Source organism: Salvelinus fontinalis, chromosome 30 (assembly GCF_029448725.1).
Source record: "Salvelinus fontinalis isolate EN_2023a chromosome 30, ASM2944872v1, whole genome shotgun sequence".
NCBI classification, from domain to species: Eukaryota; Metazoa; Chordata; class Actinopteri; order Salmoniformes; family Salmonidae; genus Salvelinus; species Salvelinus fontinalis.
In genome coordinates, this window is record NC_074694.1 from 39,858,626 (window position 1) to 39,929,589 (window position 70,964).

Here is a 70,964-nt window from a genome sequence, read left to right on the forward strand (position 1 = left end):
TCTCTATTGCACTCCACACTGCCCTTTCCCATCTGGACAAAAGGAACACCTATGTGAGAATGCTATTCATTCATAGCCACTACAACTCAGTGTTCAACACCATAGTGCCCTCAAAGCTCATCACTAAGCTAAGGACCCTGGGAATAAACACCTCCCTCTGCAACTGGATCCTGGACTTCCTGATGGGCTGCCCCCAGGTGGTAAGGGTAGGTAATAGAGGTCGACCGATTATGATTTTTCAACGCCGATACCGATTATTGGAGGACCCCCCCCAAAAAACGATACCGATTAATCGGACGATTTTTTAAATTTTTTTTGTAATAATGACAATTCCAACAATACTGAATGAACACTTATTTTAACTTAATATAATACATCAATAAAATCAATTTAGCCTCAAATAAATAATGAAACATGTTCAATTTGGTTTAAATAATGTAAAAACAAAGTGTTGGGGAAGAAAGTAAAAGTGTAATATGTGCCATGTAAGAAAGCTAACGTTTAAGTTCCTTGCTCAGAACATGAGAACATATGAAAGCTGGTGGTTCCTGAGTCTTCAATATTCCCAGGTAAGATGTTTTAGGTTGTAGTTATTATAGGAAATATAGGACTATTTCTCTCTATACGATTTGTATTTCATATACCTTTGACTATTGGATGTTCTTATAGGCACTTTAGCATTGCCAGTGTAACAGTATAGCTTCCGTCCCTCTCCTCGCTCCTACCTGGGCTCGAACCAGGAACACATCGACAACAGCCACCCTCGAAGCAGCGTTACCCATTGCAGAGTAAAGGGAACAACTACTCCAAGTCTTAGATCGAGTGACGTTTGAAACGCTATTAGTGCGCACCCCGCTAACTAGCTAGCCATTTCACATCGGTTACACCAGCCTAATCTCGGGAGTTGATAGGCTTGAAGTCATAAACAGCGCAATGCTTGAAGCACAGCGACGAGCTGCTGGCAAAACGCACAAAAGTGCTGTTTGAATGAATGCTTATGAGCCTACCATCGCTCAGTCAGACTGCTCTATCAAATCATAGACTTAATTATAACATAATAACACAGAAATACGAGCCTTAGGTCATTAATATGGTCGAATCCGGAAACTATCATCTCGAAAACAAAATGTTTATTCTTTCAGTGAAATACGGAACCGTTCCGTATTTTATCTATCATCCATAAGTCTAAATATTCCTGTTACACAATTGTGACACAATTTCACCTGGTTAATATTGCCTGCTAACCTGGATTTCTTCTAGCTAAATATTTAAAAATATATACTTCTGTGTACTGATTTTTTATTTTTTTATTTAATTTTACCCCCTTTTCACCCCAATTTCGTGGTATCCAATTGTTAGTAATTACTATCTTGTCTCATCGCTACAACTCCCGTACGGGCTCGGGAGAGACGAAGGTGGAAAGCCATACGTCCTCCGAAACACAACCCAACCAAGCCACACTGCTTCTTAACACAGCGCGCCTCCAACCCGGAAGCCAGCCGCACCAATGTGTCGGAGGAAACACCGTGCACCTGGCTACCTTGGTTAGCACGCACTGCGCCCGGCCCGCCACAGGAGTCGCTGGTGCGCGATGAGACAAGGATATCCCTACCGGCCAAACCCTCCCTAACCCGGACGACGCTAGGCCAATTGTGAATCGCCCCACGGACCTCCCGGTCGCGGTCGGCTGCGACAAAGCCTGGGCAAGAACCCAGAGTCCCTGGTGGCACAGTTAGCGCTGCGATGCAGTGCCCTAGACCACTGCGCCACCCGGGAGGCCCCTGTGTATTGATTTTAAGAAAGGCATTGATGTTTATGGTTAGGTGCAGTCGTGCAACGATTGTGCTTTTTTCCGCAAATGCGCTTTTGTTAAATCATCCCACGTTTGGCGAAGTTGGCTGTCTTTGTTAGGAAGAAATAGTCTTCACACAGTTCGCAACGAGCCAGGTGGCCCAATCTGTTGCACCCTGACTCTATTGCAAGAGAAGTGACACAATTTTCCTAGTTCAAAGAAATTCATGTTAGCAGGCAATATTAACTAAATATGCAGGTTTAAAAAATATATACTTGTGTATTGATTTTAAGAAAGGCATTGATGTTTATGGTTAGGTACACATTGGAGCAACGGCAGTCCTGTTTCGCGAATGCGCACCGCATCGATTATATGCAACGGAAGACACGCTAGATAAACTAGTAATATCATCAACCATGTGTAGTTAACTAGTGATTATGATTGATTGATTGTTTTTTATAAGATAAGTTTAATGCTAGCTAGCAACTTACCTTGGCTTCTTATTGCATTCGCGTAACAGAATAACTTTTTTAATAACTTTTTGATTTAAAATTAGGCATAATCTGTGTCTGGAAAACCAGCCCTTACCATATTAGAACATTATGACTGTCAACACAATCAGTGTCCACTGAAGCTTACACTCTGATGATCATTCTGGACAATCCAAACCTATGAAGGATGGTTGACTGTGTCATTTCAGATCTCTCAACTGTCCCCAGCTCCTCGTGGAGTGCAATGTAAAGCAGGTGGTTAGAGCGTTGGATTAGTTAACTGTAAGGTTGCAAGATTGAATCCCCGAGCTGACAAGGTAAAAATCTGTCGTTGTGCCCCTGAACAAGGCCCACCGTTCCTAGGCCGTCATTAAAAATAAGAATGACTTGCCTAGTTAAATAAAGGTGTAAAAAAATGAAAATATATATATTTTTTAAATCGGCCAAAACGGTGTCCAAAAATACCGATTTCCGATTGTTATGAAAACTTGAAATCGGCCCTAATTAAATCGGCCATTCCGATTAATCGGTCGACCTCTAGTAGGTAACAACACATTCGCCACGCTGATCCTCAACACTGAGGGGCCCCAGTGTTGAGGATCAGCGTCTTCCTGTTCAGTCTCTTCCTGTACTCCCTGTTCACTCTGCTACCGCACGCCACCGGTACTGGAGCACCAAGTCTAGGTCCAGGAGGCTTCTAAACAGCTTCTACCCCCAAGCCATAAGACTCCTGAACAGCTAATCAAATGGCTACTCAGACTATTTGCATTGCCGCCACACTGCTGCTGCTACTCTCTGTTATTATCTATGCATAGCCACTTTAATAACTCTACCTACATGTACATTAATTGCCTCGACACCGGGGCCCCCGCACATTGACTCTGTACCGGTACCCCCTTTATATAGCCCCGCTATTGTTATTTAATGCTGCTCTTTAATTATTTATTATTCTTATCTCTTACTTTTTTTAGGTATTTTCTTAAAACTGCATTGTTGGTTAAGGGCTTGTAAGTAAACATTTCACTGTAAGGTCTACACCTGTTGTAGTCGGCGCATGTGCCAAATAACATTTGATTTGATGCCTCTTAAATCAAATCATATTTTATTGGTGCACCGAGTATGAGCACTGAATACGAGCCCATTCCCAACAATGCAGAATCAAATATTTGCTAACTAAAAAGGAAATAGTAACACAATAAAAACATTAACGAGGGGGATGGGGGCTATATAGGGTGTGGCCAGGGTTTGTTTGTTGGGGTGTCGACTGTTTAGGCACTAGAGTTTATCCACTTTGTGTTTGGGAAAGATTTTCAATTCATCAATGTATTTCCCATTAGAGTCTAAGCACAATCTCTGTCTTTTGTGTGTCTTCATTGGGTGTTGGGGGGTTGTCAGGGGGGCGTGTCTGATGTGTCCTGTGGTGTTGAGGCTGTGGTCTGGGTCTGTTCTACTGGCTTGCTCTCTGTCACACCTCAGCTTTCACACCTCAGCTCTCTCTCTCTCTCTCGACTTGCTTTGATGATGGGTATGATAATAAATATTCAGACCTATTAGGTTTCAGGAAAGTACTGGATGATGACAGTGGTGGTAATGATGAAGATGCAGTCCAAAAGCTTTATCAAACAAACGAAAATGATTGTAACGAGAATGATGAAGAGTCACTTTAAGACAGTCCTATTATACACCCAAGACCTCAATTTGGACACATTTTCTACTCCAAAAACGTTTAAAAAACGCAAAGAAGCCAAACCATCTGATAAATCAGATACAATTACACTGCACAATGTGATAAAAGGATATCAATGAGCTACTTAAGTTGTGGAAAAAGAGAGCTGCTTGAAACATTAAATCTATTGAAGCCTATGGGAATTTCAAGGCAATGATTGATAAAAAAATGAAAGCTTATCAACATGAGTCACATTTGGTTAGAGAAACTACCAGAGTAGCAGGTTTTTGCCCGGGAACAGAATGGGTATTGTGTTTCAGAAAGCATTGTCTTTCTGCAGAGTTGAAGCAGAAAGAAGCATACCATTTTAGAGAGAGGACATGGGCTCTTTATCCTCATGAAAGGTTAAAGGATGAGACTGACCTTTCTAGCATCAGCTGGGCTTTGGGAACAGAACACACAAGGGCAACTCTTTCTGGCTTTTTCCCTTCCCGCTCTGGGGTATGTTTTACAAGCCAAAGACAGAAGTCCAAAGCACTATTGCTTTTCACATAGACTCAGACACACAACTATGCCCTCCTTTTGACGCACGCACGCACGCACGCACGCACGCACGCACGCACGCACGCACGCACGCACGCACGCACGCACGCACGCACGCACGCACGCACGCACGCACGCACGCACGCACGCACGCACGCACGCACGCACGCACGCACGCACGCACGCACGCACGCACGCACGCACGCACGCACGCACGCACGCACGCACGCACGCACGCACGCACGCACGCACGCACGCACGCACGCACGCACGCACGCACGCACGCACGCACGCACGCACGCACGCACGCACGCACGCACGCACGCACGCACGCACGCACGCACGCACGCACGCACGCACGCACGCACGCACGCACGCACGCACGCACGCACGCACGCACGCACGCACGCACGCACGCACACACACACACACACACACACACACACACACACACACACACACACACACACACACACACACACACACAGAATACTGTTATCTGTACATGGCATCAGAGTAGGTCTGCAGGCTATGGAAGCAAAAAGCGAACATATCACTCTAGATTACATCAACACAAGAGCTTGATTCAATCAATATCATCAGAATCACTTACACACACACAGGTCTATGAACAGAACACAACCAAGACTTCGTGACCTGCGATCAGGGAGAGGGAAAACATGAACCCACACTGAAATAAACTCTGATAAACCATTTGCATTTTCATAACGTTCTATTATCAACGTTCAATAATCTTTTTCATATCAACCCCAAATATTTGTAGAAGATATGGCTTTGTTTTGTTTACTAGAGAGTGCATGAACCGTCTCACCTCCTGTAAACGTTAAAAGTTCTGTTGTTCACACTACATACCTAAAGGCCTTTGTGTGATGTTTCAATGGGTGCATCACTAGGCAATGGCTGAACAAGGGTCTGTGTACAGAAAACATAGAATGAGGCAGCCATATGGGGTGGATGTTATATATTGTATAGGTAAACTAGCACTTGCGGGGAAAAGATTAGCCTATGGTTTGAGAGACAATGGGAATGGTCAGTGATGTTTAAAAAGGCAGCATCTAGACACTACGACGCAACAGAGCACTCTTGTCAGTAGAAGAGTATAAAAGGCCCTATGACCCTGTTGAAGGCTACGGTGCCACCATCAAGCCCTCCGACCATGGGAAAGGTATGAGCTAACACACATTTCGGTTACTTGTTTGATGACTGTTGATAAAATTATGTAGAGCACCAAATGCTATTAAGACCTATAGTTAAGCGATTTGGCAAGTAAGCTACGCATACAGTTTATGAAGCTGTCAAAGATTTCAGTTGTGGAACTAATACCAGTACATGAAAGGACTTGATGCGAGGGACTTTTTAAAAACTTTTTCCCCCAAAATTGTATTACTTGGATTATATATTTAAAAAATCCCATCTATACTCCATAGGATAAACCAGGAACCCAAAGAAAAGGTCAATTAACCTTAAGGATCGGGAAAAAGGGAACAGGTAACCTCTTTTGATAATGAGGGTAGTTAAGAAGGATCGGACCCTTTTTTTCAATTTTCGCCTAAAATGACATACCCAAATCTAACTGCCTGTAGCTCAGGACCAGAAGCAAGGATATGCATATTATTGATACCATTTGAAAGGAAACACTTTTACGTTTGTGGAAATATGAAATTAATGTAGGAGAATAACACATTAGATCTAGTAAAAGATAATACAAACAGAAAAACATGCGTTTTCAGAAAAATAATTGTTCTGTCATCTTTGAAATGCAAGAGAAAGGCCATAATATCCCTTACATGCTGACTACACAGCTCGCGTTGCAAAATAAATTTAGAAATATATATTATTCAATTATTGCACCCACACTGCTTGTGCACGCCAACGAGCGTCTGCGTTGCCAAGGGCTAAAATAGAAGTCAGTTCTATTTCTGACGCAGATCGCGCTGCAAGGCCTGCCTCTCCCATCTCCTCATTGGTTTATAGAAGCAGGTACCCACGTGCCATCTCCTCATTGGTTATACCCGCGTGGGTGACTGAAAGACGAACGAGGTCGGTGACGGTAAATGCACCTAATTTATGCAAGTTGCCAATCGCAATATAAAGTCAAGAGAAGAAAAAGCCTAGGAGGAGAGATAGAAACGATTCGGTTGACCGTTTTATGTGTGGATTAGTTGTCGGAGTAGAGTGCATTTCAGGTAAAATAACAACTCAATGTTTATATCCCAGGACAAATTAGCTATCAACAGCAAGTTAGCTAAATAGGACAAATTAGCTAGCAAGTGCAAGCTAGCTAGCTAAATTGCCATAAAGGTTTAATGCTTTTCGACCTGTCCCCAAATTAATGTAATTGGTTCAGTTTGTTTTGATATTTTAACTTGCGTGTCGTGATCGCCTTTGGTGTGGGGGGACAAAATAAACGTGTGCACGATGGCGCACGCGTGCAGCCGGTTTGGGTTCCGTGTTAGGGGTTTAGGTGCAATTTCGACTTTGGCCACTAGATGGCAGCAGTGTGTTTGCAACGTTTCAGACTGGTCCAGTGAAGCATTGCAGTACTGCACAATATGTTCTATCAAGTCTGCCCAAATGTGCTGAATTGGTCAATTGATACATTTTCAAGTATAGAGAACATACAAAAATGATATGGTAATACAAAGTTTAAGGTTACACACTCCCAGGAATGTCATACATGATTGATAATTAGCTTCCCTACAGAAAAAAACACTAACCTTCACATATCTAAATGGCCGGGCGAGGTGGGTGTGGGGCCAGAGACAGCAGGGGTTCAAACTGTAGAGCCCAGTTCCTATATTTGGATATAAAAATTGATTTTATTAAACAAAACTATGCTACCTTTTATCTCTGGGACCCTCAGGATGACAAATCAGAGCAAGATTATTGAATGTAAGTACATTATTTACCGTCAAAGGTGAATGTATCAAACCAGTTGCCGTGATAAAATGTTTTGGTTGTTGTGCACTCTCCTCAAACGATAGCATGGCAATTTTGTCACTGTAATAGCTACTGTAAATTGGACAGTGCAGTTAGATTAACAAGAATGTAAGCTTTCTGCCCATATAAGACATGTCTATATCCTGGAAAGTTTGCTGTTACTTACAACGTCAATCTTGTCACATTAGTGCACGTTAGAAACAACCGTCCCGGTATAGGGAAACCGATCCCGTAGATCCTTAGATGCACTCCAGGAGCACAACAAATTCATAACATATTGCACAAATTGGATTTGTAACATATCACAGGAATTGTAAAATTCGTATGATATCATACGAAGCATTCGTAACATATTACACAAAATGAATGACATAGTACACAATTGTATGATGTAGTACACAAAAATACAGGGACCCTACCTTTTTTGGCTCAAGAGCACCACTTTCAAAACTACTGGCTGAAATTATACAAAAGTTTGAGAGTGCATCTTTAAAATATTAATGTAGAAAAAAATGCTCTCAAATCTCTGATTTGGGGCACTAACCTATGGAGACCATACTAGTACTAGTATAGTAATGTTGGTTTCTAATTTAAACTGAACTGTTGTGCCTTGCATTAACTTTCTCAACAGTTCAAATAAAGTTGTCTGCGTCACTTACATAGTTTACAGCATATATAAAAGGTGCAGTGAAATGTGTCCCCTATTGGCCGATCAGCACCACATCCATGAGTACTGCTTTCAGTCAAGCCATTCGCCTTTTACTATCATCATCCTTGACTCAGTCTAAATAACTCTATATATAAACAATTTTATACATTTCTGTTCTTCATAGATTATCTTTTACGAAGGCCACAACTTCCAGGGCCGCCACTATGAGTGCAACAACGATTGTGCCGACACCTTCAGGCACTTCAACTCCTGTAACTCTATCAGGGTGACCGGCGGTCACTGGGTGGCCTACGAGAAGCCCAACTTCAATGGCTACCAGTACATCCTGAACCAGGGCGAGTACCCAGACTACCACCACTGGATGGGCTTCAACAACTGCATCCGTTCCTGCCAGATGTTCCCCCCCGTAAGTCAATCAAACTGCCACACATCAAACAGTGCTTTAGAAATCAGCATCAATCACCAGCCTCTTGATGTCATTGATAGATAAGGAGAGGAGTCAAAGTCTCCGTGGCGAAGTCCACACGGAGATCCAGTCATTTTTTAAAGGAATTGGCTACACCCCAAAGACTTTTATTCATTTTCCTTCTATTCATCATCGCTCAGTGTTTTAGGCAGTTAGAAAAAATATATTATTCTGCTGTTTTGAACAGTTTGACTGAAAATCTGTTTCTAAGGGAAGCAAGTCTCTGGTATTATTCGATGTGTAGAAATGTATGTATGTTTACCTCTGAATAGTTCACCCAGTGTACAAAACTCTACTGTGACCCACTGTGATCATTTTACCCCAAAATCCCTTCTTGTCCTCTCTGTACCCTCCGTTCTGTCTCTTCCGCCAACAGTACAGAGGAGCCTACAGGATGAGGATCTACAACAGGCCCGAGATGTCTGGTCACATGATGGAGTTCATGGACGACTGCCCCAACGTGTACGAGCGTTTCCGCCACCGTGACATCTTCTCCTCCAATGTCATGGAAGGCCACTGGGTGTTCTATGAGCACCCCAACTACAGGGGTCGTCAGTACTTCCTCCGCCCCGGGGAGTACAGGGCCTGCAGCGATTGGGGCTGCCACAACCCCATGGTGGGCTCCTTCAGGAGAATGAGGAGTGGCCTGTAAGTTTCTCACCTCTGGACTGTAACAAAGTGATTAAACGTGCTGGTTTTTAAACATGGCTTCTCTGTGTGATTTCCTTTCTATCTCAAATCATTGGAAAAAACTATAGCACAGTTACCTTGTGTGTTAATAATTAAGTTTCAGCAATTGGCAAGTGTTGGATAAACTGTATGGTTATTAGACAGGGAAATGAGATGCCCTAAAAGTTGGCTGCACCCTCATTAAAGGTTTTCTGCACAAATCAGTTGTGAACAAGCATGTCATAAGCACAACCAAATCAACATACAAAATATACTGTTAAGTATATTATTGATTAACTAACCGATTGACTGAATTAACCAGAAATCAGAAACTCATTGCAACACGTTAAAATCTATTCAAAAGCTGTTTAGGAGGCCATTTTCTCCCTCTGGCTGTCTGTCTATACATTGCTAGCCTCAATGCCAATAAAGGCAGATGTGGCAACTCTTATTGTGGGACTTCAGGAAAGTGCAGTTATAGTATTTTCCATAGACAGAGAGAGAGCGCTTTTGACAGAGACAAAGAGCTGCTGCTGTGGGCCAGTCCTATAGTTTTCTGTAGTCTGTAGAGCACATTGTGCTGACGCGACAAAGCTTTGTGCCACATTTTCAAAGCCCTGATCGCTGCAGGGTCTATAAAGAGGTCCAGTAACGCTCACTACCCAGTCCGGTCCGAACTAAACAGTCACAATGGGAAAGGTAAGCATGAACACACTATGCGTTTCACAGGGAAATACAGGAATGAGGCTCATTTAACTATTTTCTATGATAAACACGTCATCAGAATACATGTTTCATATTTAGATTTGCCGGATACTATTATAAATAACTAATTAGCTTGCAATTAATGTAGAAATTAATGGCCATTAATGATAATGGATGGGGATTTTAGGAGATGTTGAATAGAATGTGTCAAAGGCTCAAAGCTCATGTGCAAGTATGAGTGGACTGGACAGAGGGCCTCAAAGGCAGCAATGTCAAATGGCACCCTATCCCCCACATAATGCATTTTTAGCCAGGACAAAAGACCTAAGAAAATCATTATCTATTATAATTATTATTATTAATAATAATCAACTATATGGGCAAAATAGTGTTTGTTTGCTGCTGTTGGTTACTCAGTTGAATCATAACGTTACTGGGGTGAGAGTTGGCACACCTGATTTCTGTTTCTGCTAATTGGACACTGCGGCCTAGCTCTCGAAAACCCTTCTTCTTCGTCAGTAGGGTTTTCAGCGGTTACATTCGCCCACCGTTGGCACCATGTCAACTTCAATTCCGACGTTGTTTAGCGTTTAGAAACGTCAATAATCATCGCTTTCAAACCTTTTCGAAATATATATGCCCCTTATCTTTCATATCTGCGAGAAATTATTTTCCAATAATAAAGATACACTCACTGTAGCAGTTTAGCACAGATCCACAAACTGTGTGTGCCTCCAGTTGACAAACTACAATTCCTCCCAAGTTACACTTACGTGAAATATACTTTTTTTCGATACTGAAGTGACTTTTTCATAACAGGTTAGGAGACTGAGGTTAAGGTTAGGAAAATGACTTTGTATCAAAGTGGCGCGAAAAGAGCGTGTCCCTTACGCTTACACACAGGTGTTCGGAGCACGCTAGATAGCTAATTAGCACAGGTGGCTGGCCACCTATGTCTTCCGTCTCTCTTCCTTAAACAAGTTATGTAACCAGGCGATATGGCCGTGTGGGATCACTAACCCTAATGGCCCTTTAAAGGTGTGTAGTAATTAAATATTTTTTGTATCATTATTTCTCGCTGATATGATATATTCCTTATGTTTCCAAAACCGTATCACAAGTGACGCGTTTAAACGTTCAGAATGAGCGTCGGGGAATTTAACAAAACTCCCCCAACCAGAAGATACTATATTCAATAGGCGCTTAAGCAGTTAGCATCTATGAATGTGTTAACTGTGGCCCGACAATACATTTTGCAACACATTATGTAGATTATTCTTGGTATGTTAACATTTTGTAAATTAACAGATTAATTTAATTCACATTTAGACCTATGTGGACTTCAATAAATGCTAGGCGCCTACTTGTGTAAGTAGCGTATCTTTTTACATTTTACGAAGTTTTTCACTTGTTCAGTCTTACAGTTAAACTTAAAGGAAAACTGTGTTTGTTTCATTAGTCCATTGTTGACATAGTCCCAAAATGTATTGCTTATCAGCAATAACATTTTCCAGATATATAACGAAACCAGAAGATGGAAGTCATTTGCTCCTCTTGTCGAGTTGTTTTGCTTGCTTTCTGTTGACGTTTTAAAAATATTTTACTAAATTGCTGGCATACTTTCGAGCCTTTCAAAACAATGAACATCAAATGGGTCACATGGTGATGAGCAGCATCACCTGTGACAGGTGAAGTGCGTGCAACAATGAAGTATCACCTGTGGGCAGGGCTCAAGGATGTGTGGTTTTTGGGATATGAAAATGAGAAGTGGAGTCACATGCACTAAAAATATATATTATGATGATAAGCTTTATTTCAATTATACATCATAAATTGTGTATATTGGAATGCAGTTAATGATAAAAATCATTTTGAATGAAAATGGAATTCTGTTTTTATTCTGTGATATGTTGTAAAACATTTCCTCAATATGTGTTATCATGCGTGTATCATTTTGATTTTACGTTTCCATCTCTCTCTTCTAGATAATCTTCTACGAGGACAAGAACTTCCAGGGCCGGCACTATGAGTGCAGCAGCGACTGTGCTGAGATGCACAACCACTTCAGCCGCTGTAACTCCATAAAGGTGGAAAGTGGCTGTTGGGTGGCCTACGAGAAGCCCAACTACACTGGCTACCAATACATGCTGAACAAGGGCGAGTACCCCGACTACCAGCGATGGGCGGGCTTCAACGACTGCATCCGCTCCTGCCGTATGGTGCCCCCTGTGAGTGTATTACATCAGGTGTCCTCAGTCCCACAGTTTTCAGTCCCTTGAGTTGAGGGCCGCAGTGTCTACAGATTTTTTCTATCTTAGCATTTACTGTCATTGCTTGGGTCGAGAATCTTACTGACATTTGGCTGAGGCTATGACAAATATATTCACAAATGCCACCCTATTTTGAACACCTTGTTTTAAAACACATGGTGCATTTCTTCTTCACAAACTTCATGGTTGAAGTTATGTTTCATTCTCATAATGGAACATTTACATTACCATCTATATACTGTTTGTCAGGTCAACAGTATCATTTACTATATCCATTCTCCATTTCGTCTTTCCCAGTATCATGGAAACTACAGGATGAAGATCTACGAGCGCTCTGACTTCGGGGGTCAGAACATGGAGGTGATGGAGGACTGCCCCGACCTTCACGAGCGCTTCCACAGCCGAGACATCTCCTCCGCCAACGTCATGGAGGGTTACTGGATCCTCCACGAGCACCCCCACTACAGGGGTCGTCAGTACTTCCTTCGTCCTGGCGAGTACAGGAGGCACAGCGAGTGGGGAAGCTCCAACCCCACCATCGGCTCCCTGAGACGCGTCACCGAGACCCCCTGAAGGTCAACTGAGACCCCCTCATCCTCTCTTAATGCAACCCTATTATAAATCCTGTACTGTACCCCTACCCTTTATTGCTAGCACTGTTTGACTGTTGTGTATCTACTGTGGTCTTCTGACCCTGAAATCACATTAACGTGATTGGGGTTTTTGGACCAGTTGGTGTTGGGTCTTTGCTGCTTTGCTTAAACTGGGAAAGTAGACCTCAGGGCTCAGGCGATGCTAGTATGGTAACAGTGATGGACTCTCTGGCTTTTGTTGTTACAGAGCAGAATGATGTGCTTTGCCAGCCCTCAACCTCCTGTTCTATTAGAAGCAAAATAAATGAAAACTTGATCAAAGTCAACCAAAGGGACTTTTTTGTGTGTTTTTAACCTCTACGACATCGGTGTCCCTAAACCGGGACAGTTGTTGCTCAATATGCGATAATGTGACTAGAAAACGTTGTAAACAACAGCAAACTTTCCGGGACATAGACATGTCTTATATGGGCAGAAAGCTTAAATTCTTGTTACTCTAACTGCACTGTCCAATTTACAGTAGCTATTACAGCCCAAAAGAATATCATGCTATTGTTTGAGGATAGTGCACAACAACAAAACACTTTTATCATGCAAATGGTTTGATAGATTCCCCTCTGAAGGTCCCAGAGATAAAATGTAGTGTAGTTTTGTTTGAAAAAAATCTATTTTTATATTCAAATGTAGGAACTGGGTTCTACAGTTTGACCCCACCGCTGTCTCTGGCTCCACACCCAATTTGGCACATTTGGGTAAACTCCTGGCAGATAGTGTAGCGACGTAATTATTCACTGAAACTTTGCACACACGGACAACATCTAAATTACACCTAGGATCCTATCTCAATGTATGGCCTTTCTCTTGCATTTCAAAGATGGCAGAACAAATATATAGAAAACAAGTTTTTTTGTTTGTATTATCTTTTACCAGATCTAATGTGTTATTCTCCTACATTAATTTCACATTTCCACAAACTTCAGTGTTTCCTTCAAATGGTATCAATAATATGCATATCATTGCTTCAGGTCCTGAGCTACAGGCAGTTAGTCAAGAGGTTACAGGAACACACTTGTATGCATACTTTTGTTAACGGTAATTCTTTGGAGTTTCAAACATTAGCCATCGAGTTGGATAGCCACAGAGGGAAATGCACCAAGGTCCAACTCGAACAGTTTCTGCAGACTGAAATGAGATCCCCCCCCCCATACACAAAGCAAAATGATCATGGAAACTGATATTATTCTTTGAAGCCGGTTATTAAAGAACAAAAAAAAGGCTATATGAGGATAGGCTTGTAGGAGTTTTTATGAGATCACATGGTGCCGAGCAGGCGCTTGGGGTCCATGAAAGAAGCCCGTATTAGACCCACATCACAGGGATAGCGCCAACTCAAAGAGGAAGAGTCAAAGTGTCCTGGTACTAGCCCCGAGCATCAAGCCCTCTCAGAACCAAAAAAACAAAACCACGTTTGCATCCCTGCTCATGCATTTTTCATCAGCCAGAGATACGAAACCCTTTCAGAAATAAATATCAATTATTGAAATTGTTAATTAGACACCCATAATTGGCAAAGATACACATGAATAAATAACTTTGACCGTTAATTATTGATTCAAAAAAATGTGAAGCTCAGCAGGGAACACTTTTGAGAGTCTCTTAAGATGAAGCAAAATAAGAAATATGAGTTTTGGCCTTGAGTAATGTTCAATTAAAGGACTGTCGACTTTGCTGTAAAAGTCCAGTCATTTGCCCCGCGTCCTCTGATATATGTGGACTCCAATCCCCACGCTCGTCAGTGTGTCAACAGGGTGCAACATGGGATTTGGCTCTGCCTAAACGGAGAAACGTCAGAGAAAAGATGACAGGAGATTCACAGGGTGCTTGACGTCTGTCGTAAATGGAAGTTCATGCCCGGAGGTCATGATGATGCAGTGATCTCAATCTAGTATCAGCCATGTACATTATGTACTGTATGTGTTCCAGTATGTTTACCTCTTTATGGTAATGAAATAAACACGTATAGGAACCTACTAGGCCAAAAGATACATGATCTCATCTAATAGGCCTAAAGCTGCATGATCTCTCAATTGGCCATTCTAGACCAGCAAAATATTCCTCAACAGCCACGTATCAGACTCTCTACCTCTGCAAGTCATTCTTCGCATTACAAATATCAAGCTCCTTCCAAAGAAAGCGTACAAAAACAGTGAGATCTGAGTAGACCCCGTCTATTCTTCATCTATGAACCCTTTGTATTTGTGATGGGAGGCTGATTGAAGGGTAAGTAGTGCATTTTGGAGGATGAATTCTTTATCTGCGAGTAGAAAAACCACAGAAGAATATACTCTGTGATTCCATTATTAGTCTCAGTTCTTTCCCGCTTTCTTTCCTGATAGCTGGATAATTAAACCTCTATAGTATTGTCTTCAATCTTCCATGCCCCACTTACAGCAAAGTCCCATTCCCAGATGAGAACCATTAAAAAGTCTTTTTAGACGTTTGTTTTCAGATCAGTATGACTTCTTTGGTGCTAATTTGTTATTTGTGGAAGTAGAAAGAGTGGTGGTTTGCATGTAAAATCCCATACAAAATAAATCCAATTCATATTCAACAAAAAGTTTTATTCTACTATGCGGTCTATGAATTACAAAAAACCTGAACTGATCTGTAGAGTGCGTTACTTGACATCAGATATAAAGCTCATAGGCTGGAATGTTACAGCGGCACTGTATCTTAAGGCAGTAGTCCCTTGGATGAGATGGGAAGCAACTTGTCAATTACTGCTCTTGTGTTTGACAGAGGCTCTGGGCACTGTAAATTCCACATTAATAGACAGCATGAAAAAAAGCAAAAGCAGGAGAGTAAATCATTTGCATTCAAAAGAAGAACATAAAGTCTTATATATAAAATCTAACTTGAAGGCTTACGAATCAGATCCGGTCAATTTCTTATTCATCAATCTCATATTGTTATGACAAAAGACATTTAAGACTTAAATATCGTTTATCCAGTGGTTCATCACTAGTCATTTAACCGCATATAAATAAAGATTGCAGTAGTCGTGTTAACAGAAATTCATAAAATTTTTGGCCATGAAGACCTATACTTCAAGCACTATATAAAAAGACACATCAGTACCTTCCCCAAATTAGGTTTAGCCTTAAACCTAGCATAAAAACTGGTTTGGTTTCACTTCTAATTAGAGTAAATGTAAACGTTATAGTCTCGTGTGAGACCAAATCAATACTTTCAGGGTAAGGGTCGGACCTGATTGAGCAGCCATTCATAAGTGTACAGCACAACAGACCAATCAAAAGGAACTAAAACCAAGGGGGAAACCTCTTGATAGTGATAATAACGCTGATGTAAACTATCTTGAGCAACAATTCCCATTAGGTGTGCGTCCTGGAGAGCGTATAACTCATCCCTATTGCGTATAATATCTTCTAGACCAATTAAAGCCTGAACCAAGGATGTGAGACTTTCTACAGTCCAACAGGGTCAATGTTACCAATAATGAGTGTATAAACTGCTTGGTCACAGGCAGGGCCCATGAACAAGCAGCGACTGGAATACTGAGTGAGGTAAACACCGCAATTAAACTTTTGGGAGCCGAGGTAGAATTAAAAATCGATGTAAACTCTGATCCAGAGTGAATGAATAAGACAATGGGAGTGTTTTTTTGGTACCAGGGGATAGCTTTGCTCTTGAGGAAGTGGTTGAGCGTGTCTCTTATTTGGAGGTCCTCTGTCAGTCCTCACACTGGGCAGCCATCTGTCTGGGCTGTGGCTGTGTGACTGGTAGGTTCTCGTGGAGGTACTTCAAGGTGCCGTGTTCAGAAAAGTCTGCTGCGGTGTGACCGTCTCCTCTCAGAACCCACTTGGTGGTGAGGAGACCCTCAAGGCCCACGGGGCCCCGGGCATGGATACGAGCTGTACTGATGCCCACCTCAGCACCTAGAGGGAGTGATACAAGGAGTGAGTGAGATAGTTGAACAGGAAGTCAGTGATAGAAATTTCAAAAACGATGCATACCCAATCCGAAGCGGTATCCATCTGCGAATCGTGAACTGGCGTTCCAAAACACACAAGCACTGTCCAGCTGCTGCAGGAACTGCTCCGCTGTGTCCTCTGTAAGAATCATCATCACAGCTACCGTCATTGTCACGGTCATCAGGTATATTTCCTCTATTACACACAATGGATCATTCCATTGATATCGACATATTATACAATCTGTGGCCACTAGATGGTAGAACAAAGAGAGAAAATGCTCTGTCCTCTGCACGGAACCAACTAAAAATCCATCTATAATTCAACCCATCTTAGATATTGTCAGTAAAGTACTCCATCAAAATGTATTATAAAACTTGAGGGGAAAATAACATTCAAGAAGAATATCCATCATATCACTACATATAAATAACAAAGATCCCTTAGCAAAACCTATTTTACATTCAAATCAGTTCTGTCCTCTTCAAAGTAGTCTCATGGGGAGGTTTTACACGAAGCCAAAAAATGCTGTCATTACTTATTAGAGAAAGAGAGGAAGAAAGGGACAAGGGGGGAAAAGAGAGACGGACAGGTCTCTCTTGAAAGCGAGACTTGGTCTCTCTCACCCAGACTAACTTGGGTGAATCAAGTTGAAGACAAAAGAGAAAGAGAGAAACTTCTCACAACTATTACATAGCCAGACAGTCATAGCTACCGTTTTCAGTAACAATGACGTCGGTGTGGGAGCTGCCATATCTGTGGATATGGTCTATAGCCTCCTGCATGCTGTCCACCACCTCGATGCAGCACTCCAGATCCCCGTATTCTGTCCTCAGAGACTTGACCTCCGATGGGCTAAAGGTCAGGTAGGAGGCGAACCTGGGGCCAGCGTGGATCTTCACCTAAAGGGGTCACATTGGGAAGAGGGTCATCATTACATACGGTGATCGGTCAATTAATCAATCAATCAAATCGGGGAGTTTGCTTGGATCTAGGGTTGCAAAGGGAGGGTATATTACCGGTAACTTAAGTTTACCAGTAAACTAGACAGCATTTTCACAACATGACAAAGATAATAAAATAAGATGACTTTAAATCAACAACAAAAAAATAGAATGACAAAGCTGTAAAACATGATCCTAAATATAACCCATCAACTTCGTGAATACCATTGGGGTTTAATATGAGGGTTTCAGCATGGAATATCCTTTATATTTTAACATGCTTTTATTTATTTTACGATGGCAATATGTCTGCTGTAAATGTTTAGACGCCAAACCGTTGGCAGTTGTGAAAAGTCAGTACGGTAGTTGGAAGAGTTGCAGAAATAATTGCAAATGATGTCATTGTTGATGAGATTATTTTTTCATTAATCAGGCTATTTTCTCTTTAACCATATGATCTATCTGCTAGAGACTCTTAGGCAATATGAACACAGTTACACAGATCAAGAACAAAATGAATATTTTATATGAATAGATTTTTCTTAAGTTAAGAGTATAAATTACCAAAGTTTCCATAGATAGACCTGTCATAGCGAATCACAACAAAAGTATTCGTGATACTTGGAAGTTTTTTTGTTATGATTATCATCAATTGGATTGTAAATTGTTAATGTTCATTTTTGTGAATTTGGTTTTAGAAGCATAAACCGTCAACAATGAGACATGAAAAACGCGGTTAATCATCCACCTCAACCCAACCTCAGTGAAAGAAAATAAATATTTGATTTGAAGTTGTAGTCAAATGTAACCAACCATTCCACCAAACAAGCAGCCAGTCGCTCCTTACTGTATCTTATTTAGCCAAGTGATTTGAACCTGTATTTAAGAGGAGATGAAGAGGAGGATAACATCACTTGTTTATGTCAATGTGTCTGTACCTGCGTATTTGAGTGTGTGTGTGGGTGTGTGGTCTTACCCGTTCGGTGCGGAGCATGTCTATGATCTGGTCAAACAGAGTGGTCCTGAGGATATCCCTGTGCATCAACAGTGTTTCCATAGCATTGCAGGCCGCAGGGTAGTCACATTTAGAGTCTCTGACTGGAGAGAGAAAACGTCAATCAATCACTCCTTCTCCTTCATTGGTAGTAAATGAAAATGTGTGTGTGACAGGTGTGTCTGCTTGTATTGTCCCACTGACCGATCTTGATGACCTTGTCGATGGCGGCCTCCGAGTCGACGTAGACGTGGCAGATGCCCTCACTGTGGCCCAGCACTGGGATGCTCTTGGCTGCTCTCTGGATGTTCCTGACCAGCTGAGACGAGCCTCGCGGGATGATCAGGTCTATCATCTTGTCTAGTCTACACAGGTCCTCCACCTCCTCACGGGTACTCACCTGGAAAACGCAAAATAAACCATACTGCATTCTGGGATTTCTTTTTTCTATAGGGGGAATACACTGTGCTACATTGTATTCAATTCTCCGCTGAGTACGTACAGGACAGAAATCACCTTAGGAAAGGAGGAATGAAAGGATTCTTTTGGATGGTGTCTGACTATATTTACTACTGGCAGAGTAACACAGAATTCGCCCATACCTAGTGTTCTACGATTTCGAATACTAGGATTTCAGTATAAAATATGGTATTTAAATATCTTCCATGCCGTTTTTCTTAAATGGAATGTTTTTTTCCAGCTATGATTACCAGCTGTACAGCCTCTTTGACCCCGTGGATGTCCAGTGCTTCCTGGGTCAGCTCATGTAAGACGCGGTTGGTGTTGGCTGCTCCCTTACCCCCCTTTGCCAGCAGAGCATTACCGCTGGCTATGGCTAGAGCTGATACCTACACACAAATGAGAACAATAGCCTTTTATCCACAGAATTGTATAACCACCAGCACGAACACCACCCCATCTTACCAAAAGATGGTCCACGATGTACAAGCACAACTCTCACACACATAGACGAGCCCAAACGCACACACAAACACATTACCTGCGGTAAGCAGTCCGGGCGGGCCTCGAAGATGACCAGCAGTACTCCTATGGGCACAGTGATCTGCTCCAGCTCTAAGTTGTGGGCTACCCTGGTCCTACGCAGCACTCTGCCCACGCTGTCCTGAGAGGCCACGGCTATCTGTCTCAGCCCTATAGCCAGGCTATTCAGCTTGGCCGGGGAAAGGCTCAGACGATTGAGCAGGGCTGACGACAACTGGCCTGATAGGGGGATGGAGAACACAAAGAAATGAGATGTCGTTGAAAACCCCTGACTATCCCTTCAACTACTCAAGCGCTGCTCTTATACACCTTCAAATGCAACAGCACCGTCAAATGATCAACATCCTATCACAGTCACACAACGGGATTTTGGTTAGTAAAACGTCCCTGCGAGTAGGACCTGTTTTGACAAACACCATCGATTCAATCAGAGAGATAAGACGAACGTGACGGGAATAGTCACCCGCATTGGCTGCTAGGTCCATGTCCGTCTTGTTGGCAGCAAGGATCTCCTCCTCCTTCTCAACCAGCAGGTCTGCCAGGTGACAGATGATCGCGCCTCTCTGGGGTGGGAACGATTCACTAAAGATTCAACTAACTGCAGACACACCTGGGATCACGTATACTATATAACTGTGTATGAGTGTCTGACCTGGTCCGGGTGCAGGGCTGCCAGGGTTCTGCCGGAGTTCCGGGCCATCTCAGTCTGCTGCTCCACGGTGGGGCCTGGAGATGGACACGTTACGGCGGATGAGCACAGACAACAGATACAAAACAGCAAATGGGAGCATTGGACATCAGCACGCGTGATCATAATCCTAATCGTCTTCATTAGAAGAACTACAATCACCATGATCCTCACCATTATGCTCATTGTTGTCATAATCATCCTTATTCTAATAACCTTCATCGTCGGTGTCCATCCCAAAGAGATGACCCCAGTAGAACTCACCGGCAGGTTTGACCTCGGAGAAGAAGGTGCCCACTTTCTTGCCCTCCACGATGTCAGTGATCACGTGGCCCGTCACCTTGGGGTGGGTGCCGTTGGCGATGACCACTGACGTGCCCCCCTGTAAGGCCCACAGGGCAGCCTTTACCTGGGGGGTAGTAGAGGTGGGAATACACGTCGGCTATTTGAATTCCCCACTTGTTTCTCCAGTAAGGATTTGGCCCCCAATGGAAAGACTTGCACTGCAGGTCGATGCCAAATATCTCTGACACAGAGTTCCAAAGTCTGTAACTAATTACAAAGACTTTCTTAAAACCTGATTACAGATGTGTAGTCCTCAACTCTTACATGTAGTCCTCAACTCTTACATGTATTGAACGACACTATTCTAACCTACGCGTGTCTTTGTAATTACCTTTGCCTCCATGCCTCCTAAACCCACCCTGGATTTTGCCCCATAGGTGATCGACTGCTGGTCGCCAGGGTAGAAGATGTCAATGAGTTTGGCGTCATCCGATCCAGGAGGGCTGTCGTACAGTCCTACAAGAGATAGGAGGTAACTATGGTTACATGATTGTTTCCTTTGGTGCTAGCCTACCATGGACAAAGATTACCTCCCTGTCCAACCCATCAGTGATTTCCAAATACAACCAGGGTTGTGTTTATTAGGGTACGTAACGGAAGACATTTAAAAAAAGTTCTGACAGAAAACAAAAATGAGTGTTTCCTATTGTACAAGTCCAGGTAGTCACAGACAATTTAAGTCTGTTTTCTTCCATTCAAGGCCTAATGAACACAACCAAAAAGACCTGATGGGTATACCCACGAAGTAGGATAAACAACCAGAAATAACTACTGATTTTTGGTTCATTAAGAAAGCTAAACTTGGATACGTGTTTTCAGTTGAGTCAATAACTCCTTGATCCTACTTTGCAGTATACCCCTCTGTAGTTCCCCTTCTTACAGTAATGCTCCTAAATTACCGTGTATTGTTTTGAGCCAGAGTGCAGGCAGATGGCGCGTTACCTAATGGGTGTTAATGTGTTGCTGTGTGAGCAATCTACCTTCTACGTCAGAGAGAGCGATGAGCAGGTCTGCCTTCATCTCCACAGCCAGGCGTGCAGCCAGACTGTCATTGTCCTTTATACTGATGACCTAACGTGGAGGAAAACACAGCGTCTTAGTCTCACAGAAAGACATTGAAATTGACGGGGTAAAGTAATAGTGTTCAGTCGAAATTGAGGTCAGCGTAAAAGAAAATGTCATTGAAATCCAAGCATTTTATTATAAAGTGAAGCACCGCTAGATTGGCTATCGTTGATATTGGCTTTCCTACTGTGTGGGTTAGCAAAGCTATTGGCATTACAATCTTTAGTTGTTTAGTACTAGTGTGTTTTTCTACACCGGAAAAACTTGCTCATTCCGCCTAAGCTTGCGGAAGGAGAAAAGAAGCATGCGTCTACCTCCAGGAGTGAGACCAGACAGCCACGCTTTTAGGTCCAGTCAGCTAACATATAGAAGGGAATTACCTTCTCCCATCTCCCCAGCACGCACATCCTTTGGGGGGGAAAGGAGGAGTAGCGGGTGGGTAGAGCGAGCCGGTGAGTACCAGCCGTATGGTAGGTTGCTAGCTGCTAACACTACACCGCTATACACACCCCTCGCCCCTGTCCTGCCCTCTCCGGACCCCCCTGTGCTCTGTACCCACGTTTACCCCCTGGAGGTCGCTGTTGGGCTCGGGCGGGGGCACCACGGCATCGTTGGTGTTGATGATTGGCACAATGTTCATGCGGAGCAGCTCCTGCAACGTGCTGTTTAGGTTCTGCCGCTTCTGGTCGTCGTGGAAGTCCAAGTTGGTGACCAGGACCTGGGATTAAATTAGAACAAATCCTGTTTTGATTCCATACAACTTTATTGAGAGGTAATTGTGCAGGGTAACAGTGTGAATTCAAATACATAGAGAAAGTGTGCACACCTGTGCAGTGCATGTGCTGTACTGCGTGAACATGGCCTCATACAGGGCCATAAGGCCACTCTGTCCGGCTGCCGCACAGGCCCGCGCCTCCAGAACTGGTACTGACTGAAACCGACAGATAGATTGAGAGAGAGGAATAATATGAATAGATTTTTTTATAATAAAGTTGATTTCACCATATTTTGGCGCAGTTTGTATAAGACGTGGGCCCGTATCAGCAGTCTCAGAAAGGAGTGCTAATCCTTCCATATAAGCTTATTCATTATGATCGAAAAGGCAAAAACTGATCCTAGATCAGCACTCCTATTCAGAGGCTTTGTGGATAATGGACCCTGGTCTCACCATGTCTTTGAGCTGGTTCTGTCCAGAGTGCAGGGCCTGTCTGACACTCTGGGACAGCAGGATCTCGTGCCTCAGTCTCTGCTTGCCGAAGGCCACCGCCCCGCTGGTGACGATCATCATCTCTCTGCCCTGGTTCTGTAGCATGGCCACCTGCAGCACAACACAAACTATCTTAGTGACCCGCATTTAAAGCCTCTCAAGTAGCCTTGCAACAACGAATAAACTACAGTAAGCAGACAGCTGTTAAAATACAAGCTTTAAACCATGTCTTGAGTGAAGATCCTGTTCTCCCGTCAGCCTTTTTACCTTTAACCTTCCTCACCTGCTCCACAACGGAGGCCAGCCTGCCCAGCGCCAGGCCGCACTCGTCACCCCGGGTTACCACGGCGCTTCCCAGTTTGACCACAATCCTCTTGGCCTGGCGGAGCTCCCCACGATGAGCAAAGGAGTTTCCATTGGCACGCGCCAGGGACACTGAAAGAATACAAGTTACTACCCTGCCTTATGGTGGTGCCAATCTGAAGCACTGGTCGAGCGCTTAATAAAATGTATCCTTATTGCCTCCCTTGGTTAACTTGAGGCAATGTTCATAAACACTGTGCCTAACCAGCATTTGCGCACACACACATCAGTACATCTCCTACCAGTAAGATCGTGTGGTAAGTGTGTGTGTGCCGGGTTCGGTTTTGTTCCATCATTGATTATATAAAGTGTTAGACAAACAGAGCAGCCGGGTCCCCCTCACCCCCCTCCTAAATTCCCTGGTATCCACGGAGATGAAAAACGCAGGGTGTAAACGGCCACATCAGCACGGCAACCAGCAAAGCCATCGCTGACTGCACACATCTCTCCACTAAAGTGCAGTCAACCGTGTGCGTGAGTGAGTGTGAGAGTCAAAGTCTGGGGTAACAGAAACAAAGAGAGAGGATGGCCAGAAAGGGATAGGCCTCCATTATCTTGATGCAATCAATCTTGTTTATCCTGCACCAGGAGGATAAACAAGTATGCACAGGTATGCAAGATGATAGCATTAAACGATTAGAACTTGATCAATTTAGGGAACTAGGCTATCCTTCTTGCTTGAGGGAAGAAACCAAACAAATACATCACTGGCTTGTGGTCCCATATTAAGACTTACATATGCTATGCAGTTATGACATTACTAAAATCTCAAGCTACAGAAACTATTGAAAATCACTGGAATAATAGCCTACTATCTTCTAAATGTATCCTACATAGATATCTATACCGCTCCTCAATGACTGGTGTAGCCTACTGTATGTATGCATGTAGGCCTGTACTATGTGTGTGTGGGTATGTGAATGTATGCATGTTTGCCAGTCCCACTTGCCTTGTGTCAGTGGTTTAGCAAGACGAGGGCAGATGATGGTGCTTTGAGTCCTGGGGCCTAAGGGGAGCCCAGCACACAGAGACAGCCTCTGTAGCAGCATGGTCAACTGACCCGCACTTCCAACAGCTAGAGAGGAGAGAGAATCATTTCATCACTATCAAATCTTCAATGTTCCAAGTTCTCTTTTTTCATTTCTTAAACTTGAAGAATTAAAATCACAGCTCAACATTTAATCGTCACAAAAGGATGACATTTTTATTGTAGGCCATCATTGTAAATAAGAATTTGTTCTTAACTGAGTTGCATAATTAAATAAAAGATTATATCTATATCTATATAGAATGGCATAAGGTCAGTATTTTTGCATTTGGATAAAGAACAGAAAAACTCACAGTAATACTTGCTTATCCTCCAAGTCCTGTTTGTCTGTTATCCAGCCACGTCTATCAAGCCCATCTCGTTTAAAAAAGGACTACTCTCCAACCTTTCTATACCACATTCCATACAGTATAAACAAGGCCTGCCCTCAACCAATAGGAGAGCTGAAGCCAGTCTAAATCACAGAAACTCCTCCCTTTCGTATGCTTTTTTATGTTGGTGATGAAACTATCCCTGCCCCTTGCAGGATCACTTATTATGTGCCCCTTATTGGGGGGAAAAGGCAGAGCAACTCATGTCGGTCTCTTCTCAAGAATGACAGATGATAGTTCAAACAAAACATATCACCCACTCAAAGCTGTCATTGTCAACAACTTGTCACTGAGTAACCCAAGACAGACTGATCTGTATCATGCTCGGGCAGCAGAGGCTCCGGCACCACTACATGGCTGTTCCAGCATAAGCAGCTACCGTTAGCTAGCTAGCTAACGTTACTTACTATACAGGTCAGGTGGCTATGTGTGCGTTCACTCACTCACCACCAGAATTCGTTCAAATTCTTGCAAAACTTCACCCGCCACAACACACGCACACTTTACAGTACGCGCGCAGTGATTTAGTTCATTGAAATTACAGGTGTTTTCGGTTCTCTTCTCTTTCAGGCCGGTGAGAGGGAAAACATTACAGTTGGGGGGGAGGCATTGGGAACGAGTAGCTGGGCGTAAACGGAAGTTACAGAGCCATACACCTAGCGCAGTGATTGGTCAGAAATCAGCTGTAGGTAAAGACTGGGCACGTTCCAGGTTATCTTAATTTTAACCCCCCCCCCCCCCCCCCCACGTTTTAATTTTTACCCTAGCACTACACAGCTGTTTCAATTAACCAACTCATCATCAAGCTTTGATTATTTGATAAAAATCAAATTGTATTAACCACATGCGCCGAATACAACAGGTAGACCTTACAGTGAAAATCTTAGTTACAAGCCACTAACTAACAATGCAGTTAAAAAGAAAAGAAAGAAATAAAAGTAACAAGTAGTTAAAGAGCAACAGTAAAATAACAATAGCGAGACTATATACAGGGGGTACCGGTACAGAGTCAATGTGCAGGGGCACCGGTTGGTTGAGGTAATTGAGGTAATATGTACATGTAGGTAGAAATATTAAAGTGACTATGCATAGATAATAAAAGAGAGTAGCAGCGGTGTAAAAGAGGGGGGACAATGCAAATAGTCTGGGTAGCCATTTCCTTAGATGTTCAGGAGTCTTATGGCTTGGGGGTAGAAGCTGTTTAGAAGCCTCTTGGACCTAGACTTGGCGCTCCGGTAATGCTTGTCGTGGTGTAGCAGAGAGAACAGTCTATGACTTGGGTGACTGGAGTCTGACAATTTTTAGGGCCTTCCTCTGAGACCGCCTGGTATAGAGGTCCTGGATGGCAAGGAAGCTTGGCCCCGGTGATGTATTGGGCTGTACGCACTACCCTCTGTAGTGCCATGCGGTTGGAGGCTGAACAGTTGCCATACGAAGCAGTGATGCAACCAGTGCTCTCGATGGTGCAGATGTTGAACCTTTTGAGGATCTGAGGACCCATGCCAAATCTTTTCAGTCTCCTGAGGGGGAATAGGTTTTGTCGTGCCCTCTTCACGACTGTCTTGGTGTGCTTGGACTATGTTAGTTTGTTGGTGATGTGGACACCAAGGAAATTGAAGCTCTCAACCTGCTCCACTACAGCCCCATCGATGAGAATGGGGGTGTGCCTGGTCCTCCTTTTCCTGTAGTCCACAATCATCTTCTTTGTCTTGATAACGTTGAGGGAGATGTTATCCTGGCACCACACGGCGGCAGGTCTCTGACCTCCTCCCTATAGGCTGTCTCGTCATTGTCGGTGATCAGGCCAACAACTGTTGTGTCATCAGCAAACTTAATGATGGTGTTGGAGTCGTGCCTGGCCATGCAGTCATGAGTGAACAGGGAGTACAGGAAGAGACTGAGCACGCACCTCTGAGGGGCCTCTGTGTTGAGGATCAGCGTGCAGATGTGTTATTACCTACCCTTACCACCTGGGGGCAGCCTGTCAGGAGGTCCAGGATCCAGTTGCAGAGGGAGGTGTTTAGTCCCAGGGTCCTTAGCTTATTGATGAGCTTTGAGGGCACTATGGTGTTGAATGCTGAGCTGTAGTCAATGAACAGCATTCTCACATAGGTGTTCCTTTTGTCCAGGTGGGAAAGGGCAGTGTGGAGTGCAATAGAGATTGCATCATCTGTGGATCTGTTAGGGCGGTATGCAGATTGAAGTGAGTCTAGGGTTTCTGGGATAACGGTGTTGATGTGAGCCATGACCAGCCTTTCAAAGCACATCATGGTTACACAAGTGAGTGCTACGGATCGGTAGTCATTTAGGCAGGTTACCTTTGTATTCTTGGGCACAGGGACTATGGTGGCCTGCTTAAAACATGTTGGTATTATAGACTCGGACAGGGAGAGGTTGAAAATGCCAGTGAAGACACTTGCCAATTGGTCAGTGCATACTCACAGTACACTTCCTGGTAATCTGTCTTGCCCTGTGGCCTTGTGAATTCTGACCTGTTTAAAGGTCTCACATCGGCTGCGGAGAGCGTGATCACACAGTCGTCTGGAACAGCTGGTGCTCTCATGCATGTTTCAGTGTTTTTTGCCTCGAAGCGAGCATAGAAGTAGTTTAGCTCGTATGGTAGGCTCGTGTCACTAGGCAGCTCTCGGCTGTGTTTCCCTTTGTAGTCTGTAATGGTTTACAAGCCCTGCCACATCCGACGAGCGTTGGAGCCGGTGTATTGCGATTCGATCTTAGTCCTGTATTGACATTTTTCCTGTTTGATGGTTGGTCGGCGTGCATAGCGGGATTTCTTATAAGCATTCGGGTTAGAGTCCCGCTCCTTGAAAGTGGCAGCGCTAGCATTTAGCTCAGTGCGGACGTTGCCTGTAATCCATGGCTTCTGGTTGGGGTGTGTACGTACGATCACTGTGGGGACGATGTCCTCGATGCACTTATTGATGAAGCCAATGGTGTACTCCTCAATGCCATAGGAAGAATCCCGGAACATATTCCAGTCTGTGCTAGCAAAACAGTCCTGTATCTTGGCATCTGCTTCATCTGACCACTTTTTTATTGACCGAGTCATTGGTGCTTCCTGCTTTAATTTTTGCTTGTAAGCAAAAATCAGGAGGATAGAATTATGGTCAGATTTGCCAAATGGAGGGTGAGGGCGAGGGAGAGCTATGTACGTGTCTCTGTGTGTGGAGTAAAGGTGGTCTTGAGTTGTTTTCCCCTCTGGTTGCACATTTAACATGCTGATAGACACTTGGTAAAAGAGATATGTTTCCCTGCAGTCCCCTGCAGTAGGAGCACCGCCTCTGGATGAGCATTTACCTGTTTGCTTATTGCAAAATAAAGCTCATTGAGTGCAGTCTTAGTGCCAGTATCGGTCTGTGTTGTTATGTACACAGCTACGAAAAATACAGATGAAAACTCTAGGTAGATAGTGTGATCTACAGCTTATCATGAGATACTCTACCTAGGGTGAGAAAAACCTCGACCTCCTTAGATATCGTGCACCAGCTGTTGTTTACATATATGCATAGTCTGCCACCCCTTGTCTTACCAGATACAGCAATACAGCGTATAACCAGCCAGCTGTATGTTGATAATGTCTTCGTTCAGCCATGACTCCATAAAGCATAAGATATTACAGTTTTAATGTCCCGTTGGTAGTTTAATCTTCCTCGTAGGTCGTACATTTTATTTTCCAATGATTGCACGTTAGCTAGAAGAATTGAAGGCAGTGGGAGTTTATTCGATCTCCTACAAATTCTCAGAAGGCAGAGACCTCTGTCCTCTTTTTCCTCCGTCATCTCTTCACGCAAATGAAGGATATTTGGGCCTGTCCCCGGGAAAGCAGTAAAGCTTCTGCCAGTTCATGGTGAGTAATCGCTGTTTTGATGTCCAGAAGTTCTTCTTTGTCATAAGAGACGGTAGCAGCAACATTATATACAAAATAAATAAAAAAATAAGTTACGAACATAAAAACCTAATCGGTTAGGAGCATGTAAAACGTCAACCAACGTCTCTGGCGTGTCCAGGGTGGAATCAGCTGTGCATTGCTAGGGCAAAAACCAAAGGTTGCACTCAGGGAGTGGCCCAGGACCGAGTTTGGGCAATCCTGAACTATTGACAAAGATATTTAGCAATCATTTATTTTATTGATGTTCCTGAGAAGTCAGTTCTCCATTGTTGAGAGAGCTGATCATTATGTGCAGCGCGCCTGATGTAAAGACGTCCCTGGAACAGACCCTTTGTCATAAGGTGCGAATATCATGTGATAACCGTTGTTGGGAAAAAGAAATCTGAAATCACTCCAGATCGCAAAATACTCCAGCGTCGCTTCGAATGAAAGATCATTTAACCAGTTTGAGCTTTTACATCGCACACTAATGAAGGTAAATAACACATGTAATTAATTTTGTCTGGCGTTACGCCTAACCCATTTTATTTTATGCTTATTAACTTGCTATGCTAGCTAGCTAGCTAAATTAGCTAGCGACAACTGTCAGCTCTGTCATTCATTGTTTTGATCAACTAATAACGATGGACTTGTTTTCTTGCCTCTATCTTTAGACTATATGAAGACTATGCATTGCAGTTCCCAACTTGAATAACACATCTGACGATATTCCCTCATCTACCCCTCTTGCTCTTCCCAGATTCTCTGAACACAATGGTACGAGATTCTTTGGATCAATAGATTTTAAAGTTTGGTTTAGACGAAATTAAAATAATTGTAACCAGCTTACTTGTTTACTAGTTAACTAAATTAGCTACATTACTTTGAAATGAGATGAATGTGCTGAAAATCCACTGATAATATTCAAGCTATATAATTTTTCTGGTATGTGATAGTAGGTCCCCACACCCCTTCAATGGTCCCCTATGGTCATTTCCCCCCATCCCGTCAAGTCTTTACTCTGCCTCCACCCCAATAGCCATTTATTTATTCTCCATTGCCACAGTTATGTATATAGTGTTATTTATATAGTTTTATTGTCATTGTGTTTCCCTTAGTCATGTTGGAGCTCGAAGCCTAGTCAAATTTCCAACAACTGTTTACAGACAGATTATTTCACTTATAAGTCACTGTATCACAATTCCAGTGGGACAGAAGTTTACATACACTAAGTTGACTGTGCCTTTAAACAGCTTGGAAAATTCCAGAAAATGATGTCATGGCTTTAGAAGCTTCTGATAGGCTAATTGACATCATTTGAGTCAATTGGACATGTACCTGTGGATATATTTCAAGGCCTACCTTCAAACTCAGTGCCTCGTTGCTTGACATCATGGGAAAATCAAAAGAAATCAGCCAAGACCCCAGAAAAAAAATTGGAGTCCTCAACAAGTCTGGTTCATCCTTGGGAGCAATTTCCAAACACCTGAAGGTACCACATTCATCTGTACAAACAATAGTACGCAAGTATAAACACGATGAGACCACGCAGCTGTCATACTGTTCAGGAAGGAGATGGGTTCTGTCTCCTAGAGATAAATGTACTGTGGTGCGAAAAGTGCAAATCAATCCCAGAACAACAACAAAGGACCTTGTGAAGATGCTGGAGGAAACAGGTACAAAAGTATCTATATCCACAGTAAAACGAGTCCTATATCGACATAACCTGAAAGGTCGCTCAGCAAGGAAGAAGCCACTGCTCCAAAATCTCCATAAAAATGCCCATCTACCGTTTGCAACTGCACATGGGGACAAAGATCGTCATTTTGGAGAAATGTCCTCTGGTCTGATGAATCAAAAATAGAACTGTTTGGCCATAATGATCATCGTTATGTTTGGAGGAAAAAGTGGGGTGCTTGCAAGCTGAAGAACACCATCCCAACCTTGAAGCACAGGGGTGGCAGCATCATGTTGTTGGGGTGCTTTGCTGCAGGAGGGACTGGTGCACTTCACAAAATAGATGGCTTTATGAGGAAGGAAAATTAAGTGGATATATTGAAGCAACATCAAGACATCATTCAGGAAGATTAAAACTTGATCACAAATGGGTCTTCCAAATGGACAATGACCCCAAGCGTACTTCCAAAGTTGTGGCAAAATGGCTTAAGGACAACAAAGTGAAGGTATTGGAGTGGCCATCACAAAGCCCTGACCTCAATCACATAGAACATTTGTGGGCAGAACTGAAAAAGTGTGTGCGAGCAAAGAGGCATACAAACCTGAGTCAGGTACACCAGCTCTGTCAGGAGGAATGGGCCAAAATTCACCCAACTTATTGTGGGAAGCATGTGGAAGGCTACCCAAAACGTTTGACCCAAGTTAAACAATTTAAAGGCAATTCTACCAAATACTAATTGAGTGTATGTAAACTTCTGACTAACTTTTAATGTGATGAAAGAAATAAAAGCTGAAATAAATAATTCTCTCCACTATTATTCTGACATTTCACATTCTTAAAATAAAGTGGTGATCCTAACTGACGTAAGACATGGAATTTGTACATGGATTAAATGTCAGGAATTGTGAAACTGAGTTTAAATGTATTTGGCTAAGGTGTATGTAAACTTCTGACTTCAACTGTACATGTGACTATTAAACACTCTGAATCAGGGTGAAGTAGGCCATTTCAGGTTAATACATCCACAGATAACAAACTAGATATGAATGTTTTGTGTCATGTAGATTTAAAGACCTAGATTGGAGAGTACATTTTCAGTGCGATGCAGTATGTATAAATATTTGCTTTGAAAGTACGTGAACCACAGAGCAAATGTATGGAGTTATGAACAGATTTCTGCATTCCTAGACTGGGCAAACTCATCTACTGTATCTAGGCCTACTGCTGAAACAATAGTTCACCATGTGCACAGCGTTATTCATCACCAACACCTATTGACGTAGCAGAATAAGTAAATTATACACCCGTGTGAGGATGATGGCACATCCTCACCTAAAGACTCATACATTTCTCATTGTGTTTGTTTATTTGTTATACGGCCAGCAGTGATGGAGAGCATTTGTTTGCTACATTTTATGCTCTTAACTTTTTGAACTTATCCCTGTTTTAGCCTTTTAGGTCAATGCCTGATTTTTAACCTGTCATTTGTATTTTTCTATATTTATTCAAATTCAACATTTTTGGAGTTAATTAAACTGTACCTGGCTCTACCTGTGCAGATAGGGGTGGTGTGTCTGGCCCTCCTAGGCCTAACCTCAGCCCTGATTTGTCCCGATGGTGGGATGTGTGACGACGGCAACACCTGCTGCAAGACCCCCAGCGGTGGATATGGCTGCTGTCCATTACCAAATGTAAGTGATTAGTCCCCAGTCGTCTAAATTTGTATCTGAGTGATTGCTTGGTTAAATGAGGTATGCAGGACAGAGTGTCGGTCCAGCTGACCCTGCTTTGAACTGGTAGTGTGAAAATGCTTATTCAGCACCATAGTGTGAAAGAACAAAGCTAATTTTATGGCCCATAGCCCAGCAACACCATCATCAGCAACACAGTGTTTTGATGGTATTGCTAATTCTGTGGGGGTTCTGTTCACTTGAACGTTGTAACATAGTTATAGAATGGACTGTTTTACTGCCAACTCATGACTTTTTCAAAGATCACACTGTCTTAAAACCCGTCTACAGGCTGAGTGCTGTTCCGACCACCTGCATTGCTGCTATGAGGGGACAGTGTGTGACTTAGTCCACTCCAAGTGCCTCAATAAAACCGTCTCTCTGCCGTGGGTCAGAAGAGTCCCCGCACAACACATCATCAGCCCTCTGGTAAAGAGAATGCAACGTTATTCTCCGTATCTCTGTATATTATAAACTATAGTGTCTGTTTTGTTTAATATAGATTATATGTCTTAATGATTCTTTTAAGCCTTTTCAACAATGTTATTTAACTCTAGTTGCGTGAATGGGATGTATGTGTCAACCCAACCCTCGTTGGTACGCATTTGCCTGTCACTCCATTTAGATGGTGGAGGGAGTGAGGGCAGTCATTTGTCCCGACGGTGAGTCGGAGTGTCCGGACGACACCACCTGCTGTCAACTCCCAGAAGGCTCCTGGGGCTGCTGTCCGCTGGCCAAGGTATGTTACACACTTATTGTCCATTATTCCTTATCTGGAAGTCCTCTTGAGGGCAATTTTGACAGTCTTAAATTGCAGAGATGTTTTATAGGTGATGTGAATTGTATTATTCACATCACCTACAGACATCTCTGCAATTTAAGACTGTCAAAGGTTTGCATATTTTAGCGTTGTCAAAATGAGAAACTTTGCGTTTAACTGTTGCCTCGGGTCTCTTGCCTATGGTTGTACAACGTTCACCCGGAACCACCACTGTAATGTGCTGCAAAGATCTTTCCGATGATTCTGCAACTGTCGACAATGCACACTGAAATACCCCAGCGACCCTTTGGAGAGGATTGATTCATTCTCTCAAGTCCCTCTAAGTCTTCTTGAGCGTCATAAATAACATGTTAAGTTTCAATGCCCCCTTATGCTTGGCTTCACCTATTAACAGAGCATACATTTGCGTAGAAAGTGACCTGACCTGACTACTAGGCAACAGATGAAACATAGTTAATGACGTGAGTCACCGTGACCGCCGGAGGTGTTTTTCACTAAAGTGGAATCAAGGGGTTAATGAGTTAGCTACATTCAGTTAATATAGAATACGTTTGACTTTTTCTGCAGTACTTGCAAAAGTGGGCTCGCTTTGTGAAATTCTCGCTCTGTCTCAGAATTGTTATTGTAAATATGTGATTGTAATGCTTAACACTTCAAGGGGGCAAAATGCTACTTACTGTATTATTACGGTATTAATCATTTGAAACTGCTTACCCTGTCCCAGGTGGCAAATGTAGTTGGTTTGGGTATGCATATGCAGTGCTGTGGCAAATATCAGAAAGAACTGTTCATTTACTTTTATTACAAGCTTCAGCAAGGGAGACTCACTCCAGACACATCTAAAGTAGGACTGCATAAACCTTTGTTCATACACTACAGTTATAGGGAGTGTCTATCTCTTGCAGAAACTGTTTGCGTTCCCACAGCACCTGCTCTCAGTCAAACACACAATATTCTGGGCCTTCTGCCAATTACCCTCCCTACATCATGTTATCGCTTGGTTCCTCTGATAGTTCTGCAAAGCTGGTTACCCTCAAGTTACCGATCATAGGCATTTTACTATTCAGCAAAAGTTCATTTATGGTTCAGATTTGAGAATTAGCATAAATATCTGATTTACCATAAGCATAGAGTAAATATTCCTCAACAGATGGGCAGTAGGCCTATTTCTGTCATGTATTTCAATTACTTTTTGAGTATATATATTTTTTGGACATTTGTATTTGAAGGTGTTGGAATAAGTCACCATGTAATTTGTAACACGATACTTCAGAGAATGGTACTTTGTATTTTTTAAGTACTCTACGTTTTATAGCAATTCACAATTTTGTGGTCCCATGTCACCCACATTTTCTGCATTGGAATCAGAAAGAGGGGTGAAAGTAAGCCGGTACTGTCCGGTACGTAATAGTGGGGGTACGCCGTACCGGTTTATTTTATTTATTTTACTAGGCAAGCCCATTAAGAACAAATTCTTATTTATAATGACTGCCTACCAAAATACCTCTTATGGGGGCTGGGATTAAAACATTTAATATAGGACAAAACACGCATCACGACAAGAGAGCATGGTAGCAACACCACATGACAACGACGTGGTAGCAACACAAAACATGGATCAAACATTATGGGGCACAGATAAGCGCACAAAGGGCAAGAAAGTAGAGCCAACAATATGTCACGCGAGCAGCAACAACTGAGTAAGTGTCCGTGATTGAGTCTTTGAATGAAGAGATTGAGATAGAACTGTCCAGTTGAGGTTTTTTTTGCAGCTCGTTCCAGTCGCTAGCTGCAGCGAACTCAAAAGAGGAGACACAGGGACGTGTGTGCTTTGGGGACCTTTAACAGAATGTGACTGGCAGAATGGGTGTTGTATGCGGAGGATGAGGGCTGCCATAGATATCTCAGATAGAGGGGAGTGAGGCCTAAGAGGGTTTTATAAATAAGCATCAACCAGTGGGTTTTGCTACAGGTATACAGAGATGACCAGTTTACAGAGGAGTATAAAGTGCAGTGATGTGTTCTATAAGGAGCATTGGTGGCAAATCTGATGGCCGAATGGTAAAGAGCATCTAGCCGCTCGAATGCACCTGGTGATCTATAAATTACATCTCCGTAATCTAGCATGGGTAGGATGGTCATCTGAATCAGGGTTAGTTTGGCAGCTGAGGTGAAAGAGGAACGATTACTATAGAGGAAACCAAGTCTAGATTTAACTTTAGCCTGCAGCTTTGATATGTGCTGAGAGAAGGACAGTACCGTCTAGCCATACTACCAAGTACTTGTATGAGGACTACCTCAAGCTCCAAACCCTCAGAGATAGCATTTAGTGTTTAACACACAATCCGGGGAGGGGCAAGCTGATTATAAGACTGTATCATCTGTGTATAAATGGATGAAAGCTTCCTAATGCCTGAGCTGTGTTGATGTAAATTGAGAAGAGCTATACACTGCACTCTGACTCTTTGAGTGGTAGTTAGCAAACCAGACGCAAAGACCCCTCAGAGACACCAATACTCCTTAGCCTGCCCGCAAGAATGGAATGGTCTACCGTATCAAAAGCTTTGGCCAAGTCAATAAAAATAACAGCACAACATTGCTTAGAATCAAGGTTGCAGTGACACCTCCAAAACGTGAGCGGAAACCAGATTGCATACCAGAGAGAATACTATAGACATCAAGAAAGCCAGTCAGTTGTTTACTGACAAGTTTTTCCAACACTTTTAATAAGCACGGCAAAATAGAAATTGGCCTATAACAGTTAGGATCAGCTTGATCTCCCCCTTTAAATAAAGGACACACCGTGGCTGCCTTCCAAGCAATGGGAACCTCCCCAGAGAGGAGAGACAGGTTAAAAAGAGATGGGCTTGGTGAGGATAGGGTCAGCAACCTTAAAGAAGAAAGGATCTAAACCATCTGACCCAGGGTTTTTTGGGGGGTCAAGTGTAAGGAGCTCCTTTAGCGCCTCGGTGACTACCTGCAGGGAGGAACTTTGTAGCGGGGCAGGGGAAAAAGAGGGAGGAGCATCGGGGCTAGTGGTATTAGAAGGGGTGGGAGATGAGGAAATGTTGGATGGGCAATGAGGCATGGCTGAGTCGAATAGGAATCCTGACTAAACAGCGAGTAGCATTAGAAACATTTCCAAATGGACTTGAAAACGTGTGAAATACGATCCATAATGCGGTGTGTTTCGACGATAACAAGGCAGAGATGAGTGACGGAGGCGTGCGCGGACAGTGGACGCGTCAATCCAGGTATCGAATGTAGGCCAAATGAATGGCGATCACCAAAGGCCATTCCATTAGACTTCTTGGTGTCTTGTTACAGACGTCTCTTTTCATTCGTCAAATGGCGGGTGCACTGTATGGATTCAATAGTTATTTTAGAGTGTGCGCAGGTAGCCAGGCTTACAGGAGAAGCCTGCTGAAGTGATTGTTTGACAGATGGCAACATTATAACTGGTTAAAAGGTAATAAACAACACATTTTTACTGTTATGTCCACAGAGATCCTATTAAATGAAGAGGGATTCAATATGTAAATCTATGTTTAGTGTTGCACACGAGGGTGCACACACAGGGGGTACCGTACTGGGAATAAATGAATACCTTCACCCCTGATCAGAAGTCTTATGGCACTATTGTGTGAAGACATGAGAGGTGTTGGGCGGAAGACCTTGAAAAGAAAGTTGAAGGACAAGGATACGCTTCCAGAGCGAGGATATTTCAGTGAATTTGTTCCAAAAGGGGGAAGTGACCTCGGGAAGTGAGTCCTGTGCCTCAACTTTCTGTCACACATACTTTTGCGTCTCCATCGCACCTCTGATTACGTCATGGTAATGCACACAGGATCTCATTTCTAACACCAATTCTGCCCAAATAAAAAATAAAACATTTTTTTGGGGGGGGGGGGGCTAATCGGTGGCCACAAAGGTGGGGGGGTGGGGGGGCTAATCGGTGGCCATAATGAGATGCATTCAAATGTGTCTTTGCCATCTCTGCATAATACACAACATAAACTAATGGAATGGTTGGATTTGCTATTTAATAACCCTATTCTGAAGCATTCTAAACGTTTGTTTTCTGTTCTCTCTCAAGGCGGTGTGCTGTGAGGACAAGATGCACTGCTGTCCAGAGGGCACCAAGTGTGACCTAGCCCACAACAAATGTGTGTCTCCCACCCTGGAGACTTTTGCCTTGAGGAAAAAGGGGCCTGCAATGAAGAAGCAGACGGGTACTGGAACAGACAGAAATAAACAACAAGATCATTGTGAAGTTGTTGTTGAATTATGTTCCAGGCTTGTCTCCATTAGGGCAAACCATATTAAAAAAAATATATATAAAAAAAAAAAAAATGTAATGCTACAAATGGAGAAAAAAAATTATATTGGAAAAATCCAGTTTATTCCTTTTCAGTCTGTTGCCTTCGGTTTGGTGCCTCTTATTAATGTTTATTTTCCTCATGTGTCTGTTTGTTCCTGGTGGTTGGATAAGCAGTGACCTGCCCAGGTGGTACGAGCAGATGCCCAGACGGAACCACCTGTTGCCTGCTGACCATTGGCGACTATGGCTGCTGCCCCTACCTGGAGGTGAGTGGAACTGGGGCAGTACAGAGGACCCTGGGTCACATCATCTCAAGCATTTTATTCAGCTGTGTATTGCACGATCTGTGTTGCACACAGTCTGTGTAAGATTCATGTGACGGACAGTTCTTAGTCTTAAGAGTGTTTCAACGTGAGGAAAGGGTAGCTAAAGAGAAATGGGGACATGCAGAGGTTGAGCATTTCTAAACTGATGAACTACGTGTTTAATCAACGTGTGTTCTGTACAGGCTGTGTGCTGTACGGACAAACTCCACTGTTGCCCCGGCAATACAACCTGTGACCTGGAGCATGATATGTGCACTTCCCCCAACACACAGACCCCACTGGCTAAGAAGACCCCTGCCATCCCCAACGATGGTGAGGCACCAACTGTTAAGGCAAAAGGCAAAATGACACGACTAGGTTCCAGTTGAACAACGTTTACGTCACTATTCTCACAGTACATAGCTGCCATTGCACTCAGGGCAGGTTCATCTACAGTGAGACTACTGCGCATGCGTACTAATAAGAATGATGGCACCGTAATAACAGAAATATATACATTTACATTTACATTTAAGTCATTTAGCAGACGCTCTTATCCAGAGCGACTTACAAATTGGTGCATTCACCTTATGATATCCAGTGGAACAACCACTTTACAATAGTGCATCTAACTCTTTTAAGGGGGGGGAGGTTAGAAGAATTACTTTATCCTATCCTAGGTATTCCTTAAAGAGGTGGGGTTTCAGGTGTCTCCGGAAGGTGGTGATTGACTCCGCTGACCTGGCGTCGTGAGGGAGTTTGTTCCACCATTGGGGTGCCAGAGCAGCGAACAGTTTTGACTGGGCTGAGCGGGAACTGTACTTCCTCAGAGGTAGGGAGGCGAGCAGGCCAGAGGTGGATGAACGCAGTGCCCTTGTTTGGGTGTAGGGCCTGATCAGAGCCTGAAGGTACGGAGGTGCCGTTCCCCTCACAGCTCCGTAGGCAAGCACCATGGTCTTGTAGCGGATGCGAGCTTCAACTGGAAGCCAGTGGAGAGAGCGGAGGAGCGGGGTGACGTGAGAGAACTTGGGAAAGTTGAACACCAGACGGGCTGCGGCGTTCTGGATGAGTTGTAGGGGTTTAATGGCACAGGCAGGGAGCCCAGCCAACAGCGAGTTGCAGTAATCCAGACGGGAGATGACAAGTGCCTGGATTAGGACCTGCGCTGCTTCCTGCGTGAGGCAGGGTCGTACTCTGCGAATGTTGTAGAGCATGAACCTACAGGAACGGGTCACCGCCTTGATGTTAGTTGAGAACGACAGGGTGTTGTCCAGGATCACGCCAAGGTTCTTAGCACTCTGGGAGGAGGACACAATGGAGTTGTCAACCGTGATGGCGAGATCATGGAACGGGCAGTCCTTCCCCGGGAGGAAGAGCAGCTCCGTCTTGCCGAGGTTCAGCTTGAGGTGGTGAAATATAGGGATACTTAAAACATGAACATAACAATCTACGACTTTTTTACGGGAAAGTTTTTGGGATGCTAGTGGTTGTAATAATTTGGGAACTATGGGGGATAGTAGATTGATCAAGGTTAGTGCTTTTGTTGTTCGTTAGGCCTACTCATTTTCTTGGCTGGCGACATGTAAATGTGGACAGTTCTTCCAATATCTTCAGTATGCACCTCAGAGTTGGATAAAGACGCACGCACAGTTGTGTCCCCGACGTGCCTCTTGATTTGTAGCCCGCGAGAAAGACCCGATCACGTGATTCGGGGCGCTCAGCACAATGGCCACTGGCGGCATGGCTTCTTTTCGGGTGCATTACAGCCACACAAAGGGGATGCCGCCGTGAATTGTGACTGATGTAGTGTGTACAGCCTGCGCAAAAAAAAAACTAAGCAGAGCTCATGCCTTTTTACAGCTACTTTTTTCAAATCATCGTTAGTTGCGTCATGCAGCCTTACAATGTATGTATAAAAAATCTAAAACACATAGCCCAACATTTGTAGAACAACTAAAGTTACATTAATAACTCTAAATTAAACGCTCAACACAGAATAGCCGTATGTGCGCACTCCTTCAAATCGTTTGGCGAAAATATCCTTTCTATTTTATTCAATTGCATTCTTCATACTATAAAATAATGCCACGGAATTCTAAGCATATCTTGTCTGCTAAATGAACCAGTGTAGCTCACAGCGATTTGCCGTAGCCAGATCAGGACCTAACATAAGGACAACTCCGAGTATGCTATTCTGTTCTTCTGAAATAGACTACATTTTCTTCATAGCATGCTTCTTTAGACCTGTCTAAAATAAATAATGGATTTATTGTGAAGGTGTAGGCTATATTACATGGATTTATTGTACTTTTTAATATGTAGATGTTCCAAAGGTCTGCATCAGTGGCTTGTAGGCTGTGTGTGGAAGCCAGGAGATGCTAAATGTGTTGACGTTAATTAACGGTCAATTACCGTGAGACACAGTTATTGGCTTGACAGTCACCGGCTGACAATTGTGACCAAAATTTGTGTGAGAAGGTTAACCATTTTGTATTACTCAAGCTGCAGCGTTCCATTACGGAGTGCCTTTAGGAGCACAATACCGGATGCTCCCTTTTTAGTCAGACAGTCAGCAAGCTGTTCCTTTTGTGGCCGACCACAGAATCCGCTGGATTCTCTGCTTCAATACGTTTGTGAATGCTACTAATCTCGAGACAAAGTCTTTTCTCTGTGACAGACTTGGTTGGCTTCACAGCATCAACTAAGGAGTAGTTGTCAGCGACACAAACTACAGGTAGAATGTGCTGTTTTGTGTCACCCGTGGTAAAGCTCTGAGAACAGAGGTGCCAGAAAGATGGCATTGTCAATTACATCCACAAGAGCAAGGGTTTCTCCGGCAAGTTTGCTTCGGACAACCCTTCTGATCCTTTTTGACTGCCAACAGAAAGGTGAGAATCTTCCTCCTTCACCCATTAACACGATTAGATGTCCACCTTGTGTGCCTCCATCTGTAAGGTTCCCAAGGGAAGCAACACTGAAGACGACTCATTTCAGAGTCATCTTTTGGAACATGCTGAAACTTTAGTCACTTGTTGTGATTTCAGTTTACAAATTGCTTTGTTTGTCTCATGAATGATTTGTACAGTGGCGTGTTTTGTGTTGGTTGCCAAGTTGAAGCCATCAAACATTTAAAATCAGGTATACTTTGTTGCATCAGTATTTTTCCATCAACTATAATAAACTCTATGCCGACATAACAAAAACTATCATGCTCCTCACGGCCGACCTGAAAAACAACTTTGAGGTGTGGAATCACAGTTGTAGCAAAGGTCTGTGAGCCACCCCAGATGAAGTCATCAACATGACAGGCAAGGTACTCCAGTCATATTGAAGTCTTGATCAAGCCAATAGAAGACTGCAGGATCCACTTGTGACATTTTTTTCCACCTGTATTCAGCATTGTTGCCTTAACTTTGTTGTACCAGAAGAGTGATGCACCTGCCAGGTCATACACACACACTTTTTAAAAAAGTTTTCACTGTTCCTTCGCTCTTAGCTTCAGGCGGAGGTCGGATCTGAATATCCCTTGACAGCTCTGTTCCCTGCAAAAACTCAGATTTTATGTCTACAGAATGAAGGTTCCATTTTCTTCTGGCAGATCGCTGTCAGCAGCAATCTGAGTGACTCTGAGGCACATGTCGGTGAGTCTTTTGGGAGTTGTTTAGCAGCCAGCTCCTCAACCTCTAGCCACTAGATGTGCTTTTGGCACTATTCCAGTTAAGGATTCTTTAAGAGTACACACCCACTTTGCTAAGACACATTTTTGGCCAAAGTCTCAAATCAAACTATTTGTCACATGCGCCGAATACAACAAGTGTAGATCTTACCGTGACATGCTTACTTACAAGCCCTTAACCAACAGTGCAGTTCAAGAAAGAGTTAAAATATTTACCAAATAAAGTAAAAAGTAACACAATAACGAGGTTCTATACAGGGGGTACCGAGTCCGTGTGAGGGGGTACAGGTTAGGGGTAATATGTACATGTAGGTAGGGGTGAATTGACTATGCATAGATGATAAACAGCGAGTAGCATTAGTGTACAAAACAAATGGAGGGGGGGTCAATGTAATAGTCCGGTGGCCATGTGATTTAGTTGTTCAGCAGTCTTATGGGTAGAAGCTGTTAAGGAGCCTTTTGGTCCTAGACTTGGCGTTCCGGTACCGCTTGCCGTGCGGTAGCAGAGAGAAGTCTGACTTGGGTGACTGGAGTCTGACAATTTTATGGGCTTTCCTCTGACACCTATTATATAGGTCCTGGATGGCAGGAAGCTTGGCCTTAGTGATGTACTGGGCCGTACGCACTACCCTCTGTAGCGTGTTACGGTCAGATGACGAGCAGTTGCCATACCAGGCGGTGATGCAACAGGTCAGGATGCCCTCGATGGTGCAGCTGTAGAACTTTTTGAGGATATTGTAGTGGCTTCCTTTCCTCTTTACCATAGCCACTGCCCAAGCCTGAAGCGGGTTTGTTTTGTACGCATACAGTCCACACTCAAGGTTTCCAAACGGCCAAACATTCAATGACATCCAGGGATATGGTGCAACAATTTTTTTTTTTCTTCTTATATTTTCTCCAATCAACTTAAAGCATAGATTACTTGATATGGAAAATACATAATATGACCTGTCTGTATGTATGTCGGTATGGTCAAAAAACTACACCGCTCCTGCGTCTAGCAAGGACTCCTTCCCCCGAAGGCCCAACTTCCTGCCTTTATACTAACACACTTAACACTGTACAATGAATGGGCAAGAGGGGGGTCCAAAAACTGAGTTACACTAATAACAAATGAATATATCTCAATCAGGTAAATATAAATCATAAAGGTACGTACCTAATATTTCATCATATAATATTGAATATATTTACACAAATGTACATGGAGCTCAGTATGTTCAGTCTTTTATACAAATATGTCCAAATCGGCTCTAACAGATATGTCTCCTGAGGGGGAAAAGGTTTTGTCGTGCCCTCTTCACGACTGTCTTGGTGTGTTTGGACCATGATAGATCGTTGGTGATGTGGACACCAAGGAATTTGACACTCTAGACCTGCTCCACTACAGCCCCGTCGATGTTAATGGGGGCCTGTTCGGCCCACCTTTCCTGTAGTCTACGATCAGCTCCTTTGTCTTGCTCACATTGAGGGAGAGGTTGTTGTCCTGGCACCACACTGCCAGTTCTCTGACCTCCTCCCTATAGGCTGTCTCATCGTTGTCGGTGATCAGGCCTAACACTGTTGTGCAAACTTAATGATGGTGTTGGAGTCATGTTTGGCCACGCAGTCGTGGGTGAACAGGGAGTACAGGAGGGGACTAAGTACACACCCCTGAGGGGCCCCAGTGTTGAGGATCAGCGTGGGAGACGTGTTGTTGCCTACCCTTACCACCTGGGGGTGGCCCGTCAGGAAGTCCAGGATCCAGTTGCAGAGCGTGGTGTTTAGTCCTTAGCTTAGTGGTGAGCTTTGAGGGCACTATGGTGTTGAACGCTGAGCTGTAGTCAATGAACAGCATTCTCACATAGGTGTTCCTTTTGTCCAGGTGGGAAAGGGCAGTGTGGAGTGCGATTGCGTTATCTGTGGATCTGTTGGGGCGGTATGTGAATTGGAGTGGGTCTAGGTAATCCGGGTGGATGCTGTTGATGTGAGCCATGACCAGCCTTTCTAAGCACTTCATGGCTACCGATGTGAGTGCTGCGGGGCGGTAATAATTTAGGCAGGTTACCTTCGCTTCCTTGGGCACAAGGACTATGGTGGTCTGCTTGAAACATGTTGATATTACAGACTCAGTCAGGTAGAGGTTGAAAATATCAGTGAAGACACTTGCCAGTTGGTCCGTGCATGCTTTGAGTAGACGTCCTGGTAATCCATCTGGCCCCACGGCTTTGTGAATGTTGACCTGTTTTGCTCACATCGGCTACCGAGAGCATTATCACACAGTCATCCAGAACAGCTTGTGCTCTCATGCATGCTTCAGTTTTGCTTGCCTCGAAGAGAGCATAATAGGCATTTAGCTCGTCTGGTAGGCTTGCATCACTGGGCAGCTCACGTCTGGGTTTCCCTTTGTAGTCCGTAATAGTTTTCAAGCCTTGCCACATCTGACGAGCATCAGAGCCGGTGTAGTAGTATTCAATCTTAATCCTGTATTGACGCTTTGCATTTTTAATGGTTCGTCTGAGGGCATAGCAGGATTTTCTTTTATAGGCGTCCGGATTAGTGTCCCGTTCTTTGAAAGTGGCAGCTCTAGCCTTTAACTCCATGCGGATGTTGCCTGTAATCCATGGCTTCTGGTTGGGATATGTACGTACGCTCACTGTGGGGACGATGTCGTCGATGCACTTAGTCATCGGCTTCATCAATAAGGTGGTTTCTTCCAATGCCATTGGATGAATCCCGGGAACATTTTCCAGTCTGTGCTAGCAAAACAGTACTGTAGTGTATCATCCGTGTCATCTGACCTCTTCCGTATTGAGCGAGTCACTGGTACTTCCTGCTTTAGTTTTTGCTTGTAAGCAGGAATCAGGAGGATAGAATTATGGTCAGTTTTGCCAAATTGAGGGAAGAGGATAGCTTTGAATGCATCTCTGTGGGTGGTGTAAAGGTGGTCTTGTCTATTTATTTATTTATTGTCATTATTTTTTCCCCCTCTGGTTACACATGTGACATGCTGGTAAAAATGAGGTAAACTGATTAAAGTTTTTCTGCATTAAAGTCCCCAGCCACTAGAAGCGCTGCTTCTGGATGAGCATTTTCTTCTTTGCTTATGGCCTTACAGAGTTGGTTGAGTGCGGTCTTAGAGCCAGCTTCAGTCTGTGGTGGTAAATAGACGGCTATGAATAATACAGATGAGAACTCTCTTTGTAGATAGTGTGGTCTACAGCTTATCATAATGTACTCTACCTCAGGCGAGCAATACCTCGAGACTTCTTTAATATTAGACATCGGGCACCAGCTGTTATTGGCAAAAAGACACACACCCCCACCGCTCGTCTTACCAGACGTAGCTTCTCTGTTCTGCCGGTGCATGGAAAATCCCTCCAGCTCCGTTATCTGTGTCGTCGTTCAGCCATGACTCGGTGAAACATAAGTTATTACGGTTCTTAATGTCCCGTTGGTAGAATAATCGTAGGTAAAAAAAAAAATCTCCAATGATTGCATGTTAGCAAGTAGAATTGATGGCAGTGGGAGTTTACTCGCTCGCCTACGGATTCTCAAAAGGCAGCCCAATCTGCGTCCTCTTTTCCTCCGTCTTTTCTTCATGCAAATGACGGGGATCTGGGCCTGTTCCCGGGATAGCAGTATATCTTTCTCGTCGGACTCGTTAAAGGAAAAAGCTTCTTCTAGTTCGTGGTGAGTAATCCCAGTTCTGATGTCCAGAAGTGACGGTAGCAGCAACATTATGTACAAAATAAGTTACAAACGCAAAAACAATATTTAAAAAATAGCACAATTGGTTACGGGCATGTAAAACATCCGCCATCCTCTTCGGCGCCATCTTTCCGCCATCTTTGACTTCCTCAAACACTAACATTTTCCTCCAATTACTGAGCTTATGTAGTTTAACTGAGTCAAATGACAAGTCCTTTGTTTCAAGTAGATCATTTTAAATCTCATTCTGTTCTTCTCGATTTTCCATTGGCTCAATGAGATTACAAGAGATAGGTCAGCTGACCCTGTTGACCCAGAAAGTGTAGCTGGAAAGGTTGCTGGATTGAATCCCCGAGCTGACAAGGTAACAATCTGTCGTTCTGCTCCTGAGCAAGGCAGTTAACCCACTGTACCCCGGGCACCGACGATGTTGACGTTATGGCAGCCCCCCACACCGCTCTGATTCAGAAGGGTTGTTTTAAATGCGGAAGACTAATTTCAGTTGAATGCATCGTTGTACAACTGACTAGCTATCCCCTTTCAGCTATCCCCCGTTCAGAGTACTGCAAGTTGTACCAGTTCTGGTATTTTCCTTTGGCTTTCCCTGCTTGTCCAATGATGGTTGCTGTGTGTGGAATACCACTTTTTCTGTCCCTGTATTTAAGTTTGTCGCGTTTTCAGATTGGAACAACAATGTTGTCTTAACACATGTGGCTGTTGAACATTTTCCTAAGTTGAACCCTCAACAGTATTACCTTTGTCATGGTTGAAGGTCTATGCTCCATTTCCTGTGTCAGTTTGTGTCCATATCATTTGGATGCAACATCAGGTAGATTCGTGTCTTTTTAATGTGTCCTTTTTGCCATTTTCAGTAGGAGGCTGATTCTCAGCAACAGCCCCTCCCATCTTGTTGATCATTTACTTTCCGCAATCTTGAGTGATGCACTCTGACATTGGTGCCTCCGTGACTCACAAATATCACCACACCATCTTGGCCAATGACTACTCCTGGTCCTTTCCACTCATGACAGTCAACTTGTTTGTAGTACACTTTGTTTCCAGTGTCGTACTTCTCATCGGTTGGTCGAAGCTGTTTACACAGAGCCCTGCGAATTCTCTCTGAACTCTGCTTCAGTGAACGCTTTTCTCGCTGCATATAGTGCTGAAAGGTGCTGTCCCACCCATGCACTTTCAACATGATATCTGCGAGTGTTTTGATTATGTCTCTCCAGAAGTCCATTGCTCCATGGACTGTATGCAGCAGTTGTCTTTACTTCCATGTTGAATTTCTCAGCCATTTCTCTTAGTTCCTTATTATTGAATTCTCCTCCATTGTTACTTTACAATTAATGGGAAGGGCCATGCACACTTATCCAGGAATGAATGAAGTGCTTGACGATTTCACTGGGGTTTTTTTTTATTCACAATGCTTCCAACGCTGAAGCGTGTGAAGTGGTCGACCTATGTGAAGGTGCCACACACTTGGTCCGAGCTCATGTAGATCTACAGCCACTGTTTCATTGTACTTGGAAGCCAGTGGCAAACCAACAGCTTAGGTTTGCTGAATATTTATGGCATGTCTCACAATTTAACTATCTGCCGTAGAATTTAAATACACTTTTCATTATTCCCAGAACTGCTGAGTAATTTCATGAAGTCTCAACTGTAGCATGTCAAAACTCTTTGAAGTTTTAATACTTTGTTTTTCCTCTGTGTTCATGTTCTCTGGGACTGTCAATCTCCATGTGCTCTGTGTCTGTCAGAATCTAATTTGTACATGGACTCTGTGTGATGTCTTTGTCTAAAATGTTTACACAATAGTAGCCTGAGGTAGTAAGTTCAAGGGTCACTGGTTGTTTAAACATCACTTCCTTGTCATTTGTTTATGTCTAGTACAGCCCCTGCCTTCTTGAGGGAAGCTTTGCTTAATAAATCAAATCTATTCAAAGTTTGTCACGTGCGCCGAATACAACCGGTGTAGACCTTACAGTGAAATGCTTACTTACAGGCTCTAACCAACAGTGCAAAAAAGGTATTGTGTGAACAATAGGTAAGTAAAGAAATAAAAACAAGGGTAAAAAAAGACAGTGAAAAATAACAGTAGCGAGGATATATACAGGCACCGGTTAGTCGGACTGATTTGAGGTAGTATGTACATGTAGATATGGTTAAAGTGACTATGCATATATGATAAACAGAGAGTAGCATTAGCGTAAAAAATGGGTTGGTGGGTGGCGAGGGCACAATGCAGATAGCCCTGTTAGCCAATATGCGGGGCCACTGGTGGTCGTGCCAATTGAGGTAGTATGTACATGAATGTATAGTTAAAGTGACGATGCATATATGATAAACAGAGTAGCGTCAGTGTAAAAGAGGGGTTGGGGGGAGGCACACAATGCAAATAGTCCGGGTAGCCATTTGATTACCTGTTCAGGAGTCTTATGGCTTGGGGGGTGAAAACTGTTGAAGCCTTTTTGTACCGCTTGCCTTGCGGTAGTAGAGAGAACAGTCGATGACTGGGGTCTTTGACAATTTTTAGGGCCTTCCTCTGACACCGTCTGGTGTAGAGGTCCTGGATGGCAGGCAGCTTAGCCCCAGTGATGTACTGGGCCGTACGCACTACCCTCTGTAATTGCCGTACCGGGCAGTGATGCAACCAGTCAGGATAGTAAGGGGATATCTGCAGGGACCACCTATGTTTCAATGTGACTCTTAGTCTGACCCATTTTTGCTGGTATCTTGACTCTGTTGGTAGAATGGACGATTCTCCCATATTGACATTTGAACGCTTTGTTGCTTGGTGTGTCAATCATATATTTTGTACTCCTTTCGTATTTAGTTCACTGACATAGCTAGCAAGGCATTTTGCACCACACACTGTGCTTGTACATGCAGTATCAATCATAGCAGATCCTAAGGATTCAACTATAAAGAGCTCTGTATTAGAAGCAGATTTGTTTGAAAACAGTGTAATGTTACACTGCTCTATCTGTTTACATTTTCCTCTGTTAGTTTAACTTGTTCATTTTTATGAGGACAGACTTTAACCTAATGGTAAGTGCTTTGACAAATAGAAAATGTTGAGCTCCTTCCATGCCTGTCCATTGGATTTGTGCCGGGCAATGGCGCCCTCGACTGGTTGTCTTGAGAACGTGACTTGTTGGCACCTTTTTTTCCTCTGCTGCTCAGTGTATAACGCGTCACTCACTTGCAGACCATCTGTTATTTGCGCGGCAGACGTCTTTTCACCCAAAAGTATCTTTAGTACCGACTTCATTGACGCAAATGTCAGCACAGTACAAGCAGTCAAAGCCAACTCTTTCTCCCTACCATACCATCTAGCAACTTGAAAACTAACACTGCATCCGGGAGAACCATGTCTTACTTGCGCATCCTATTGTACCTCTGTTCGAAAGCAATTATGTAGTCCGTCATTGCAACTGAAATGTCTCTAGTAACACTGCCAGTTTTGAATATTCTATGTAGGCACGGTCTTTCTCTTTAAGAAACACAGACCCAGTGCTAGGATCACAGTTCACCCACCGTCATCCTTGTTCAAATCCTCCAGGGATATTTCCAGTGCTGTATCTCTCGCTCATCCCTCGAGCGATAATACCACCGCAAGTGCTTGCTTTTTGTTGTCCAGGTTAGTAACCCGTGTCCAGATTCAAATGACATTTTTTTTTCCAACTTTCATACGACCTCTTCTTGTCGAAGCGAGGTGTCAGATTGTAGTTATTAACCATCCTCTGCTACCAATGTTAACTCGAAATGACACAACGACAAGGTTCCAGTTTAACCGTAGTTCCACCGTACATAGTTACCATTGCACTCCGGCCAGGTCCATCTACAGTGATACTACTGCGCAGGCGTACTATTAAGAGTGATAGCACCGTGATAACATAAATATATGGATGATTTTTTTATTTCACCTTTATTTAACCAGGTAGGCCAGTTGAGAACAGGTTCTGATTTACAACTGTGACTTGGCCAAGATAAAGCAAAGCAGTGTGACAACAACACAGTTACACATAAACAAACGTATAGTCAATAACACAATAGAAAAATCGATGTACAGTGTGTGCGCAAATGTAGGGAGGTAAAGGCAATAAATAGGCTATGGAGGTGAAATAATTACAATTTAGCATTAAAACATGAATTTAACAGCAACCACTTCTCCCCCTAATCCCTGGCTACTGAATGTTACTAATTGATTTTGTAGTGTAAACCTGTAATTTTCCAGCTGAATCGGTGGTTATGCAGTCTTGTAGTCCTCTAAGAAAATAATAACAATTCTGTTGATATTTTTCTTTAATGTGCATCTCTTTTTAGTGGATTGCCCAGACAAGGTGTCATCGTGTCCTGATGAGACCACTTGCTGCCTGCTGGGGGATAAGAGCTATGGCTGCTGCCCTATGCCAAGTGTGAGGCATCTGCTCCCAACCCAATAACTCACCACACATCCATATTCAGATGCCAGGAAATATCAGCTCCTGTAGGATTCAGCTGTATCAAGTCCCCTCTTGCTCTCCTCAGGCTGTGTGTTGTCCGGACCACCTTCACTGCTGTCCTGAAGGAACCACCTGTGACCTGGAACAGAGCACCTGTGTGTCTGAACACGGCCAAACTCCCATGTCTGTCAAATTCCCCGCCACATTGACCACGACATCCCTACAGAGCACAGGTCAGAGACAAAGTTACACATCAAACATTGGTGCGTGATGTGAACATCGATTTGCAACAGACTCGGTGGGAATATTCAAGATGAAAAGTTGCATGGCGACAGAAGTGTAATGTCCATACATTAACATGTGAATGTGTGCGTGCTCTGTGCCCTTCAGTCAACGCTGTGCCCTGCAACGACTCTGTGGCCTGCGCTGATGGAACCACGTGCTGTAAATTACTAAATGGAGACTGGGCCTGCTGCCCCCTACCCAAGGTACAGTAAACAACTTGTGTATGTGTGTGTCGGCCATAATTCCTGTCACACTTGACAGTAGTGCTCAGCCCTTGACACCCTGACCTGATTTATTATTCCGAAAATCCATTTATTAATGTTGAAAGTGAGTGCCGCTCTTTTTGTTAAATTTGTCTTGTAGCATTACAGATGTGAGAACAGAAACTTTGTATGCACCGTCGACTCCACCTGAGCCAATGAGCCCCCCGCACTAATTCCCTTTGACTTCCCCCTAGGCTGTGTGTTGCGATGACCACCTCCACTGCTGCCCCCACGGGACCATCTGTAACCTGGCAGAGAGTACGTGTGATGACCCGTCTTCGGGCTCTGCCCTGGTACCCATGCTGGACAAGGTGCCCGCCTTTAGCTATGTGTCGCAGGAGGAGCCGCTGCCCAACAGCATATGTGACAAATCCACGTCGTGCCCGGGCAAATCCACGTGCTGCAAGACCACCACAGGAAACTGGGCATGCTGCCCCCTGCCCAATGTATGAACATTTCCACATTTACCCCCCCCCCCCCACTGACTTATTTGCCAAGTCCAGTCCTTGTTAAGGGTCTAACCTTTTAGTTCACTTTAGGTAATTTTACCTCCGATTGTATTTGATTAAATGATGTCCATGTTAAATTCTATTCCTAAAGTATCTGGATTTGAATTGACTAATTGGGAAAACACTACTGTCCCTGTACAGTCACTCCAAGTGGTGCTAATTTGATACACTTATGAATAGTCCTCGTTTCCAATCCTCTCGGCGAGTCGTCGTTATTTCAATTAAATCCGAGGCAAATAAGCATCACCGTTTATAGCCAAAGGTAGCCTAGCTGTTGTATCAGTAATAACAACTCCATGCGTTCTCTGTGGCCCTCAGGCTGTGTGTTGCGATGACCACCTCCACTGCTGCCCCCACGGCACTGTGTGTAACCTGGAGGCCAGTAGCTGCGATGACCCCTCAGGCTTCAACATGCCGTGGGTCACCAAGGTGCCAGGACTCACCACCCAGGCACGACTGGCCACTGAGAAGTGTGACGAACAGACCATGTGCCCCGGGGGCACCACCTGCTGCAGACAGAACTCAGGACAGTGGGCATGCTGTCCTCTACCTCATGTGAGTTAACTTTTTCCCCCCATCTGGTGGTTTCAATAACGATCTTACCATTCAATTGGCGACATATTTTCATGCGGATATTCTCAAATCCGCATAAAAACAATGAGTATTTTCCCACCAGAGATGTTTCCATCAAATTGACTTGTTGCAGATAAAAGACTGTGTGTGGTGACGTTGTACGCATAAATACATTTTTGGGGTTAAATTCCCATTTATCCCCCCCCCAAAGAAACTATGTGTTAAATGGGTTTCCATTGCATTTAACTATTTGGGTTTTCTCACAAAAAAAGTGTTTTTATATAGCGAGTGTGCCCACTCCGGTAATGGCACGTCCGTTCCAGTCAACAGCGCGCAGATACACGTATATAGCCCACATGAGATTTATTATGGACAAAAGAGCGCAATCATTTTTGTTTGTCAAACGGCAGCCAAGCATCGATGATCACGTCACCAGAATAAGACCCTCAATATGTATTGGAAAGGAGCGTCAAGCTCATCACCGTGCACTTTCACCCCCCTGTGAAGTTCATCCTAACTTCATCTGTAGCCTAAAAAAACTGCATGCTTTCCCGACGAGGCGTAGCGGGAGGAGCACACACGTCATCGCCTGACTCCAAGTTTACTCCGATATGATGGTTATTATATCAATATTTACACATACAAGCGTTTCCACAGATTTTTATTTCTCGTAGAATTCATTTTACCGACACAAAAAGATCCCACCTTGTCTAGCGTATTTTGTTACGTCGACATTTGGAAAGTTTATTGAAAATGTCATTATCCACCAGGCCTGTCATGACATTTATGTGCTTTACTCTCCATAAAAAGGGTTGGATGGAAACCTGGTTAATGAATCCATTCGTAGACTGAGATGAATTGAAGTGTTGTGTATAATTCTGAAGGAACGTTTGTTTTACGGCTTGAGACTGGCTCTTGGTGTGTGTTACAGAAAGCATATCTTATGTTTTTGCAATTTAGGACACCATATACTGTAGATCAGGGCCCATATTCATACATTTTCTCAGCCACAGGAGGCTGCTGAGGGGAGGACGGCTCCTAATAATGGCCGGAGTGAATGGAATGCCATCAAACGCATGGTTTCCATGTGTTAGATGTATTTGATACCATTCTATTCCGCTCCAGCCATTACCACAAGCCCGTCCTCCCCAATTAAGTTGCCACAAACCTCCTGTGGGCTCAGCACGCCTCTTTGTGAATACCAGCCTCGATTTTTGGTGATTGCAAAACAAGGGCTCTTAACTCTTAAGTTAGGATTTGATTTTTTTTTATTGTTGCCCCTTAGGCGGTGTGCTGCGACGACCATGAGCACTGCTGCCCTAAAGGCTACACGTGTAACGTGGCCGAGCAGACCTGTGACAAAGCTGGGACCCTCAGCTTGCCCTGGATCCCCAAGGTGCCAGCCCTGCTCCTGCGCAGAGTGATTCCTCAGGCCAGTGCCCCTTCCTTCCCCCTAGCCAAGAACATGTGTGACCCCCACACCAGCTGTCCCAAATATACCACCTGCTGCTTCATGGACAAGGCTGGCAAGTGGGGATGCTGCCCCCTGCCAAAGGTAAGGAGGCTACTCTGGGGACTTTGGCCGTGGCATCTTTTCAAGATATTATTATTATGATGAACAAAGCAATGGCAATGTAACCGAAAATTTGCAGCTGAAATGATAAAAATGGTTAATTGTTACTTACTCCTCTTTGCTCTTTGTGGAGCATAAGGCTGGCTGAAATGACATGGTGAAGTAGTGATTATACACTAGTCATCTCTGTATGACTTCTCTGTAAATGGTCTGCTCCACCCCAGGCGGTGTGCTGTGACAACGGAGACCACTGCTGCCCCAGTGGCTACAGCTGTGATGTCCACAAGACCTCCTGCACTAAGGGCCCCCTGACCATTCCCTGGTACCGCAAAGAGAAGGCCCTGACCGAGGGAGCCACGTTGAAAGACGTAAAGTGTGACGACAAGAGCAGTTGTGCCTCGGGGGCCACCTGCTGCAAGCTGCCCACCGGCGAATGGGGCTGCTGTCCCCTGGTCAAGGTGCATCTCCGTTGACTTTCTGTGATAATGGATTGGATTTGCATTCGTACAGTATTCAGACCCGTTGAGTTTTTCCACATTGTTACGTTACAGCCTTATTCTAAAATGGATTCAATTGTTTTTTCCCCCCTCAATCTACAGACAATATTGTTAACTTTTTATTGTATTTTTTACTTTTAGCAAATTTATAAAAAATTGTAATATCACATTTACATTAGTATTCAGACCCTTTACTCAGTACTTTGTTGAAGCAGCGATTGAAATCCTTGAGTCTTTTTGGTTGTGACGCTACAAGCTTGGGACACCTGTATTTGGGGAGTTTCTCCCATTCTTCCCTGCAGGTCCTCTCAAGCTCTGTCAGGTTGGATGGGGAGCATCGCTGCACAGCTGTCTTCAGATCTCTCCAGAGATGTTAGATCGGGTTTAAGTCCAGGCTCTGGCTGGGCCACTCAAGGACATTCATAGACTTGTCTCGAAGCCACTCCTGCATTGTCTTGGCTGTGTGCTTAGGGTCATTGTCCTGTTGGACGGTGAAACTTCGCCCCAGTCTGAGGTCCTGAGCGCTCTGAACCAGATTTTCATCAAGGATCTCTCTGTACTTTGCTCCCTGTTCATCTTTGCCTCGATCCTGACTAGTCTCGCAGTCCATGCCGCTGAAAAACATCACCAACAGCATGCTGCTGCCACCACCACCATGCTACACCGTAGGGATGCAGGTTTTTTCCAGACGTGAAGCTTGGCATTCAGGCCAAAGAGTTGAATCTTGGTTTCATCAGACCAGAGAATCTTGTTTCTCATGTTCTGAGAATCCAAGCGGGCTATCATGTGCATTTTACTGAGGAGTGGCTTCCGTCTGGCCACTCTACCATAAAGGCCTGATTGGTGGCGTGCTGCAGATATGGTTGTCCTTCTGGAAGGTTCTCCCATCTCTACAGAGGAACTCTAGAGCTCTGTCAGTGACCATCGGGTTCTTGGTCACCTCCCTGACCAAGGCCTTCTCTCCCAATTGCTCAGTTGGGCCAGGTGGCCAGCTCTAAGAAGAGTCTTGGTGGTTCCAGACTTCTTCCATTTAAGAATGATGGAGGCCACTGTGTTCTTGGGGAACGTCAATGCTGCAGAAATGTTTTGGTACCCTTCCCCAGATCTGTGCCTCGACACAATCCTGTCTCGGAGCTCTACAGACAATTCCTTCGACCTCATGGCTTGGTTTTTGCTCAGACATGTACTGTCAACTGTGGACCTTATATAGACAGGTGTGTGCCTTTCCAAATCATGTCCAATCAATTGAATTTACCACATGTGGACTCCAATGAAGTTGTAGAAACATCTTAAGGATGTTCAATGGAAACCGGATGCACCTGAGATCAATTTCGAGTCTCATAGCAAAGGGAATACTTAACGTAAATAAGGTATTGAATGTAGATTGATGAGGAAAAATTGAATCCATTTTGGAGTAAGGCTGTAATGTAACAAGGGGTCTGACTACTTCCCGAATTCCACGTTTCGCCACAGACACATCTTGTTGACCCTCTCCTTCTCGCCCCCAATCCGCAGGCTGTTTGCTGTACAGACCATGAGCACTGCTGCCCCCAGGGCTACAGCTGCAACATGCAGACTGGGACCTGTGAGAAACTGGTAGAGGCTATACTCCTCCGCACGGTGCCCCTGACAAAGGTAGCAGAGTCCCAGCAGAGGGCAGCAGAGATGGGTATTGATGTGAAGTGTGACAGCACTGGCGAGTACAGCTGTCCCAAACTGGAAACCTGCTGCAAGACCTCACCCACGGAATGGTCCTGCTGCCCTGCACCAAAGGTAGTGAAACGGCTACTTGGAATGAAAATCCTAACTTGAAATATGGAACTTTGACTTTTGATGTAGATGGGAAATGTGTGTACATTTGACAAGTTGCGAAGTTCTTAAATCAACTCCATATTTGGTACATAAAGGAAACGTAGCCTTTTCAAAAAAAAATTAAGGCTGAGGCTGCACGTCCAGATCGAACTGCCCTGTCCCCCTGGACACCTCTTCCCCATATATCAACAACCGTAAAACGTTTGGTACATTTTGTTACTTTACCCACATTTTTTTTTTTTTTTTAACATAGCAGCGGCTCCCCCTCCCTTCATAATGTAGAAGTACTATTTCGTGAGTGACTTTTAGAGCAGACGGTGTGAATAAACTAGCCTACCTGTATTTTGTTTCAATCAAACCACAGTGTTGTGCACGGAGTTTTGGCTGCATGAGAGAGAATCAGCACATTCCTCCTAAAATCTCATAAGGAATTGCCTGATGTCTTTAGTCTAACATAAGCGTTACGCTATGCTGTTATATTGGTATTTTATATGAATTAGTCATTAAGTGATCTTGTGAGACATTGATTCAACTTTGCTCCAATTTATTGAAACTTTGCTCCGACTTATTGAAACCAGTAACATTCGGAGAAGTGGCATGGCGCTGTTCCGTTCCGTACGCTCCGGCTGCACTCCACTCCTGCCTATATGACAACGTACGTCGTCTAGATGTAACGTTTAGCCTACCCTGTCGACACGTTGCATTGAGTCAAAGCCATCTGCATTTCAACCATAACTAACATGCAACTTGTCATGCTTTTCAATGATCACGCAACACTGCGATGGTCAGCACATTTGAAATTCACCAGATTGGCCTTTGGGCGAACTTTTCCGCGCAAGTAGGCGGAGTTTGACAACATGCCCCGTCAATTTAAGTGATCAGTCTGCCGCACAGAGTACAATGTGTGTGTGGGCAGTAAATTGGATGTGTGTGTGGTTATAGTTACAACAGACCAAGTTTGTACACCGTGGTTTCAATGAGAGGGCGCAGTCATTCTCCCCCGCGTAAGACACAAGTTCAAGGCCAACTGCGGTACTGCAGACATTGTTAGCAGAAAAACGGATCCCCGTTATAGTGAATGAAAAAACGTCAATCTTCGTGGTCAATTGTATAAATAAAAAATATCCACCAACTGATTATTTTAAAATCTCACACAGAAAAAGGTTATACCGTTTGGTATTCACACTTTTTCAGCAGGGATACTTTCTTCAGAATTGCTCAGTACCCAATTTGTTTTTCATGACCCCACACCAAATTTGACTGTTAAAATAATTACATTCCTATTGTTACATCATCAAATACTTAAATTCATTACATTCATCTCTTATCAAAATGAAAAGAAACTAATAAATACATTTACTAACTTATTTTTCAAAAGAAATTGTCCCATTACAATCTGTACTCTATACATTTTTGGGTTAAAAAACAACAACATTTGTTGTATTTTTTGGGTGATCCCACTGCAGTCCCCCCGGCTTTGAATACAAGGGTGGTATACCGATAATTGAGTTGCTCATGGCATCCTGCAGTACCCTAGTCTGCCTTCAACTTGAGTTACTCAATGAGCGGGCAGGACTGAGCTAGCCTGCAACTTCTCTTCCTGGAGTAGCTCAAACTGCACATGTTAGGTTTCCATGAGATATCTTAACCAACTTCATTTGGCTTTAATGCGCTATTGAATCTTCACATAGGAATGGCTGATGTCACTTGATCGATGGCTTTGTCCACTCATGTATACAGTCATTGCTTACACAAGACAAAGACGTCCAATCGTCACGGCGGGGTGAGTGAGAACAGGAAGGGAGGGGGAAGCGGCAGCAGAGGGAGCAGCAGCTACGTAAAATAATTGTGCATAAAGTAGCAAATGCACGGAAGGTTGTTTAGCCATCAGGAAGAGGCGTCAGAGTCTGGTGATGCTGTAAAAAAATATATATTTTTAAATATATGTTCATTCAAATGCCCCCATTTACTTCCATTGATTGTTAGGTTGGGGTGGCTAAAGTTAGTTGAAGTTTGTGGTGGCTGTTTTAAAGAACATAACCATGGATTGTTTTCTACTGACCCATCAACTTGTAAAATCCTGAACTAATCCTTTAAACTCGCTTTCTCTTCACAGGCCACATGCTGCGCGGACACCAGGCACTGCTGCCCCATGGGATACACATGTGACCTGGAGCGGGGAGGCTGCTCCCAGCAGGCTGAGTTGACCTGGGACATGTTCTACAGCCACGACAAAAAGAGAGACTTTGTTCCGTTTTGACTTTGAGCTGAATCGGGAAGCACTGATTTGGACTCTGAGCCAATCAGGATGCAGCACTGATCTGATGTTCCTCACTTCAGCACACAACGTAACCTGCAGCACATTCCATAAGAAGAACAAACAACCTTATGGAAACTGGACAAGGGACAGGAGATTTTTTTTTTTTTGTAAGTGATTTAATTTGGTTCAATTGGGGTAGAACAGGAAATAGAAATAGTTGGAAGTAGAGAATTCAGCATCTCCACCCAATGGCCATCCCAAAGTTTTTTTTTTTTTTTTTTTTTTTAAGCAGCTAGCTTGTAGGTTTGTCTCAATGTCTTTAAGCTTAGTTACTACTGCCCCATATGCCATTTTCTCTATGCAAATGAGAAATATGAATGTATTATAGTCTCTTGGAACAAGAATGATCATTTTTCAGAATAAACCTGCTTTAAGATGTATCAAAAATGTATTTTATTCAAAACTCTTTCAAGAACACAGCTACATAGTATAAGAAAGCTGATTTTCATGTTTCGTTGCTGCAGGCACAACCTAGCATTAGTGAGTTGGTATATCGTTCTTTCTGGAAGCACTACAGAGCCATTGATCAGCTGACTGAGTGTTACTTTGATTTAACTTTTTGCTCGATTTTTATGTATGTTTTGCCCTCTGGCCTGGGTTCATCACTTTCTGTGAACATCAAAATGGTCCAGCCTCTGACAGTTTTCTGTCATTAAAATAAAAATACTGTCACTCAAACCCCTTAAGTCATAGCCATTTTTCTTCTTGATGTCATAATACCCATTGTTGATAAACTTTGATTTTCAGTATAGGAATTATTGGTAAACCCCAGTTAAATGGTTTCTACGTGCAATTTGTGGTGCTTGAACAGGTGATGGGGAAGTGAATCCAGTACATAGGAATTGTATGATTGGTTAGTACAATGTTAGTTGATATCAAAATTGATACTAAGAACTCTGTTCTACCAGCCGTAGTAATGCTAACCAGTAATAATACTTTGAAAGTCAATGCAAACAATACCAGTTAGCACATAACTCTCATCCCATTCCTAACGTCCCAAATTTGTATCTGTACTCTATAGCTTTGTTTTGGATTTGTTTTTTTTACATGAATGTCATGTTAAATGAAGGACTTTTTTCTCGGTTAATTATAGTTTCCTTATCAAATATTTTATCTTATGAAGGTGAGTTGTCCAGTGTATGCCACTGAGGTGAAATAAAATTGTTTGAAAAATGTCCGTTTTCGTTCTTCGGTAGGGGAAACCATTTTGTGTTGAGCTGCACTATAGTACAATAATAAACAATGGATGAGTCATGTTTTTGTCTGAACCTGGGAGGCTATGGTTTATGGATATACCCAAGGAAAGGATGCTGAACTTCCTATGCACTTCTGCCCTCCCCCTTACACCCCTCAGAAGTTATGTACTTGTCTGTGAGAGTCTCACCTTATCATAGAGGGGTCATAATCTGGGCTCCTGAGTGGCGCAGTGGTCTAGAGGCGTCACTACAGACCCTAGTTCGATTCCAGGCTGTATAACAACTGGCCGTGATTGGGAGTCCCATAGGGCGGCGCACAATTGGCCCAGCATCGTTAGGGTTTGGCCGGGGTAGGCCGTCATTGTAAATAAGAATGTTCTTAACTGACTTGCCTAGTTAAATAAAATATTAGTGTGTATCCCAAACCATTCGGACACTACAGACATTAGTTGGCAGATCGGTGGTACCGACAGATGAGTCCCGTGGGAGTTGTAGAGCAAAACCGATGTTTTGGTCTGCCAAACACCACTTTTAGCTCTGCTATCCTTCAACGCAAATGAGGAAGGCTGAAATCGGTGGATTGAGACACAGCCCGTGCAACAACAAGCCTATTAAAGAGCCACTGAACCCGCCGATTGGCATGTTTCCTTTGCTATTAACATTTTTAAATCGCAGGTTTGGTGCAGTATTTCGCAAGTGAAAAATGTGCAACGTGTTGTCTTATGTAAACAGGCTGCTGGGCAGGTCTGTCTCAGTCTATGCTATTGGATAGAGAGCAATCACCGCAGCTGTTCACCCCATGTTAGTGGGGATATGTACAGTGCCTTCAGAAAGTATTCAGACCCCTTGACTTTTTACACATTTTGTTAGGTTACAGCCTTATTCTAAAATGGAGTAAAATGTTTATTTCCCTTATCAATATACAATACCCCATAATGACAAAGCAAAAACAGTTTTGATATTTTTTAAAATAAATTATTTACATAAGTATTCACACCCTATACTCAGTACTTTGTTGTGGCACCTTACAGCCTCGAGTCTTCTTGGGTATGACGTTACAAGCTTGGCACACATGTATTTGGGGAGTTTCTCCCATTCTTCTCTGCAGATCATCTCAAGCTCTGTCAGGTTTGATGGGGAGCGTTGCTGCACTGCTAATTTCAGGTCTCGCCAGAGATGTTCAATCGGGCTCAAGTCTGGGCTCTGGCTGGGCCACTCAAGGATATTGAGACTTGTCCCGAAGCCTCTCCTGCATTGTCTTGGCTGTGTGCTTAGGGTCGTTGTCCTGTTGGAAGCTGAAGCTTTGCCCCAGGCTGAGGTCCTGAGCGCTCTGGGGGCAGGTTTTCATCAAGGATCCGTTCATCTTTGCCTCAATGCTGACTAGTCTCCCAGTTCCTGCCAACATCCCCACAGCATGATGCTGCTACCACCATGGGGATGGTGCCAGGTTTCCTCCAAACATGACACTTGGCATTCAGGCCAAAAATAGTTTAATCTTGGTTTCATCAGACCAGAGAATCTTGTTTCTCATGGTCTGAGTCTTTAGGTGCCTTTTGGCAAACTCCAAATTGGCTTTCATGTGCATTTTACTGAGGAGTAGCTTCCGTCTGGCCACTACCCACTACCACAAAGGCCTGATTGATGGAATGCTGCAGAGATGGTTGTCTTTCTGGAAGGTTCTCCCATCTCCACAGAGGAACTCTAGAGCTCTGTCAGAGTGACCATCGGGTTCTTGGTCACCTTCCTGACCAAGCCCTTCTCCCCCGATTGCTCAGTTTGGCTGGGCAGCCAGCTCTAGGAAGAGTCTTGGTGGTTTCAAACTTCTTCCATTTAAGAGTGATGGAGAGTACTGTGTTCTTGGGGAACTTCAATGCTGCAGAAATGTTTTGGTACCCTTCCCCAGATCTGTGCCTCGACGCAATCCTGTCTCGGAGCTCTACGGACAATTCCTTTGACCTCATGGCTTGGTTTTTGCTCAGACATGCACTGTCAACTGTGGACCTTTTGTTAGAATATTTTATCAAGGGTTAAGATAAATGATTAAATAATTCTACCCAGAAACTTAACCATTGGGATTATTTGTTAGGTAGCATGTAGAGGGGTTAGAAAGGAATGTCTGTGTGTGCTTAAAGAAAACTCTGTGGATCATTAAACTATGTTTGAACCGACCCAGCTATAACTCTGTGAAGATAAGAGACAGGGAGAGCCCCCCTCCAGGTTTTCCGTATCTGGGGGGGGGGGGGGGGGGGGGCTGGAACTGTTAGCTAAGTGGTAATAAAACTGGTAAAAGGCTTCAGGAGATAATCCAGATTAGTGTGTATGTATGTGCGTTAGTAATAGAAGGGATAAAAATAACGTTTTTTGTATATGCACGTCAGAGTACTCTCGAGAATAAACACTTGATTAATTTGGACACGGGTCTATTTTCTGCAAATAAGGATCTTACAAATTCTTAGAAACGGACAGAGTGTTTGCTTTGTATAATTAAATGGGTTAATGAACATATAGGAAACAAATTCCTTCATCACCTTTATATAGACAGGTGTGTGTGCCTTTCCAAATCATGTCCAATCAATTGAATTTACCACAGGTAGACTCCAATGAAGTTGTAGAAACAACTTAAGGATGCACCTGAGCTCAATTTAGAGTCTCATATCAAAGTGTCTGAATACTTAATTTATTTTTGTATTTTTATTTTAAAACATTAGCAAAAATGCCTAAAAACCTGTTTTCACTTTGTGATTATGGGGTATTGTGTGTAGATTGCTAAGGATTTTTAAGTACTTAATCAATTTTAGAATAAATCTGTAATGTAACAATGTGGGAAAAGTAAAGGGGTCTGAAAACTTTCCAAAGGCACTGTACATCCTCAAATCAAAACCCAACCCTTTGTGACGCTCGGGTGTTCCAAACTTCGTTTCAGACGAGACTGACTTTATGACCAATATCATCCTTTTTACACTTTGTAGTAAATTTTGACACTAGAATAACTGTTTCAGACTCATATCGATCCCACATAGGCCGTTTTCAAAGGGATTCGTTGCTTTTGAAAGGCAGTTGCTCTTTTTGTATTATGCTAATTACATTTCCACAGGGCGCGGACATCGACTCTTGGGGTTTTAACTCCAATGAGGCACGTCAGCACTGTAATTCTCTGGCCCATGGGCCCTTTGGCTTTTACAACCCCCTGTTGTATTCTGCCACATGGCACCATTGTAAAGAGCCACAGTCTGTAAGGTTTCCAGTCATTTCAGTTCATGATTTTTAAAGTGAAGAATATGATTGATACATTTTGCACCTTAATGAGAGAAGTACAACTGTACAACCTTATCCTGAATGGCTAGAAACATAATTCAATTTGACTGCCACGGAGATGGACTTCTGACAACGGACATTTTCCAAGTACATAGACAGATCCCAGGGCACTCGAACACTACACGGATGGAACTCTGACCTGTTTATGTGTGCTCGTCCCGAGCGCCTCTTCGTTGGTTTGTTTCCGTTCAGATGTTGCCAGAGAAAATGTCTCATGGGTGGTCTGTGCTTTTTCATGACACCCCCTCTGGCATGTTGCTAATTCCCATGGGAATTCTGGGGATCAGAATTTGGGGCAGGGAAGCACATTGGTGTTGGATGGGATGGGAAGCTTTAATGAACCAGTGCCAACTACCCGATTTGTATGAAAAGTTTAACTTCACTCTACCATAACTTTGACCATCTTCACTTACTCCGCTTAAATGTCTTAGTGGACTAAATACAACATACCTTTGAAGGTGATTGTACAACAGAATGAAATGAGGAGAGATCGGGAGGGCAGTTTAATATAGGGAGGTGTATGTATGCGTTTGTTTATGTGTATTTAACCCCAAATTAAAACAGACTACCTGCTTAGTCAAAAGACACATTGAAGAAAATAATATTATAACAGTAAAACTGCTAGACTCAAGACAGTACCGAGCCTAGAGGAGTACAGTAACAGTAGTGTGTTTCTGGGGTTCGGGGCCGAGGGTGGAAGATCTCATAACTCTCACATATGGCCTGTCAGCAGAAAGCTGGTTGGTTACACTTGGAACACAGCACACACAAACATACACAGAAACCCACACACATCCACAAGTACATAAGTCCAACTGGACGAAGTACTCTGTCTCTACTAATACAAAGAGAACTTCTCACAGAATTTTACCCAAAGAAATATGGGGGATTGGAAATGATACAGTCAACTACATTGATGGAAGCTACAATCTAACTGCAATATTACCCACTAAAAAAAGAAATACAAAAATAAAATAAGAGAACTTCTCACAGAAAAGGAGCAGCTGTTTTGCCTTTCCGGTAGTTTGGATTACTACCTATTTGTTTTATTGTCATTAAAACCTATAACGACACAGGACGAGACCCAAATGCAGACACAGGAGGCAGATGGTTTGAGTCTCTGATATTTATTAATAGACAAGGGGCAGGCAAGAGGCAGGTCGAGGACAGGCAGACGTTTGTAAACCAGGTCAGAGTCAGATGGGTACAGGACGGGAGGCAGGCTCGAGGTCAGGGAAGGCAGAACAGATTGGAACTGGGAGGACTAGAAAAACAGGAGTACGGAAAAACACGCTGGAAGGCTTGACAAGACAAACTGGCAACAGACATCTCCAAACGCTGATGCTGCTGATGGTTATTAGCAGGGCCGCAACTTTCACTGGGGACGTTTTAGCATTGGAATGTGATACAAAACGAAGGTGTGCTTTAGGACCAGACTTTTTTTATATTTTTAAATGTAGATGTTCCAAAGGTCTGCATCAGTGGCTTGATTGACTATGCGTGGAAGCCAGGAGATGCTAAATGTGTTTGTTAATTAAATGGTCAATTACTGTGAGACCGGCAGTTATTTGCTTGACAATCACTGGCTGACAAAATTTCATGACAGGTATAGCCCTAGTTAAAGGTGTAATTTCTATTAGGGCTAGGGAGGGTGTGTTGGTATTGGCCGACAATGAAGATAACAGGAAGTAGACATTGTAGATGGGCCATTATTTTACCTTAGGTGTACAGAGGGCTTAGATGTCAAGGTTCTCACACAGTAAGATTCTAGATTTGAAGGTTGAGGGTTTTAGCTGAATGCCTAACTTTACACGGAATGTGAACTTTACAGTGGTGCATGTACAAGAATCAGGATTACTTTCTCAAATTCCTACAACTTTGCACTGGAACCACACATAATAGTGAACAAATATGAAAATGGAGAACTTTACAAGTTATACTTTGGGATAAGGTCTATTGTTTCCCGAAACAGACGAACTAAGACACATTTGGAAACCCATAAACCTATGAAACGTGTGGTTGAAAAATGAGTTTTAATGACTCCAACCTAAGTGTATGTAAACTTCCGACTTCAACTGTATATAGCATAAACATACTGTTGACATGTAGGCTGTAGTGTAATGGAATGTTTTGCCGTGTGTGGTAGGTTTTGACACTCTTATGTTGGTGTCATAACCAGCCATAAAATAACACAATATATGTCACAACAGGTCTAAATATGTGTTATGACCATATTATAAACGGTTATGACAAGTTATGACCGTGTCATAACGTGTTATGATACTGGGTGTCAAGTAGAGTGTTACTGAATTTTCTTTCACGGGTCAAAACTATGAAATAACACATATGGCATCATGTAGTAACCAACAAAGCGTTAAACAAATCAAAATATATTTTATATTTGAGATTGTTCAAAGTAGCCACTCTTGATGACAGCTTTGCACATTCTTGGCATTCTCTCGACCAGCTTCACCTGGAATGCTTCTCCAACAGTCTTGAAGGAGTTCCCACACATGCTGAGCACTTGTTGGCAGCTTTTCCTTCACTCTGCGGTCCGACTCATACCAAACCATCTCAATTGGGTTGAGGTCGGGGAATTCTGGAGGCCAGGTCATCTGATGCAGCACTCCATCGCTCTCATTCTTGGTAAAATAGCCCTTAAACAGCCTGTAGGTGTGTTGGGTCATTGTCCTGTTGAAAAACAAATGATAGTCCCACTAAGTGCAAACCAGATGGGATGGCGTATCACTGCAGAATACTGTGGTAGCCATCCTGGTTAAGTGTGCCTTGAATTCTAAATAAATCACAGACAGTGTCACCAGCAAAGCACCCCCACACCATAACACAACCTCCTCCATGCTTTACGGTGGGAAATACACATGCGGAGATCATCCGTTCACCCACATCACGTCAAACAAAGACATGGCGGTTGGAACCAAAAATCTCCAATTTGGAGTCCAGACCAAAGGACAAATGTCAACTGGTCTAATGTCCATTGCTCGTGTTTCTTGGCCCAAGCAAGTCTCTTCTTATTGGTGTCCTTTAGTAGTGGTTTCTTTGCAGCAATTCGACCATGAAGGCCTATTTCACACAGTCTCCTCTGAACAGTTGATGTTGAGATGTGTCTTGTTACTTAAACTCCGTGAAGCATTTATTTGGGCTGCAATTTCTGAGGCTGGTAACTCTAATAAACTTATCATCTGCAGCAGAGGTAACTCTGGGTCTTCCTTTCCTGTGGCAGTCCTCATGAGAGCCAGTTTTATCATAGCGCTTGATGGTTTTTGTGACTGCACTTGAAGAAACTTTTAAAATTCTTGAAATTTTCCGTGTCGACTGACCTTCATGTCTTCAAGTAATGATGGACTGTCGTTTCTCTTTGCTTATTTGAACTGTTCTTGCCATAATATGGACTTGGTCTTTTACCAAATAGGGCTATCTTCTGTATACCCTCCCTACCTTGTCACAACACAACTGATTGGCTCAAACGCATTAAGAAGAAAATACATTTCACAAATGTACTTTGAACAAGGCACACCTGTTAATTGAAATGCATTCCAGGTGACTACCTCATAAATCTGGTTGAGAGAATGCCAAGAGTGTGCAACGCTGTCATCAAGGCAAAGGGTGGCTATTTGAAGAATCTCAAATATAAAATATATTTTGATTTGTTTAACACTTTTTGTGGGGTTTCTACATGATTCCATGTGTTATTTCATACTTTTGATGTCTTTACAACTATTCTACAATGTAGAAAATAGCAAAAATAAATGAAAACCCTTGAATGAATAGGTGTCCAAACTTTTGACTGGTACTGTATGTATGTATGTATGTGTGGTACCTGTTAGATATTGGGGCTTCCTGGGATATACTTTTGTATGTTATTGCTGTAAGAGTGAGTTAGCTAGCATGCTTAATTGTAATGGTCGCATTAGCTCCCTGCTAATTCACAGTTATTTCCATGCTAACAGACAATCTACAGCCTTTAATATACTGTTGTCCTGCACATCTAATTTGCTTCCTTATGTGTATCGTCAGGTAATTACATTTATTGTATTTTGTACTCTTTTTGTAATTGTTATGTTTGATTACAAAATACCAATCTGATATTGACATGCGAGTGATAAATCATGAATCTACAGCCATCAACATACTGGGAGGAGGTCAGATACCTGGCAGTGTGGAGCCGGAACAACAACCTCTCCCTCAACGTCAGTAAGACCAAGGAGCTGATCGTGGACAACAGTAGAGCGGGTCGAGAGCTTCAAGTACCTCTGTCTCCAAATCAGTAAGAACTTCTATAAAAAATGGTCCATATAATTGAGCACAGTTGTGAAGGCGCGACAGTCCCCATCAGGAGGTTGAAAAGGTTAAGCAGACAGCCCAGTACAGTCGTGGCCAAAAGTTTTGAGAATGACACAAATATTAATTGTCACAAAGTCTGCTGCCTCAGTTTGTATGATGGCAATTTGCATATACTCGAGAATTTTATGAAGAGTGATCAGATGAATTGCAATTCATTGCAAAGTCCCTATTTTCCATGCAAAAGAACTGAATCCTCAAAAAATATTTCCACTGCATTTCAGCCCTGCCACAAAAGGACCAGCTGACATCATGTCAGTGATTCTCTCGTTAACACAGGTGTGAGTGTTGACGAGGACAAGGCTGGAGATCACTCGGTCATGCTGATTGAGTTCGAATAACAGACTGGAAGCTTCAAAAGGAGGGTGGTGCTTGGAATCATTGTTCTTCCTCTGTCATCCATGGTTACCTGCAAACACATGTGCCGTCATCATTGCTTTGCACAAAAAGGGCTTCACAGGCAAGGATATTGCTGCCGGTAAGATTGCACCTAAATCAACCATTTATAGGATCATCAAGAACTTCAAGGAGAGCGTTTCAATTGTTGTGAAGAAGGCTTCAGGGCACCCAAGCGCCAGGACCGTCTCCTAAAGTTGATTCAGCTGCGGGATCGGGGCACCACCAGTACAGAGCTTGCTCAGGAATGGCAGCAGGCAGGTGTGAGTGCATCTGCATGCACAGTGAGGCAAAGACTTTTGGAGGATGGCCTGGTGTCAAGAAGGCCAGCAAAGAAGCCACTTCTCTCCAGGAAAAACATCAGGGACAGACTGATATTCTGCAAAAGGTACAGGGATTGGACTGCTGAGGACTGGGGTAAAGTAATTTCCTCTGATGAATCCCCTTTCTGATTGTTTGGGGCATCCGGAAAAAAGCTTTCCCGGAGAAGACAAGGTGAGCGCTACCATCAGTCCTGTGTCATGCCAACAGTAAAGCATCTTGAGACCATTAATGTGTGGGGTTGCTTCTCAGCCAAGGGAGTGGGCTCACTCACAATTTTGCCTAAGAACACAGCCATGAATGAAGAATGGTACCAACACATCCTCCGAGAGCAACTTCTTCCAACCATCCTGGAACAGTTTGGTGACGAATAATGCCTTTTCCAGCATGATGGAGCACCTTGCCATAAGGCAAAAGTGATAACTAAGTGGCTCGGGGAACAAAACGTCGATATTTTGGGTCCATGGCCAGGAAACTCCCCAGACCTTAATCCCATTGAGAACATGTGGTCAAACCTCAAGAGGCAGGTGGACAAACAAAAACCCACAAATTCTGACAAACTCCAAGCATTGAATATGCAAGAATGGGCTGCCATCAATCAGGATGTGGCCCAGAAGTTAATTGACAGCATGCCAGGGCGGATTGCAGAGGTCTTGAAAAAGAAGGGTCAACACTGCAAATATTGACTCTTTGCATCAACTTCATGTAATTGTCAATAAAAGCCTTTGACACTTATGAAATGCTTGTAATTATACTTCAGAATTCCATAGTAACTTCTGACAAAAATATCTAAAGACACTGAAGCTGCAGACTTTGTGGAAATTAATATTTGTGTCATTCTCAAAACTTTTGGCCACGACTGTACATCACTGGGACCGAGCTTCCTGCTATCCAGGACCTCTATATAAGACGGTGGGAAATGAAGGCCCGGAAAATCATTAAAGAGTCCAACCACCAAAGCCATAGACTGTTCTCTCTGCTTCCGCATGGCAAGCGGTACCGCTCCATCAAGTCTGACACCAACAGACTCCTGAACAGCTTCTATCCCCATGCCATAAGACTGCTAAATAGCGAACTACACTTTTGCACTGTCTCGATGCACACTCACAGGACCTTACACACTGACATACACTGACACTCCAACACACATACAAACACTCACTCCATAATTTGCTCACACACACATAATATGCACATACATTTATATTGACTCTATACACACACACACACATACAATCATCATATACGCTGCTACTACTGTTTGTCATATACTGATGCCTAGTCACCTTATCCCTATACATATGTAACAGTATAACTTTAGTACGTCCCCTCGCCCCGACCTCGGGCGCGAACCAGGGACCCTCTGCACACATCAACAACTTACACCCACGAAGCGTCGTTACCCATCGCTCCACAAAAGCCGCGGCCCTTGCAGAGCAAGGGGCAACACTACTTCTAGGTTTCAGAGCAAGTGACGTAACTGATTGAAAAGCTACTAGCGCGTACCCGCTAACTAGCTAGCCATTTCACATCCGTTACACATATCTACCTCCTTTCTTTAAAAACCCAATGCAAAAGTGCAATTAAGTAAGATCACATTGGTTACAGATCCATATACTTTTTTTCTCTGACAATGTTTTGCCTATAATAAAGTCTATAGCTACTCATAACAATAGATGGTCTGTGTCCCTCAACAATTCTGCCTTTTACCTGTGTGATGTAGGCATGGTGCATACCATTCATGTTTTGAAGACAATCCATCATGTTGAGAATAATTCATCACGAGTCCACTAACATCTGCTATCTTGAGTTGGAATACTTCAGAAAAGTTTGTGTTTATAACAAGCTCTGTGGATTTGGGAAAGAAGACACCCTGATATATCACCTCACTGGAGAGTCAGTGGACAATGAGTTGAATGACAGAAGATTCTACTACTTACTGCATTTTTGAATCTATTATCTGCCACTGCACACCTTGCATTGACAATGAGAATCAAAAGTAGTTGGCTAAAATGTGTAGCTAGTTTCACTTCCTTGTCTACAAATCCTTTCGGCCCCGTGATTGGATAACATGATATACAGGAGGGTCTTTAAATACAATGGGTGATATGATTGGATAAGATTAATAGTAGGAATTGCCCACACACCGGTGTCTCATGAGTTGCGCAAAACGCCATTTTGGAGTGACTGAAAGAGACGAAAGATCGAGAAGCCGTGTTCTAAGGTGAATATATCATACCTACATAACAGCGTACATGACGTTATGTTAACATACAATAATGCATATGTTCGAGTGAACTAAAATCGGACAAAAATGTCCCGTTTCCGCTTGCTCAAATGACGTCATCATTTCCTCTACATCTGACGCGTCATTAGCTAGCTACATATGCTATTGCTAAGTTAACTAACATTGCCTCGTCTTCAGGCCATTTGCTGACCATAGTTTTGGCATACGATTAGTACCAAATGTGTGTAAAACGACACGTTCGGTAAACGTATGAAATACCTGAGATCCTCAGTTTGTTGTGTTATGGTTGTCTGTTAGCCAGCATGGGCGGATGCTAGTTAACTAGCTAAGCTTTTTCGTTTAGCTTTAGCTAGCTAGAATAATAATATTGTCAGCCGTACAGTTCACTGTCTACCGGGTATGACTGTTGCGAAGTAAATGTTTATATTTTAATCACAATTGTATGTTGCTTTCAAGATCTGATGGGAAGCATTCAGGCTTAGCTAAGCGGGAGGCCTTTCTCGGCTAGTACTAATTGTGCTCTGTTTGGATAACATGGCTAACGTAGGTGCATTCATAATTGCATAGAGTATTGAAGCTAGGACGGAGGAGCAATCACAAACTTGGCAAAATAATGACTACATTATGGTGATGATTATTGTTCCAGAACTCCAGCTATTGAGCTCATACCCCTGATAGGCTCAAAGCAGCTTGCAGTGGCGTGTCAGGTGACATCAATTGTACTGCAGGTTGTATGCAGCGATGAAGGAAACTCGGGACATTTTCGACTTGGAAAGTCGTTGTAAACAGAGGGCCGAGTTTTCCATTTGGAAAGTATCAGAATCAACCAATAGGAAGTTCCACGAAAAAAAAGCGTACGCAAATTAACTCGTGGGTTACGAATTGTGTTAAACAAGGCAGTAGTTTATGCCATGTGCACTTAACGTGGGTGTGCAATAATATTGTGGGCCACATTTGGTTTAAAAAAATTCATTGGTTTTTAAAAATTATTATTTATTTTTTTAAATTCTGGACTGATTTGTTAGTCAAAAGCAATTTGCGGGGCTGATAAAGTGCAGTTATTTAAAAATGTATAGGTTCATTATAATTTCTACATATTTCGTCTAGTTTTAGAAGTTCAGGAGTGGCCTGGAGTTTTTTTTTAACCCCCGAACCCCAATTTTTTGTTGTTGAAATATATACATAAAAGTACAATACCAGTCAAAAGTTTGGACACGTAGTCATTCCAGGGTTTTTCTTTATTTGTACTATTTTCTACATTGTAGAATAATAGTGAAGACATCAAAACGATGAAATCAATCAAAAATGTATTTTATAAAGCCCATCCTACATCAGCTGATATCACAAAGTGCTGCACAGAAACCCAGCCTAAAATAAAACACGTGGAATCATGTAGTAACCAACAAAGTGTTAAACAAATCAAAACATATTTTATATTCTTCAAAGTAGCCACCCTTTGCCTTGATGACAGCTTTGCACACTCTTGGCATTCTCTCAACCAGCTTCATTGGGCTCCCGAGTGGTGCAGCAGTCTAAGGCACTGTTTCACTACAGTCCCTGGTTCGAATCCAGGCTGTGTCACATCCAGCCGTGATTGGGAGTCCCATAGGGGGGTGCACAATTGTACCAGCGTCGTCCGGGTTTGGCCAGGGTAGGCTGTCATTGTAAATAAGAATTTCTTCTTAACTGACTTGCCTAGTTAAATAAAAATAATAAATTGAGGTAGTCACCTGGAATACATTTCAATTAAAAGGTGTGCCTTGTTAAAAGTTAATTTGTGGAATTTCTTTCCTTAATGTATTTCAGCCAATCAGTTGTGTTGTGACAAGGTAGGGGTGGCATACAGAAGATAGCCATATTTGGTAAAAGACCAAGTCTATATTATGGCAAGAGCATCTCAAATAAGCAAAGAGAAACGACAGTCCATCATTACT

General features: G+C 43.3%; 5 protein-coding genes and 1 non-coding gene across 12 annotated transcripts in view; 4 read left to right on the forward strand and 2 right to left on the reverse strand.

Moving 5' to 3' along the window:
• Positions 1–5,606: 5,606 nt before the first annotated feature.
• Positions 5,607–9,297, forward strand: LOC129828490 (gamma-crystallin M2-like). The gene is made up of 3 exons (XM_055889524.1): positions 5,607–5,678; positions 8,287–8,529; positions 8,966–9,297. The coding sequence occupies exons 1-3, from the start codon at positions 5,625–5,627 to the stop codon at positions 9,239–9,241; spliced, it is 573 nt and encodes a 190-aa protein (XP_055745499.1). The 5' UTR covers positions 5,607–5,624; the 3' UTR covers positions 9,242–9,297.
• A 651-nt stretch (positions 9,298–9,948) lies between these two features.
• Positions 9,949–13,146, forward strand: LOC129828524 (gamma-crystallin S-1-like). Its single transcript, XM_055889544.1, has 4 exons — positions 9,949–9,957; positions 10,897–11,001; positions 11,949–12,191; positions 12,531–13,146. Exons 1-4 carry the CDS (start codon positions 9,949–9,951, stop codon positions 12,804–12,806), a joined length of 633 nt encoding a protein of 210 aa, XP_055745519.1. The 3' UTR covers positions 12,807–13,146.
• A 2,280-nt stretch (positions 13,147–15,426) lies between these two features.
• Positions 15,427–25,465, reverse strand: LOC129829203 (delta-1-pyrroline-5-carboxylate synthase-like). Of its 6 annotated transcripts, none has more exons than XM_055890847.1 (18): positions 25,293–25,465; positions 24,376–24,501; positions 23,347–23,498; positions 23,025–23,174; positions 22,683–22,787; positions 22,416–22,574; positions 21,772–21,862; positions 21,123–21,247; positions 20,711–20,855; positions 20,411–20,484; positions 20,222–20,321; positions 19,757–19,977; positions 19,467–19,604; positions 18,961–19,156; positions 18,739–18,860; positions 17,534–17,720; positions 16,861–16,956; positions 15,427–16,782 (listed from the first exon to the last, which is right to left on the reverse strand). In XM_055890847.1, the coding sequence occupies exons 2-18, from the start codon at positions 24,473–24,475 to the stop codon at positions 16,577–16,579; spliced, it is 2,367 nt and encodes a 788-aa protein (XP_055746822.1). In that variant the 5' UTR covers positions 24,476–24,501; positions 25,293–25,465; the 3' UTR covers positions 15,427–16,576. The 6 variants fall into 6 exon arrangements, with proteins under 6 accessions (XP_055746822.1, XP_055746823.1, XP_055746821.1 ...); XM_055890848.1 differs by having other exon boundaries at positions 22,422–22,574; positions 24,768–25,465; XM_055890846.1 differs by having other exon boundaries at positions 24,768–25,465.
• LOC129829273 (small nucleolar RNA SNORA15) lies at positions 19,228–19,358 on the reverse strand. The gene has a single exon (XR_008755362.1). It is a non-coding gene; the product is annotated as a small nucleolar RNA SNORA15 (small nucleolar RNA).
• A 3,600-nt stretch (positions 25,466–29,065) lies between the features above and the next one.
• On the forward strand, positions 29,066–58,370 carry LOC129829204 (progranulin-like). Of its 2 annotated transcripts, none has more exons than XM_055890853.1 (17): positions 29,066–29,227; positions 29,406–29,508; positions 31,969–32,100; positions 32,431–32,568; positions 32,765–32,878; positions 37,017–37,152; positions 37,413–37,507; positions 37,750–37,879; positions 49,245–49,336; positions 49,449–49,596; positions 49,754–49,851; positions 50,106–50,357; positions 50,739–50,975; positions 52,279–52,548; positions 52,791–53,024; positions 54,579–54,836; positions 56,992–58,370. In XM_055890853.1, the coding sequence occupies exons 2-17, from the start codon at positions 29,506–29,508 to the stop codon at positions 57,133–57,135; spliced, it is 2,481 nt and encodes an 826-aa protein (XP_055746828.1). In that variant the 5' UTR covers positions 29,066–29,227; positions 29,406–29,505; the 3' UTR covers positions 57,136–58,370. The 2 variants fall into 2 exon arrangements, with proteins under 2 accessions (XP_055746828.1, XP_055746829.1); XM_055890854.1 differs by having other exon boundaries at positions 29,067–29,227; positions 37,416–37,507.
• Positions 58,371–68,902: 10,532 nt separating this feature from the next.
• LOC129829205 (ADP-ribosylation factor 1-like) overlaps positions 68,903–70,964 on the forward strand; it is a 6,452-nt gene continuing 4,390 nt past the window's right edge. Inside the window, exon 1 of the mRNA XM_055890855.1 lies at positions 68,903–69,006. The gene's annotated coding sequence lies outside the window, so the exon portion shown is untranslated. The remainder of the gene's footprint in view (positions 69,007–70,964) is intronic.

What these genes read in the sequence shown, in the direction of transcription:
- LOC129828524 (XM_055889544.1), top strand. An exon ending in ACCCTAATGGCCCTTTAAAG is followed by an intron (nt 11,002 to 11,948) that starts GTGTGTAGTAAT and finishes TCTCTCTTCTAG; the next exon opens with ATAATCTTCTACGAGGACAA. An exon ending in CCTGCCGTATGGTGCCCCCT is followed by an intron (nt 12,192 to 12,530) that starts GTGAGTGTATTA and finishes CGTCTTTCCCAG; the next exon opens with TATCATGGAAACTACAGGAT.
- LOC129829203 (XM_055890847.1), bottom strand. Translation starts at nt 24,475, where the DNA reads ATGCTGCTACAGAGGCTGTCTCTGTGTGCTGGGCTCCCCTTAGGCCCC. An exon ending in TGCTAAACCACTGACACAAG is followed by an intron (nt 23,499 to 24,375) that starts GCAAGTGGGACT and finishes GTATTCTTTCAG; the next exon opens with TGTCCCTGGCGCGTGCCAAT. An exon ending in CAGCCCTGCACCCGGACCAG is followed by an intron (nt 20,322 to 20,410) that starts GTCAGACACTCA and finishes TTCCCACCCCAG; the next exon opens with AGAGGCGCGATCATCTGTCA.
- LOC129829204 (XM_055890853.1), top strand. An exon ending in GCTGCTGTCCATTACCAAAT is followed by an intron (nt 32,101 to 32,430) that starts GTAAGTGATTAG and finishes ACCCGTCTACAG; the next exon opens with GCTGAGTGCTGTTCCGACCA. An exon ending in GCTGCTGTCCCCTGGTCAAG is followed by an intron (nt 53,025 to 54,578) that starts GTGCATCTCCGT and finishes CCCAATCCGCAG; the next exon opens with GCTGTTTGCTGTACAGACCA.
- LOC129828490 (XM_055889524.1), top strand. Translation starts at nt 5,625, where the DNA reads ATGACCCTGTTGAAGGCTACGGTGCCACCATCAAGCCCTCCGACCATG. An exon ending in GCCCTCCGACCATGGGAAAG is followed by an intron (nt 5,679 to 8,286) that starts GTATGAGCTAAC and finishes TGTTCTTCATAG; the next exon opens with ATTATCTTTTACGAAGGCCA. An exon ending in CCTGCCAGATGTTCCCCCCC is followed by an intron (nt 8,530 to 8,965) that starts GTAAGTCAATCA and finishes TTCCGCCAACAG; the next exon opens with TACAGAGGAGCCTACAGGAT.